The sequence below is a fragment of the Microtus oregoni genome, unplaced genomic scaffold, assembly GCF_018167655.1.
Source record: "Microtus oregoni isolate MIOR12 unplaced genomic scaffold, Mior012 000034F_ref0000314, whole genome shotgun sequence".
Classification (NCBI taxonomy): domain Eukaryota; kingdom Metazoa; phylum Chordata; class Mammalia; order Rodentia; family Cricetidae; genus Microtus; species Microtus oregoni.
The window spans coordinates 13,006,732-13,078,820 of NW_024543093.1; the positions used below are offsets into that span (position 1 = coordinate 13,006,732).

Sequence of the window (72,089 nt, forward strand, 5' to 3'; positions counted from 1 at the left end):
CCACCACAATCAAGTCTCCTAGTCCAATTCCATTGACGTGGTTCTTGAATCAAGATGTCTAGGTGGAACCATGATCTATAATTGAACCCAAGCTGTCAATCCTAAAGAAATTAGTTGCAGAACAGTTACAGATGGGGTACATAGAACCGATCACAAGTAAACATAATACCCCCCATATTTGTTATTCTCAAGAGATCTGGATGCTACTGCCTCCTGCAGGATCTTTGTGATCAAATGGGAAAAATGGGGTCCATGCAACCAGGCCTCTCCCACCCTAATATTATCCCTTTATCTTATTATATTTTAGTTTTAAATACTAAGGATTTTTTTTCAAACTCTCCTGGCACCACAGTATCAAGACCTCTTTGCCTTTACAGTATGTAAACCTTATATACATAAGCCAGCCAAGAGATGTCAATGGTCTGTTTTACCCCAGGGAATGAAGAATAGCCCCACAATCTGTCAGTTACATGTTTCACAGGTCTTGGAGAATATTCCCAAGGATGTCCTCTTAATCCATGACATGGATGATCTCCTTCTGGCACATTCAGATGCAGTCTATCTGCAAAGGACTGCTGAAAATGTGTTAAAAGGTCTTGCATCTTTACATCTGATGGTGGTGCAAGATAAGGTTGAAAGCAAAGAACTAATACACAACCTTCCTTCTTCCGTTGTCCTTCTAGCAGAAGGTATGACCCAGATTAACAGTGTGCCTTCCAGCATAAAGGACTGGAATAAAGGTGTGTGTCATCCAGAGGCAGGATCTGTATCAAAAGCATGTTGTCTTCTTGCCTCAAGGTTCAGACCACAATTGTGCCCTCCATTTCTGAATTATATAGTTCATTCCAGATATAGCCAGGCTGACAACCAAGAATAGCCATTGCAATCCACTGCTTGTCTACTTGACATACAATTGTATCACCTTATGTCATGACTGATGTCTAAATAAAGAACAATAGCCAGGTCATAATTATGCCTAAACATAGCATAACTATCCTACATACAATCACAAATGCATTGTATATCTAGAATAGTGGCAATGTCTCTTGAGGGACATTTTTCTAGTATCTCAAACTTACATATGATAATCACTGATATTTTCTTAATTGATACTGCAACATATGATAAAGAAATAGAAATAACATACAAATATCTGTACAAATACATTATTAACAAAATATAACGGAATCACTCATGCCAGATATAATCCTCATTTCTACAACTGATCATGTGGCCTAAGATGGGTATTTAGAACTACCTTCCTCTACTACCCATTTTGTATTTCTACCTCTGAAAGCACTCCATCAGGTCTTAGGTCTTTCCTGGAAAAGTGATCCTCATGGATCTTTGCTCTTTGTCATCCTTCCTGGATTAGACTATTGTAGTTCCTCATTAACTTTAATCACAGGGCATAGTAGCACCAAGAGATGCCCTAAAGGATCTCCTGTAGTGTTATTTTGTTTGTGTTTTAACAAATAAAGCTTGCCTGAAGATCAGAGTGCAGAGTTAAGCCAGTAGATGCCAGGTAATGCTGGCATACACCATTAATATCAGAACTCAAGGGATAGATGGATCTCTGTTAGTTCAAGGCCACCCTGGGATACAGGAAATTGATCCAGTCTAAAAGAGAAACAGAGCTCACAAAAAGATGATCCCACCACATGGGATCAGATGCCTTTAACCCCAGCACTAGGGAGGTGGAGACAGGGGTGATATGGCTAGGTGAAAAGAGGAATATAAAGCAGGAGGAGACAGGAGCTCAATGCAGTCAGAGGAGCAGTGCAGTCTGAAGCAGTTAGCCTGAGGATGAAGTCTGAGGAGGTAGTCTGAGGACAGGATCACCCATTTGGTCTGAGCACAGGTAGAGGTATGAACTCTGTAGTGGTTGACTGCTCTGCTTCCCAGCTCCTTCAGCTTTCATTCCCTGATAGCTAACTCCAAGATTTTATTATTAAGACCAATTAGAATTCATGCTACAGTCTTCTGGATTCCAGACATAATCCTTCTTATCTCCATTGTGGAGAGGCAATCCAATTTTCCCATGGTAATCTGAATATATCACCCCTCCTAATGGCATTATTTTCTTAGTCTGTTGGTTTAAGGGCATTTGAAGTCCAGGGGAAAGCTCAGTTTCTAGGTTAATGGAATGTTAGTTGTGGCTCCTGGCAGGAGCCCTCCTCCATCTGTAATCAAAACTTTTAGGCCAGCAGAACGTTGAGTAGCAGAAAAATGAAGCAAAAACTTTCCTAGTTGGTAACTATTGGTGATAGTGAGTGGAACTACCTCTTTTCCAACACTTGATTCCTAGACCAATGGATTCTGGCTTTAGGGGAAACCCTGCCCTACACTGGATGCTGTCAGAGCATATACTACCTTCTGGAGATATATATATATATATAGCTTTAATGTAGAAATAGACTTACAGAACCACCGTTCCCGCGGAGACCAGGAAAGCAGAAGCGAGCAGCTCGGAGCTTGCTCGCCAAATTTATAGGCAGACATTAGCCCGAGGCGAACACGCCCCTTAAGGGGCGGGACTTATCCCTACATGGAGAACCTTGTCCCAGCTTTCAAGATGCTGCAATCTAATTGGTGCTGTAAGTATGTCTTCAAAAGACAAAAGTATTGCACAATTAAGTGAGGTCCACAGAGCATGTAATATAAGATAACAAATATTTATTTGGGATCACTTACAATAAAAAGCTGCTGTGTTCCTCTGCTTTGTGGGTGCTGGAGTTGTGAACAAAACCCTGACCACCAACCAGCAAAAGGAAAAAGAGGGGTGAGCACACTTCCTGTCTGTGCTTGTAGTACCTCAGACCATGCCCTAACTGGCTGGTATTTAAAAAGCTATTGGCCAAATGAATTCTCACAATACCTCTCCATTTTGTTTAAATAAGAGGGTTCTAAACCTAAAACAAAACTATGTACAATGAGAACAAATATCAAGTATTGTCCAGGAAAAAGCAAAAGTATACACAAAAATAGAACTACCACCAACATGGACAAAACCAACAAGAAACACATGCTAAATGTCCAGTTTAAGGTGGTTAGCAAATAACAAGATTATTTCAATAGCTGTCCTATCCTGGGTCTAAGTCTTATACTAAAATATCTTAGCTAAGATATGAGAGGAAAGTAGCTATGACTATCTAGTCTTCAACCCCATTATGAAGTATACTGTCTGATTTAATTTAGAATTTTTTTTTATTTTCCAATGTCTCTCTGCAGCTGTTGTTTCTTTCTCATTAGCATTTAAAAACTCAAGGTTAATAAAGCATTATGCAATCTATATGGGGGGTATTTATCATTAGCTTCAGTCTATTTAACATATAATTAGAGTTCAATTTGATCTCTCTATAAATGCCTGCCCTGTAGGATGGTGTAGTATATCTGTCATATGCTTTATATTATACTAAGCAAAAAACTGTTTCATTTTTTAGACATATGTTGAAACATTGTCTGCTTTTATTTATGCAAGTATACCCATGATGGCCATAACTTCTATCAAATGTGTGAATACTGAATCAGTCAGCGCTGTGAAGGCAAATTTTTCTCTGTCTTTTTCTTGTAATGGTATAGTAAAGAAACTGTCTTTTAAATTAATAACTATAAGAGGTCATTTTTTAGGAAATAGAGAAGGCAAAGGAATGTATTATAGAGAGCCCATTGGTTGAGTCATCTTACTAACAGCTCTTAGATCCATTATCATTGTCCATTTTCCAGATTTCTTTTTAACAACAAATATATGAAAATTCTAAGGGTTAATCGATTCTTCAATATTAAATAGCTTTTAGTTGCTCTTGTAGTTTCTCTATTGTTTAAGGCCATTGTATATAGGTTTTGTAGTTAATCATTTTAAAAGTAGGGCTATTGATACCATTGAGAGTTTGCCAGTTGTTGGTGTGTGTGTGTGTGTGTTTTGTTACAGCCTGAATCATTTGTGACCGTTTTTTTTATAAAGTACCTTATAATGTCCTTCCCAGAAACATGAGTTGGTTTATGGTCAGTTTCTGAAACTTCAGGAATTTTAATTTATGTATTCCATTGCTGCAACAGATCTTGATCCCATAGATTCATTGGTATATTAGCCACATATGACTTCAGCCTTCCTCTTTGTCCTTCTTGTCCTATGCCTTCAACCCATCTCATGTTTTTTTTTTTTTATTTGAGAGAGGGTTCCAATTCCTAGGAATTGAACATCTGCCTCCTGAAGAAGCCAATTCAGATGCCAAGATTCTGGAGCAACAATAGCCACTTCTGCACCTATGCCTAGTAATCCTTCAATTATAATGTGATTTATTTGTACTCTCATTTAGCCTTTGATCATTTATAGAAGTCTGCCAAAATACGTTTTCTATTTTCTACTGAAATTTTTGATTCGTTCTCCATGATTACTCTATCATCAAGAGCAGTATGGTTTTTTACACCATGCACTGGATTTTCTAATTTTCCTGGGGTCCTCCACAGTGACTGGAAATGATTGGACCACATTCAACCTGGAGGCCTGTGAGAGGCCCTCCCAAGGATTTCCCCAGTAGTAATGGGTTGCCTTGCGTGTCTCTTGTTGGTCTACTTTCATTGGTCTACTGTTAACCTTTGCCACATCTTCTGCCTAATCTAGATGATTGTGATCTTCTAATTGGGTCATTTCCAGAAGAAACATCATTTCTAGGAATGTCCTGTCTACAATCCTTTCTCAGATGGCTTTTTCTACCACAATTAAAACATTTGGTATTTTGATGTTTCTTTATACCTTTGGAAATTGCTTCTCCTATCCAAGCCTCAATGTTATATTCAAAGGACTCAACATTGACTGTGTGCAGGATCCATTCATCCATTGGTGCTGATCTGAATTTTAAAGGCCTGAGTGTCTTTTTGCATTCTAAGCCAGCATTTTCAAAGCCAGAGATTCGATGAATCCTTATCTAGTATCTGGATCTGTTATCCCTATTTGTACAGCTTTAGTTAATCTTTGCAAAAGGTTACCATAGAGTTCTCTTGGTCCTTGTATAACCTTTGTATGTGATTTAATTCTTTTTCTTAGTTCTCAAATCTTGTCCCAAGCATCCAAAGTTGCTGTATAGCATAGGGACAAGATGTGGTTATTGTATGTAGCTTCACTATCTGGATCGGCATAACAGCCCTCACCAAGAATTTGGTCTTGGGAGGTCTCAAATACTCTGACTCTACCTTGATGTTCAAGGGGCTTAGCTTCCTCTCTCAAACAACTCTTCCACTGTATATGTGGCCAATGATCTAATGCAACTGAACTAATTGAAGCCAATCATGTAAAGTAACCTTATTTGTTGAATCCCCTATCTTTACTAACTGCCCCACATATGATGAATGCTTGCCGTAAGAAACTACTTCTTCCTTAATATCTTTTAGATCTTTCATAATATAGACTCCCATTGACATTCTGTATAACCTTTTGGGAATTGAGTATTTGCTGGCTTTTCAGAGGTAATTACAGGATAAGTAGTTAAAAGTCTCGGTAAGTCATCACTGACTTTGAGAGATTACTGGCAATGCTAAATCTTTACTATTGTCTTTTGTATGTAACTCCTCTCTTTGCTTATCAGTTCTGACAAGTTCTTCAATTGATTCAAATCATTTTATCATTGTCTTTTTTTAAAGTCTGAATCTCTTGATCTGTGAATATTTCTAACAATTTCATCAAATCAATTAATTTCTAGTTTTCATTCTGCACATGTAATTCCAAGTTTTTAAAATGTTTTATTAATAATATCTTCTCATCCGTGAGATTATTTTGATGGCATGTAGATTGCCTTCCAGGAGGGATGTTCTGTCTGCTAACTGCTCATAACTTCTTAACAGATTTTGATTGTCTATTTCAATAATCTGAATCCTTTCAACTACCCTCTCGCTAGCAGTTTATAAAGTCTGTATCATTTCTATAAATTTCTCATTCTTGCTTCTGTTATCAAACCATTTCTTTAAGGATAAAATATTGAAAATGAAACTAATAACAGCTATGGCTAAGAATGTTTACTTCCCAGATAGGTCATATGCCTCATTTAGGATTCCATCCATAGTAGAAATGAAAGGTTTTCCTGATGGTAATATTATCTGCCATTATCTTGAGAGTGGTTTACAAATTACAATCTAGTATCAGATGAGCTACCTCTGTTACAAATTATTGAGATTAAAGTGTAATAGTGACATTGGCCAGCAGGTGTCAGAGTTGTACCACCAAAGTGGTCCAGGAACAGTTCCAATGTGGTCCATCTATGAATTTCATAAGCAAAACTCAAACTCAAAACCACACAGATTCTTTTCTTTTCTTTCTTTCTTTCTTCCTTTTTTCTTTCTTTTTTAAAATTTTTATTTATTTATTATGTATACAATATCCTGTCTGTGTATGTGCCTGCAGGCCAGAAGAGGGCACCAGACTCCATTACAGATGGTTGTGAGCCACCATGTGGTTGCCAGGAATTGAACCTGGGACCTTTGGAAGAGCAGACAATGCTCTTAACCACTGAGCCATCTCTCCAGCCCCCTTTCTTTCTTTCTTTCTTTCTTCCTTCCTTCCTTCCTTTCTTTTCTCTTCTTTTCTTTTTTTTTTTGTTTTTCGAGAAAGGTTCCTCTGTCACTTTGGAGCCTATCCTGGAACTGGCCTCAAACTCACAGAAATCTTCCTATTTCTGCCTCCCAAGTGCTAGAATTAAAGGCATGCATCACCACTGCCTGGCTGGATTTTTTTTTAAAGAGAAGAGTACAGGCTGGGCTGTGGTGGCGCACGCCTTTAATCCCATCACTCGGGAGGCAGAGGCAGGCGGATCTGTGTGAGTTCGAGACCAGCCTGGTCTACAGAGCTAGTTCCAGGACAGGTTCCAAAGCCACAGAGAAACCCTGTCTCGAAAAACCAAAAAAAAAAAAAAAAAAAAAAAAAAAAAAGAGAGAGAGAGAGAGAGAGAGAGAGAGAAGAGTACAATGGAGGGCATATGAGGGCGGGGCTCAGTCCATGTGAACATTGGGTGCCAAAATGTTGCATAATTAAATGAGGTCCACACGAGCCTGTAATAAAATATAACGAATATTTATTTGAGATCACTCACAACAGAAAGCCACTGTGTTCCTCTGCTCTGTGGACGCTAGGGTTGCTAACTGAACTGTGATCTCAAACCAAACGAAAGGGAAAAGAGTGGCTTCCTGTCTGTACTTATAGTACCTCTGACCAGGCCCTCATGGGCTGGTATCTAAAAGGCTGTTGGCTGAATGAATTTCCTCAACACCAAGGCTCATTCCATATTTATCTCAGGACAGCTTTTTCAGGATGCTGTGGAACATGGTAAGACCAGTTGATTCCATGATTATGGTTCCACTTCTGTACTTCTCTGGCTGTGAAGTGAGTTCCCAGGACAGAAGTGATACTGTAAAATATCATGTATTACAATACTGTGTAATATATCATGTATTACAACACTGTAAAATATCATGTATTACAACACTGTGTAACATATCATTATTACAACACTGTAAAATATCATGTATTACAACAATGTGTCAAATACATGTATTGTAACACTGTGTAAAATATCATGTATGACAACACTGTAAAATATGATGTATTATAACTGTAAATTATCATGTATTACAATACTGTAAAATATCATGTATTATGACACTGTATAAAATATCAGTATCACAACACTGTGTAACATATCATTATTACAACACTGTAAAATATCATATATTACAATCCTGTGTAAAATATAAGACATTCTGTAAATTCATTGATGGTGGTTTTGGCAGAAGCATTGCATGTAGGAAAAGTAAATCATAACCAGAATAAGTATCTGTTCCCAGAACGACAAAGACTTGTCTTTTCCATGGAGAAAGTGGTCCAATGTATTCAACCGTTACTAGGTTGCTGACTGGACACCCTGGAGAATAGTGCCATATCGGGGTTCAGTGTTGTTCTCTGTTCTTGGCTGATCTGGCACTCAGAAACAGCAGTAGCCAGATCAGCCACGGTGAGTGGAAGTTCCTGCTGTTGAGTCCGTGCATAGACACCATCTCTGCCACCATGGCCACTTAGTTCATGGGCCCATTGGGCAATGACACCATCTCTGCCACCATGGCCACTTAGTTCATGGGCCTATTGGGCAATGACGTGAATGGCTAAGAAAAGAGGCTGGCTAGCCACAGAAAGGTCATCCTAACTATTTGATTTTTGAACTCCTCCTCAGCTGAAGTCATCTTCGGGTGAACATTTGTATGAATGCAAGTATCTTCACACCCTTTGCCTATTTGGAGAGATTTATCCACGATGTCTTTCTCACCAGTTTTCCAATCATGCTCTTTCCAAGTCCCAGCCCATGCAGTCAGTCCATTGGCTACAGCTGACTAACAAGCAGGTAGTTGCACAATTGGCTATTTCTCCTTCCAAACAAACTGTATGGCCATGTGTACTGCCCAAACTTCTGCCCACTGTGAAGATTTCCCTTCACCAGTATGAAGTGTGATCCTAATTAGTCTTAATCAATAAAAACCTGGAGTCAGATATCCAGCGTGAAAGCTGAATGATCAGAGAGGCAGAGCAGCCAGTCACCAGAGACTTCTTACCTCTGTGAAATCTCAGACTGAATGGGGGAGATCCTGTCTGTAAAAACAATCAGATTGAATGGGCAGCTGAGATTCTGTTTCCATCTGCCATCTATTCCTGTCTCCATCTCTTTAGTGCTGGAATTAAAAGGTCAAGCCACCTCCTCCTGGCTCTGTTTCTCTTTTAGACTGATTCAATCCTGTGTAGCTCAGGGTGGCCTTGAACTCCTGATCTTTCTGCTTCCTCCTCCCAAGTGCTGGGATTAAAGGTGTGTGCCACCACTGCCTGGCCTCTATGGTTAACTAATGATTTACCTCTGCCCTCTGATCTCCAGGCAAACTGTGTTTGTCAGAACACAAACAAAATATCATACACACAAGCATCCGTCAGGGTTGTCCCAGAATGGAGTTGAAAAGCTATAGCTTTCCACTTCTGCGTGGTGCCTCCATGATGTACAGAAGCATCAGGAAACCTGGCCCGAGTTGCAGCATTAATTCTAACAGGTCTTAATAATAAAAGACCCAAGTCAGATATAGAGGAAAATGTTGAGAGATCAGAGAGACAAAGGAGCAAAACCACAGCCACCTAACCTACTCAACTTCCCACCTGAAAAGAGGCCAAGCTCCTACCTCCTCCTGCCTTATGACTTCGTCTCTCCACCCAGCTATACCACGTTCTGTCTGTCTGTACAGACCTCCAGACGTCTATGGTTAGCTAGGTGGCTAAGTCTGCCCTCTGATCTTCGGGCAAGCTTTATTTGTACAGCGAGATAACATCACATGACTTGGTGGGTCCATTAACACCCAGTTCATAATGGGCAGTTCAGGTCTCATGGTAAGGTCGGTGGCCTGCTGTTAAATGTTCAGTTTCTTCCAGGGGCTGGGATTAATAGCATGTGTTCACATGATTGGCCATATTTATTTTTGAAAATGGTTCTGTGACAACCAGTGGAAGACACTTGAAATGACTTTAATAGGCATTGTATTGTCCCAATTCTCCAATGCTTCTATTCTTGTAAGTTATTAAGTTTTGTTCTTTTCTGGGGTGTGTGGGAGGGGAGGGGTGTGTGTGAGTATCTTATGTAGACTATGTAGCACAGGCTTTAAAACTCACAGTGGTCTTCCTGCCTCAGTGTCCACAAACTGATACTTAAAGAATGCACTTCCATACATAGTTTGAAAGTAGTTTTTTTATGGTCTGTCTCCTCTTTGTCTTATGGCCATGAAGGACAGGATATGGTGTCAGAACTCTTGATGCCAGAGTCAGAGACAGTGAATTGTTACATGTACTAGGAATCAAACCCGCATGCTCTGACCGAAGCTTCTGTGATCTTAACTGGCAAGGTATTTTCCATCCTAAGTTTTCTATTCTTGATTATGTTTCCTGTCCAAGGCATCCTAGTCATGGCCAGATACCACATACTGATTAAAAAATAGAACTCTCCTCCATTTGAGAGAGTAAGCCTCAGGCAGGGATGAGATTCCTAACTGTCTATTCAATACAACATGGCCAACCAATTATCCATATATGTACAACCAACAGAAATGGATGCAGCAAGTTGTATTCATATGAGGATATATTTCAGCATACTTATTCACCCATACTTAACAAGGAAGAAGATGGAAGGGATTTGGAAAGTGAGCAAAAGAAGAGATAAGAGGGGAAAGTGATGTAATATCTTTAAATTATCAATTTATGGAAATAAATTTTAAATAAAAAGAGGGACTAGAGAGATGCTCAGCAATTAAAAGCACTGGGTGTTGTTACAGAGGAGCCAGGTTCCATGTCCAGAACCCACATGGCAGCTAACCATTTGCTGTGACTCCAGTCCCAGGCATCTCCTGCCTTCTTCTGGCTTCTCTCTAAGAGCTGTGCACAGACACATGCAGGCAAAACACCCATATAACCAAATTTTAAAAAAAAGTTAGAAAAAGGAAAGCATGGAATTCTCTACAATGATGTCAGAGCCCTGAGACAGAGAGCAGCTAGGGCTAGTTAAAACGAACTCGTTCTGGTCTTGAATGGAAGCAGCTCTGGCCTTCCACTGAGCCAGACAGCTTTGTTCTGAGGTTAACAGAGCTCATCATAACCGTTCATCTAAGAGCAGAGTATACAGTGCTGTGAAGTGACCTTCCCTGACATTTTCTGTAGTTGTGTTCTTTATCTTTTGTATCTATGAGAATTGTGGCATTGGTACAGTTGTCTTTTAGATTGAATGTTGTGTGATGTTTTACTCTTTTGGCTTTGGGGGATCACCACTCAGCTCCCAAATAAATCACACACAGAGGCTTATTCTTAATTATGAATGCCTGGCCTTAGCTTGACTTGTTTCTTGCCAGCTTTTCTTAAATTCTCCTGCTTACCTTTAGCCTCTGGGTTTTTATCTTTCTCTCTTTCTATACACCTTTTTTTACTTCTTTCTCCATGGCTTGCTCTGTATCTGGGTGGCTGGCCCCTGATGTCCTCCTCTCTTTGTTCTCTTGCTCCTTTTCTTCCTTGTTTCTCCTATTTATACTCTGCCTGCCAGCCCCGCTTATCTTTGCTCCTGCCTTGCTATTGGCTGTTCAGCTCTTTATTAGCTCATCAGGTATTTTAGACACGCAAAGAAGTTCAGCTTCACAGAGTAAACAAATGCAACATTAACAAAAGAAACGCACCTTAAAATAATATTCCCCATCAATCGAACATCAGGATTGACAGGTCACATAGGCTCCAAAGCAATCTTTCACGGTGTCATTTATCAGATTTTCAACTAAGACCATGTGGTACAAGATGAACATGCCAGAGGCATTTCTCTCCATCATTTTAAAAATTTATATATTTTGCAAGACTTTGAAGTAAGAACGCCCCTAAATATCTCTGCTTTTACATTGTGATCATGTTCAGAAATGGATTTGTTAACTGAGTCTGCTTAGGAATAGGTAGAACTCTACAGGAATATGTTCAGACTGCCTAAGTAAAATCCCCATGCTTCCTCTGTTTTGGAAAATAAATGTTTTGGAAAAAAAAACTCTCATGTTTTCCCTGCCTCTGGCAAGTAAGAAATTTTTCTCATTTCTTCTATCTTAGTTGTTGTGATGGCTATTCTTGGTAGTCAAACTGACTGCCTCTGGAATTAACTAAGACCCAAAGAGTTGGATACCCCTATGAGGATTTTTTTTTTTTAAAAAAAGACTTTGAAATTAAAGACCCTTCTTTAATCTGGATCGTTTGAGGTGCTATCCACTTCAGTTGCTTGGTGGCTGTGCACACCTCTAACCCCAGCACTCAGGAGGCAGAAGCAGCCAGATTTTCGAGTTTGAAACCAGCCTGGCTTACCGAATGAGTTCCAGCGCTACATAGATAAACCCTGTCTCAAAAACAACAACAACAAAATCAAATAAAGAATAAGCTCCACCTTTATCCTGGATTGCACCTTCTGGTGACAGCTTACATATGTAAAGGATATTGAAGGAGAAAGCTCTCTTTCTGTCGTTACCTGCTCGCCCTAACTCTGGCTACCTTTACCAGCATTTGAGCCTGTTTCCTTGGAATGTTGATGTATACTGAAGACCAGCTGAGATATCTGGCCTCGTGGAGCTGAGTAACTACTGGACTCCTCATGCTTCTTCTGGTAGGCGGCCATTGTTAGACTACCTAGACCACAGCTTGTAAGACATTCTAATAAATCAACTCTCTACATGCATGGACAGATTCATTCTACCAGTCCTGTTCAGGTAGAGAACTTGAATAATGCTGTTGTGTTTCTCTTTTTTACCTCTGTATTATGCCCAGATCACAGAGTTCCCCTCGCCACCACCCCAAAACCAACAAGGAGACCAAATCCCATATGTAAAAGCAAAGAGCCTTTAATAAAGTTCAAAATTGAACCCTCTGGTGTGTCCAGTGCATTGACACAATCAGAGAGCCTCCAGCTCAGTTGGGGTGGGTTGTTTTTTTGTTTTTTGCTTTTTTTGTTTTTTGTTTTTATCATAGCAGAGGTTGGGTTGAGGGATGTCTAAGGTTCAGGACCCCTGATTGGCTGACATTTGTCTAAGGGTATCTTGGTGAAAGGGGATGGTAATCCCACCTACAAGGGTTGGAATGTTCAGTACTTTCTTCTTGGATGCTGATTGGTCTGTTCCAAAGTGGTGCCTGGGTTGCCCCAGTTTGTGGTTTTTCCTGGAGTCAGGCGTTGTTTTAGGGTAAACTGAAAACGTAGGTCTCTATCTTGGCATGGCAGGAGTGGAGCCAAGGGGCAGTGGGTACCAAGCTTCCCTGGGCTCTACATTGCCCTTTTAAGGACTATGAGCTGACTAATAATAACGATCATAAACTCATTCTTCCTAGCTCCATTAGTCTCTAAGTATTGTACTTTTTATGAACACTCCTCTGTATTATTACTCATTTGCCAACAGTTTGCTCTGAATTTCAGGAATAAAACTTCTAAAACAATGGAGCCATCATCCAGCTCTCTGGTGACAGAAAGACCTATTATCTCGCTAGTGATCTAGTTCCTGCTTTTCTTTCCTGGTTGTCTGAAGTCCCTGTGACCTTCAGTTCACCTGACCTCAGTGTGAAGCCACTAAACAAACCTCTCCTTTTGTGTCCTTAGTTGTCAGCGTTCTGCGTACCCTTCTACTTGTGTGTCAGGGAATGACGCCACCCCACATATCTAGTGGACTGTACAAGCTACCTAGCCACATTATGTCCTGGAGGAAGATGGGCGTGCCTATGGAGTGCAGGAAGTTAGCAGATTCTGCTACTGGAGCCTGGGGCAGATGCTACTGAAATGCCTCTCTCTGCTGATCTAGAAAAGGCAGGGTCAGGAACCAGTGTGCTGTGTCTCTAAGCACAGTAGAGCCCTATGGCAGGTGCTCTTGTCACTCAGGTTTCACTAGCCAATCAGACCCTCCAGGTGACCTGCCAGTCAGAAGTTGTGAGGGTCCTTCCGGCCGCCAGCTTCAGGCTTGGCTTTGAAGAGAAGCTGGCGCCAGTGGTTTTGTCCTGTGCTGTGAGTGCTGTGGCTGGGAGCTGAGCAGAGCGCATGGGCAAGCTGGAAAACCACGACATGGTGAGTTTCAGGCTGCTATCCCCAGACTGGGAGGAGCGACTAGTTGAGCCTAGGGAGTCAGTGTGGTGCGTGCACCCCTGGCCAGGATGGTCCAGCGTGTTCCTGCTGGTCCTGCATACTTCAGCATGGTCTGCGTGCTCCTGCAAATCCTGTAGGGTCTTTGCAATTCCCGGAGTTGGCTGGCAGCCTTCGAGGAACTTCACTTCGTTGGCTGCATCTACGCAGAGCATCGGGAACGGGACTGCGTTTTGAGAGGTCCTTGTTGTTGACATCACTGTCAAATGCCTTAGGGCTTGTGTTGTCGTAGTGGAACACATTTGCGAAACTCAGCCCTGGTCCCTTTAGTATCTTCCAGAAGTTGGGCACTTTTAAGATTTAACATTTAGGTTTAGGAGGCGTCTGGAGGTAATTCTCTGAAGCTTGTAAACAGTATCTCCTATGTAGAGTAGCACTCCACTGCTAAACTGTGACGTAAAAGAGTAGAATTGGTGGTAATAAAGGACTCACCAGTTCTGAGGAAACGTTAAGTCACAAAGTAGAATTTAGGTAAGGGAGAGCTGCATCCCAAATACCACAAAGGTAAGTGGTTTGCTAATCATACTTGTTAGAGATTAGCATGATGAGAGGCAAGTGTTTGTCCCCCAGGATTAGCCAGCTACATTCCCATAACAAAGGAGACAACCCTCACCCTCATTTTCAACCAGCAGAAAAAAAAAAAAAAAAAAAAAAACCTGCCTCTAAATGCTGCTCAGGTGACCATTTCAGGGTCCCAACCTGCACTAAGTCCCGGTGTGCCAGAAAGGTAGGTTAATTCTAGAACATGGCATCTCCAGCCTTTTTGAAAAGCAATTTTGAGTCAAGATCTCCTATTTTGATTGAGATTACTTGAACCCTGTCTGTAGACCCACAAGGCATTGCTCTTGTTCTGCCGACTAAACACTCTAAACCTTGGATAACAGGTCTGCCGCACCACAGAGCTCCAAAATGACCAGTTTGAGTCACATAGTGGACTGCCCATTGCAGAACAGGGAAAGGGTTTCTGTGTGGAGCATGGCTTTTCCCTTCAGACCAGAAGAGGAGGAACAGTGTGCTGTACGCATTGCAGGGGAAACAGACCAGACAATAGCTAGATCACAGACTGAATTTGAAGGTGGTACACTTCAGGGGTCTCCATTACAGAGAAGAAATGACTTTCTATGTAATTTCCCCGCTTGTATTAATTCCTTCTACGTGAATGAAGATGACAGAATTGATGGGTATACAGTTTAGCAAGGATAGCTTGAACTACTAAGTATTCAGTTTTCAATTAGCGAGCTCTCCTATGCAGATGTGTGCAATCCTGGTTGACACAGTTAAGTCAGCTGAGAGGTTGGGGAAACAGGTGTTTGGCTGTAACTTCATGCATTCGCTTATGGCACTCAGTGAATAGCATTTTAAATGAGACAAAGTGACACAGTCTCTTATTAATGGCATTCTCCCTATCAGGGAAGTACCTATTCCATTTCAAAGTCAGTATAGATAAGTGTCCTTCCTATTTTTATTATTTTAAAACTTTAATTATTGGTATCATTTTTAACATTTTCTTTAAATGCATTACTGCGTTTTTGTTTTTACTTTTCAGTGTTTCCCAGTTTAAGGATTTTGTTCCATTTTTTTTCTTAAGTGCTGTTTATTTATTTATATATTTATTTATATCAGTTTAGGGCAGGAGTTCCCAGCCTTGGAGGTCATGGCTCCCTTCGGGGAAATCAAATAACCCTGTCAGAGGACTGGCCTAAGATCATTGGAAAGTACAAATATTTATATTATAATTCATAGCAGTAGCAAAAAATATAGTTATGAAGTAGCAGTGAAATATTTTTTTAGTGGGGGTAGCCACACCATGAGGAGCTGTATTAAAGGGTCTCAGCATTAGGGAGGTTGAGAACCACTGGTCTATATCAATGTCTCCTGTAGCTCAGGCTTCCTCACACTATGTAATTGAGAATTGCTTTGAACATCTAATCCTGTCTCTTCTGACTAGTTCTGGGAAGACAGTCCTGTAACTCCTTCCAGGCTGGACCTTGACTGGTCTGTGGGAAGGAAATAGAGACCAATGAATGAGTATCCTCTAAATTCTCTAGATTTTATTGTGAATTTATAAGTGAGGTGGGACCTGTGTAAGAACTGAGTCCACTGACAACTGTAAAGCAGGTGTAGTTACAGCAGAGAAGGAGAGGGGCAGGAAGGAGGGCGAACGCTAATGTAGTTGACATTAGCAATTAGTGGTGAGGTAATCAATTTTAGGTGATCAATATATATTCTGACCGGCCATCTCTTGGGTCCACAGACCAGACATTCAAGAATATATGTAAAAACTGAACTAATCTTTAAACCAAATTACTGTAGTTACAGTAATTCAATCAAAATAGAAGGACTGGATAAAATGGTATGGCCCTGCCTGATATGACTGTGTTTTCCAGGTTTAAGATGTATACGCCAAGAAAAAATGGTGTAAGTAGTACTTGGTATGCTCTAAAACAATTCTTCATCTCTGGAGCACTTGGCCATCAAGCCTGTTTTAACTTTTTAATAGAAATTTTGGGAATTATTATTACATTATTTCCACTATCTCTTTCCTGCCTCCAAGCCCTCCCATAGACCTTGCATTGTGGTCTAATCCATGGCCTCTTTTTTATCAACAGTTACTGTTTGAATGTGACCTGTCTTTGGTTGCAGGACCTCCCAGCTGTGAAGTAAAGGGTTTGCTACACTGGACATTGAGTGTATAATGGAATGTGTTCACCTAGAACCCTGTGCATTGGAGGAGGAACAGGAAGTGCTCTGGGAGAATGGAGGGTTTTACTCAACTGCAAATTTCTCACATTAGGCTCTTATGCACCCATAGTGTGGAAGGGCAAACCTGGGAGGGGTTTTGCTCTCTGCTCACTCATTAGGGGATAATGTCCTGAAGTCCAGCTGGGTGGTCCTAGCTAATGAGGGACTCTGGTAATGCTTGGTAACTAGGAGCACCGGTAAGAGGTAGCTTACAGGTTCTTTCCAGGAGTCTCCTCTTATTCTGATGTAAGGACCACAAGTTATGCCTTGATGAGTGTAGGAACCACTGTCCCCAGACCAGAAAGAGAAGATTGGCTGAGTTGTCAGAGCTGCTTGAACAGGGATGGATGATGAGCCAGACTGAGGTTCTGTTTGTCCTGGTGGTGACCTGGGTAGTGGCCCTTGCCCTTTGACCTTTGTTGAGTGTGGATTCCCAGGGGAGGGAGAGGCTCTGCCATCCTGGCATGGGAGACTATGGGCTTGCAACATCACTGCTTATGCTATGTAATTGAGGTTTGCTTCATGCTATGTAATTGAGAATTGCTTTGAACACCTAATCCTGCCTCTGCTGCCCAGTGCTGGTTAGATAATCCTGCAACTCCTTCATGGCTGGGCCTTGACTGGTTGGTGAGAAGTAAAAAACAGACCAGTTAATGAGTGACCTTCAATCTCTCGGACTTTTAGTGGGGACTTAAAAATGAAGAGGGATCTGTGCAAGAATTAAGTTCATAGACCAAGCCTGAAGCTGGTAGAGTCACAGTACAGAAAGGGAGAGGCAGGACCAATGGGTGAGGGCTTCCCTATTTCAACAGTAGTTGAGATTGAGATGTGGAACTAGGTAATCAATTTTAGATGCTCCATACATGTCCTGATTTGCCATTTCTTAGGGTCCACAGGCCAGGGCAATCAAGAATCTGAGCCAGGCAGTGGTGGCACACGCCTTTAATCCCAGCACTCGGGAGGCAGAGGCAGGCAGATCTCTGGGAGTTCGAGGCCAGCCTGGTCTACAAGAGCTAGTTCCGGGACAGGCACCAAAGCTACAGAGAAACCCTGACTCGAAAAACCAAAAAAAAAAAAAAAAAAAAAAAAAAAAAGAATCTGAATCTGGGTAGAGGACTGACCTTATCATGAAGCCAAATTGCTATAGTTGTAGTTTAATCAAAATAGATCTGAGTAAAATGTGTGGTCCTGCCTACCAGAACTGTTATTTTCCTGGTTTTAGATATACACCCTGAGATAAAAGGTTTGGGAAATCTTTGATGTGCTCTAATACAAATCCTTAGTCTCTGGAGGACATGGCCAGAAAGCCTGTTTCAACTTCTCAAAATAAGTTTTTGGGATTATAGCTATATCATATTCACTTTCTCTTTCCTGTCCCTAAGTTCTACCATGAGACCTCACTATTTTCTAATACATGGCCTGTTTTTCTTTAATAACAGTTACATAGTAACAACAGTTTCACAGTAACAACAGCCACTGTGTGCGTATGACCTATGTTTGGCTCCAGGGTTACCCCACTACCAGGCGATGGGTCGGCTGCACTGCACACTGATTGTGTAATGGAATGTGCACACAAAGGACCCTGTGCTTTGGATGAGGAACAGAATGTGCTCTAGGATAGTGGAAGAATGTCTGCTAAAATGCTTTCTAGACTAGGGCCCTGTCCACTGGGCTGGAAGGCCGAGCTGGAAAGACTGCTATCTAAGTGATTTGATCTCTGATCACCCAGTAGGGGAGCTGGTAATATTCTGAGGCCCAGCTGGGTGACCCTAGCCAATGAGGGACTCTGGGAAGGCTTAGCAATCAGGAGTACTAGTGGCAGGTAGCTTGCAGGTTCTCTGCAGGATTCTCCTCTGCCTCTGCTGTAGGGAGTTGAAGGAAGGCACAGCCATGCCCTGGTTGATGTGGGGTGTTCAGAGAAGGTCTCTGGAGCTGTCGTTTGTGCTAGCATCTCTTAGGTTCATTTAGTTTATAAAGTCCATTAGCTCTAATATTTCCCTGTTTAGTTTTTGTCTGGATGACTTATTCGTTGGTGAGAGTGGTGTATTCCAAGTCTACTACTATCAAACGCTGTGTGAGAATCAATTTATGTTTTAACCTTTAGAAGTGTTTCTTTTACAAAAGTGGGAGGCCTTGTGTTTGGGGCATAGATATTAAGAATCTAAATGTCATATTGGTAGAGTTTTCCATTGATGAATATAGAGTGTTCTTCCCCATCTCTTTTGATCAATTTTTGTTTTGTTGTGCCCAAGTTGAGACTCCCAGAGAGACACCTCCGGAATCCAGTCAAGTCCAGAATGCAAAAGCAAGGTTTAGTCTTTCCAGCCGGGCTGGGAGCTGTCCACTACAGACGACACAGCACAGTAGGGAGAGCTCCCGTTCCTCATTTGGGGTTGACACATATAGGCAAAAACCACAAGCCAGGTTTGTTTTGGGTCAAGGGGGTTGGTCTTGCTAAACGAAGGGGTGGGCTACTTCTGCATGCCCCCCTTCCTCCTTTAAGTGGCTACTTCTGCTTCTGTGCATGTCCCCCCTCTCCTCCTGCTCCTGTCTCAGTGTCAACAGAACACCAGGAACATTTTTCCAGAGGTTCCTGTTTTCAACTAGGTTTTGGTGTTACAAAGTTTCTTGAACTCAATGCCTTAACCAGCTCCTGATCAAGCAAAGCTTCTTAAAATTTTCTATATCCTTACAGTTTGAAGTCCATAAAATGGCTACACCAGCTCCCTTTTTAGTTCCATTTGCTTGAAATATGTTTTTCCCCACCTTTGCCTTAAGGTAATATCTGTCCTTCATATTGATATACCTTCTTGTACGTGGTGGAAGGATGGATATTGTTTTTAGTCAATACCATTAATCTGTGTCTTTCCATTGGGGGAATTGAGGCCATTGATATTGAGAGATATGAGGAATAATGATTATTGATTCCAGTTATTTGGTTTTGTGGTTATTGGTGGTGGTGGTGGTATGATGTATATAAGATTGCATGTGTTTGTGTGTGTGTTTCCCTTTTGGCTTTGCTTATTTGAGATCATTTGTTTTCTGTGTATTCATATGTGTCGTTTGCTTTCTTGGGGTGGATTTTTCCTTCTAGTACCTTCTGTAGAACTCAAGTCGGTCATAGATATTGTTTAAATTTCACTTTATCATGGAATATCTTATTTTCTCCATTTATGGAGATTGAAAATATTCTGGCTATAGTAATCTGGACTACACCTGAGGTTTCTTTCTGCCTGTATTACATGTTTCGTAGACCTTATATGGCTTTTAGAATCTCCATTAAGAAGTCAGGTGTAATTCTTATCGGTCTGTCTCTATGTGTTACTTGATGTTTTTCCTTTTCAGCTTTTAATGTCTCTGTTCTGTATGTTTACTATTGTGGTTATTGTGTGGCAAAAGGACTTTGTTTTCTGAAACATCTGTCTTCTAGTGTTTCGCATGCTTCTTTGTACCGTCATTCACATCGTCTTTAAATTAGGAAAATTTCCTTCTAGGATTTTATTGAAAATATTTTCTCGACTTTTGAGCTGGTTTTCTTCTCTTTCCTCTATTTATGTAATTCATAGGTTTAGTCTTTGCATAATGTACCAGATCTCCTGGATGTTTTATATTAAGAAGTCTTTGGATTTAACATATTCTTTGTTTAACATTTCCATTTCTTCTACTGTATCTTCAGTGTCTGAGATTCTCTTCCATCTCTCTATTCTATTGGAGAACTTTGCCTCTGTACTTTGTGTTTGTAGTTGAAAGACCTGGATAACTCCAGGTATCCCCAAAGAAAGCCCTGGATAAATCCAGGTTCCACCCCACCCCCACCCCCAGCAGGAAGAAAATAGCCAAAAATCCAAGCAGGAAGAGAAGAATCAAAAGTCTAGGATTAGCCGGTTTGTGACTGTGTTTCAGGAACTAGCTGAAGATTAAGTTAGGTTGTGATCTTGAGAATAATCTTGAGAAGCAGGGGGTTTCCCCCTTGTGGTTGTCATTGTGCTGTGTTTTAGGAACTAGCTGATTATGACCTTGGGAGTGGTCCTGAGAGGCAAGGAGTTGCCCTCTTGTGATCTTCACTGGCATTTTCGAAATTTTCTGTGACACACTCCCTGCCAATTCCGGATCACTGGGCTGTGGTTTCTTCCCTTAAAAATCGCTTTTCCCGGTCACTTGGGGTCGAACTGTCCCCCTGAGTGGGTTTTGAGTCTCGGCCCCAGTGTACTGGTTCTCGTCTCATCTCATCTCATCTCATCTCATCTCATCTCATCTCATCGATTAAAGCCTCGTGTGATTGCAGCAAGGATGGTCTCTCGTGAGTTACTGGGGGGTCGTGCTATGCCGAGACTTGAGTGAGAGTCTCCCCAGCACTGGGGGTCTTTCATAGTCTTAAGTTTTTTATTTCCAGGATTCCCTTAGCTTGTGTTTTCTTTACTGTTTCTGTTTCCATTTTCAGGTCTTAAACAGTTTTGTTTCCTTCAAGTATTTGTTCATTTTTTTCTTGGCTTTATTTAAGGCATTGGCTTACTCCAATTGTTTGTGTTTTCCTAGCCTTCTTGAAGGGCTTTATTAATTTCCTCCAATATTTTTGTGTTTTCATGAATTTGTTTGAGAAATTTACTCATTTTCTTTTTAAGGTACTCTATCATCTCCATATAGTTGGTTTTAAGGTCTTTTTCTTGTATTTCAGCTGTGTTAAAGTATTCAGGGCCTGCTATGGTAGGACAGCTGGGCTCTGGTGGTGACATTGCTCTGGCTCTTATTGATTATATTCCTATGCTAAGCATCTGGGTTTGGGGTGATTATAGGTCTAGGTGCTGATGTCTGACTTGATCTTGGTTGGATGGGAGTTTTGTTCCTAAGTTTCTGTTTATGTCTGGAGCAGGTATTGGCTCAGTGTTTTCTTTTTTCCTGGCCTTCTTGATGGTGTATTCAAGAGGGAATGTTTGCTGATGTTGAATACTAGGGAAAAGGGGGGCTCGGGATAGATGATCTTAGAGATACACAGGAGACATGAAGAGGATGTAGGAGAAGCTGCCTCTGGTGTTGTACACCAGTGATGGGGGCAACTGTGCCAATCAGGACTGGGGTTAAGAATAATGTGGTAGATTTGCAGACAACCTAACTGGTCTTCTGGCAGCTGTGGCGAGAGTTGAGTAGAGGGCGTCTGTCCCCATTGGATGATGGGACACAGATATGAGCTGAGAAGGGAAGGGCAGGTAGGGACAATCTTGGAATCTACAGGAGATATGGACTGGGGAAGGCGAAGCTGTAGATGTAGTTCTGTTGTAGCCCTAGAGGCATCATGAATATTGGGTCTTGGGTAACAGAGACTGGAGAAGGTCTGTGGGCAGCCTCCCTAATTCCATGTACAACATCTTAATACTGATTCATCAGGGTCCCAGGGGTCATTTATTTAATATCTTTATTTAGGTTTTTGTTATTAATCTGTGAAAGACTTTTAGTTTATTGGATAAAAAGTACTATGAGGGCTACATATGTCACTCAACAATAATTTTCTAGGGGTTGACCTGAGTTTAGATAGCAACACCTGTTGGACTCTAGCGTCCAAACACCTAGGAGGAGTCACCCCCAGAGACCACCTCACACACCTCAGCCGATGCAAAAGCATGAGGATTTTATTAATTCTGTCATGACAGGGTCCCCCAGCATTCGGCTTCGAATAGCTTGTACAGTCTACTTTTAAAGGGGCCACAGAAGCAAGGGGGGTTATTCTTTGACTATTCTGATTGGCTTATTCGAAAGGGCTATTACCAATAATTGACTGGAGAGCTGTTGCCAGATCAGATGAGGTAAGAGGTCATTTTGACCCTGTTTCCCAGGGGACCGAACCAAAACATACGCATATGGGTAATTGTTCAGGAACTGAGTACATGCATGTGTAGCTGTTAGGTCCTTGGTTCCCAGGGGAGGAGGGGAAGCACTATGGCACAGAGGCTGAGAGAATTCAGAATTGTCAAAAATGGCTTCAGGATTGTCTTAAAGTCTTACACACCCGAGTTGGGAGGTTCATAGCTATGTGTTATTTCAGATCCAGGTGATCTGGCAGGCTCTTTGGTGTGTCACCTATACATACATGGAAATCATTCTCTCTCACACATATAAACATACACACAACAATGGGGCTAGACTTTTTTTCAAAAGTGCTTATGACTTATAAAGCAATTAACAAGTTGCTTTAGGTATATAATACAGATCATTCAATAGTTCTTTAAGAATCTGTTACCTTGCATTTGGTTTCAAATTTTTCATTTCTTCACTCTGATGTAGACTTATATCCAATCATCAATCATAGTAAACAAAATGGTTTTTAAACAATCCTAACAGACATCTTTTTCTTTATCAAAAGAGAATGAGATAGTTTTAGTATTCAAAATTATTTTCTACAGTACAGAATTGTCAGAAGGTTTCAAGTGAATTCCTTCCAATTTTGGTGCGCCAGACCTCTTCACCCATCCTATGTTCTATTATTTGCAAAGGAGAGAACTCTAGGGCACATGTGTTGTAAAATGTCTTTTCTTTTTTTTAAAAAAAAAAACCCGAAAAGGGGAGGTGATGTAGGATGCCCCTTTGTATGCTGTGAATACCGTCAGTTAATAAAGAAACTTCTTTGTAGGCCTGTAGCAGGGCAGAATAGAGCTATGCAGGGACAACTAAACTGAATGCTGGAGGAAAGAAGGCAGAGTTAGAGAGAAGCCATGTAGTCCTGCTAGAGGCAGATGACAGAACTTTACTCGGTAAGCCACAGCTTAATGGTAATACACAGACTAATAGAGATGGGTTGATTTAAGATGAGTTAGCCAGAAATATGCTAGAGTCATTGGCCAAGCAGGCTTTAAAATAATAGTTTCTGTGTGATTATTTTGGGTCTGAGCTGCCAGTCAGCCAGGAAACAAACAAGCAACCTCTTATAACACACAGGGTGAGTGGTCATCAGTGACTTCTTTGATTTTGGTTACAATTCAGTAGTTCTTGTTTAAGGGACCATGTTAAATTTGTAGGTTTGTCTTTGTGTTTCCTTTTATCAGTGCTACCTTCTATGTTCTGTAAATTTTCTTTTTGATGGCTATAATCTGATAATATTGTTTCTCTGGAAAATGATGGACCTTCACCTATTTTTATTTTCTGAAATATTGCTTTATTATGTTGTGAGTTCTTTGTGATTGTTGGTTTGGAGACTTTCTGTGGAGAAACAGTTTTAGCTGACTCTTCTTGATCTTAGAGGCTTGTTCCCTCTCCTTTCTTGGCATTTCTGTTTTTTCCAGTCATTACTATCATCAAGTTTCTGATTTTACTATTTAAGATATTGATGTGGTTGATACCTTGGTTTTGGGGTTTTAAAACCTTCTCATATATCATTGTCTCTGTCTTGTTACCTCCAGCTGTTAACATGTGAGAGCCTACAGTTATCTGTGGGAACATCAATTGAAGATGTACACCCTTCAGAATGGCTGGTTGCTATTTCTTTGAATCAGTTTGTTGATTGACAATTGATGTGTGAAAGTCCTTCCACTGAGAGTGCAGTATTCCTAAGAAAGTTGGTCTGGGCTGGATAAGAGAGCTAGCTGAGCAGAAAACAATGACCAAGTAAGAGAGAAGGCTAGGAGTAAAGATTCTTCATGAATAGGGGAAGAGGAAAAAGAAAAATCTATTTTCAATAAAAGAAAAATGTTCTTCAGAAAAAAGATTCCTTGTGGTTTTTGCCTTCAGTTGTTATCTTGAATTTTTATCCTAAGCCCTTACAATGATGGATTGTGATCTGCCAGAATCAAGCAAATAAACCCATTCATCACCTGAGATGCTATGGTTAGAGAATTTAATCACAACAACAGAGAAACAAGTTAGACCAAAACTGGCACACCAAAAGTGATTTTGTTGTTGGGCAGAACCTAGGAACGTTATCTTTTCAAAAAATGGAATATATTGGGACTTTGAATGGCAAAACCCATAAAAAGCTCTACACATAGCTTAATCACCTGCACTTGAAGGACCTGGAAGATGGAAGTGTTGAGCATAATGACAGTAAGTGAAAGTCCAGATCATAGAATTTCAGTGGCAAATAGACTCCATGATAAATACCTCTAGAGGTCATTTGTGTGATATTTTGGCCCCTAGCCTTTATTATTGTTCCTTTGCCTCCCAAAAATTCAGTAAGGCAAACTTCGAAAATAATGGGCTGATTTTTTAGATGGAATACTGACTCTCCTGGGTGACTATTACTGATGAGTCATTCATGATTACAATATTTTAAAAAAAGCACAAGTGGGTCATAAATAAACGAAAAGTCTTTGGGTTGTAGAGAAAAACAGAATTAGGTGGATTCAGATGGCAGTCACGTGCCAAGTATAGGCAGGAATTTTCAGGGAGATTATCACCATTAAATAGAAGGCTCGTCCTCTACATTGGAAGCCTGGCAAGGTGTCTTAAGGGTGAGAACCCATCCTTCTATGCTCTTAATCAATGGAAGGTCTAGCAAAGTAATTCCTAGTCCCAGGAAGCAACTCTTACAAAGCCTGCTGCAAATCTAGTCCTATCAGGGTCCATCATAACTTAGAAACTGAATTTGGGAGAATCATTAATATTGTTCTGGTTCTAGAAAGAGGAAAGATGCAAACTTTAAATCTATGCATTCTTAGTCTGGTGATTTAGTTCAGCAGTAGTTTATTTAGTAGGCATCTGTGTTTGGTAGAGCCAGAGCTCCAGTGAGGAGACTGTGAGAGTTTATTGCATGATGCTGTGTGGATGAAGCCTGTATTTTGAGCCCATAAGATGTTGAGATATTTAAGCTATGAGACATTTTACTTGAAGAACTATATATATGGAGTGGAAGTAACCAAAGAGAGTTGTATGAATAGTTGTGATCATAGAGGCATCTAAGCCCTTTGAAACTGAAGTTCCACATGTCTGATACAGAGCTACTACCGGATTTAATGGTTGTCCTTCTGGGTTTCTGTCTTTCCTCACGCCCAATCTTCACTCATGATGTCTCAGTTCCTTTCCTTTGGAACAGGAGTTGGTATTCTGTGCCATTGGATGTTGGAAACATTTAACTTACCTTCTGATTTTATAAGATTACAGTCAAGAGAATGTCTTGAATGTCAAAAGAGACTCTGGACATTTGCACAGTGCATAGGTGGTTGCAGATTACGAGGATCATTGAAGTGACTAAATGCATTTTCTTTATGGATGACCCTGACCCTATATTGACCTGTGTCTGAATCCAGTCAACTGAGTGAAAAGCTCTCAGATAGGGTAATGTATTTGAACATGTGTCTCTCCTTGATGACCTTCTTTGGGGGTGCTTGTGGAACCTTTAGTAGGAAGAACCTTTCTAAGTGAAATTCTTCAATGGTGATGGGATTTGAGTGTCTATATCCTCAACCCATTTCCTGTTCTTTGTTTCTACTGTGGTGGGGTTCAGACTAATCAGCTAGCTTCCTTTTGCTGTCACAGTATCATTACTGTATGATATCACTACATCACATTAGATACAGTTGAAGCAATTGCTATTCAGTGGTAAGCCCTTTTGCTTTCCTTATATTATTTATTTTTTTAAAAAAGAATCTTTTCTCATTTTATATGCTAATCCCAGTTCCCACTCCTTCCCCTTCTCCTGCTCCCTCCACCTTCTCCCCCTTACCCCTCCATCCACTCCTCAGAGAGGGTAAGGCACATTGTTTTGAGGCCCTCCCCACTATATCTAGGCTGAACAAGGTATCCCTTCAAAGAGAATGGGTTCCACAAAGCCAGTGCAAGCAGTTGGGATAAATTCTGGGCTTACTGCCAGCAGCCACACAGTCTGCCCTAACCATATGACTGTTACCCGCCTTCAGATCACCTGATTTTTTACGAATGTTGTTGTTTTTATTTTTGTTTCTGAAGACAAGGTATGTCTGAGTATCCCTGGCTCTAATGAAAGTTGTTCTGTAGACCAGGCTGGTCTCAAACCGACTCTTGCTCTAAATGCTGAGATTCAAAGTTGGCCAATATTCCTTGTTTTTTTTGGGGGGGGGGGAGGGGATGGGAGATTTTAAGACAGGGTTTCTCTGTAACTTTGGAGACTGTCCTGAGACTAGCTCTTGTAGACCAGGCTAGCCTTGAACTCCCCGCCTGGCTTTGCCTCCTGAGTGTGGAATTAAAGACGTGTACCACCACTGCCCAGCTTATATTCTTTGTTTTACATAAAGTATTTGGTGATGGGCCTAGAGTGTAGGTTTTTGTACATGTCAAGCATGTTCTCTTATTTGTGCTTTTTTTTAAAACTTGAATTTTGAAATTTGGCAGAGGGTATCATTCTCTTCCCCAGAATGGCAGTATTCATGACATTAATACTGCCTGGGCCTTCTGAGTCATTGGGTTACTGGTGTTTGACATTCTTTCTGCTTGTTGTGTTTATTTTAATTTTTTTTAATGAATATGATTCTTTGGCCTGTACACATGGTTATGTACCACATGTGTGACTGATCCTCACAGTAGTCGGAAGATGGTCTTCGATTCCCTGAACTTGAAATAATGGATAATTGTGATCTCCCATGTAAGTTCTGGCAATTGAGCCCACCTATATGCAAGATCAGCAAAAGCTCTTACCTGCTGAGCCGTTTCTCCTGGCCTGTGTTGATTATTTATGATCAACATTTACATCACTCATGTTTTTAATCTGTCAATTTGTAACTGTTTAAATATGCAGTCCCTACTAGTAAGATTTACTAAAGTTATAGTTTGAACTGGAACACTTCAGATTTCTGAAAGATAAAAACAGAACTGGAGTGAATGCATAACTCTGTGTAGGAGCTTCAGTAAAAACCCTGAGCTCTTTTTATCTTTCTTGATTTATTTTTGCAGGAGAGATTGTTTCTTAATATTTACTTCTTGCTGTCCTGGAACTGATTGCATAGGCTACCATTCAACTCAGAGGCAGATATACCTGCATCTGCCTTCTGAGTGCTGGGATTAATGGTATTGTTCTTTTTTTGTTTGTTAGTAATTGTTCATACACTTTCTCTGGGGTATACTCAGTACTGTTGATCTGCTGGCTTGTTTCTCTATGTCTGTTGATAGGCATGTCTTTTGCAAGGTGATATCCCATTCTAAGCATTAAGTAATGATAAGGGTAAACCTATCCATTTTCCTTCTAAAGTGACTTGATGATTATATTATAATGTCTGTTCAAAGAGTAAGTGTTGGAAACACCAGAATTATATGGCTATATTGTCAATATCATGGTTTTTGTTGTATACATGTATGGCATATTTTAGGATACAGTGACTTATGATGATGTGCATGTTGACTTCACTGGGAAAGAGTGGGCTTTGCTGGATCCTTCCCAGAAGAATCTCTACAAAGATGTGATGCTGGAGACCTACATGAACCTCACTGCTATAGGTAATACTGTGAATTTTCTTTCACGTTTTAAAATAAGGGGACAACTGTTCCTTGGTTATCAATGCTCTTCTGTAATTTTAATTGAAATGAAGAAGAATGAGGTGAACGAATAAAGCATGGTTCTAAGGAATACTAAAGATTGTAACTTAAATTTTACACAATTTCCAATAATATATCATACATTTCCTGGTACTATATTTTTAGGCTACAAATGGGAAAGTCATAATATTGAAGGACATTATCACAGTTCTCGGAGATATGAAAGGTAATTTTCATGTACAAGCTGATACAAATGTGCCTGCGAAGATATTTTATTGTATCTGGAAGTTTTAAAGAAAAGCAGCAACATAAATAATCACAGCTTAAAGTTCATTGATAATCATTAAATTCTCGCAAAGCCATGTTCTTCAAGGGCAGGTAAGTGAATTGTGTTTGCAAGTCATTGTTTTAAGAAGGAAGACAAGAAATCAATGCTTTTACAGATATCACCACTTTATTCATATCTCAATCAGAGCTATGCCAATCCATTTAGTTTCGTATCACTTATAATATGTATACATGTTGGATAAGTGATAAGCATAAGTTCAAAAGCTTCTAATAAGCAAGTAGTCCATAGTAAAGCTATTGTTACTCATATAGTTGTTTCTACTTTGCTAAGTTTAGTGAGACAGGTAGTTAGCATCATTATTTAAGGGGGGGGGGGTTGAGGGGAGTTGTAGAGAAACCATAATCCATGTACCATATGTTTATGAGGAAGAGAAAGTCCAACTGTAAATTCAATGTAGAATCTTTTTGTTATTCTTCCATTAATAGGTATAGTATATGTTACTATGGATATAAGCCATATGAGCATAGGATATGAATAGAAGCCATGTACCTCTCTCTGTCTCAGAATAATTAGAATATATATAGGTCCCCATGCTGAGTAAACTTGTTGAATGTGATTCAAGTTTACAAGTAATTAATTTTCCTGCTTTATTGGGGGGATACATCAACCAATCCATACTGAAGAAAATCCCTATGAGTGCTAAAAATATGTAAATACTTCTGTTTGTTCTGGTTCACTTTGAAAATGTAGTGTGACTCACAATATAGGAAAATTTATCAAATGAAGTAAGTGGTTTTAAGGTGTGAATTCTCCCAGTTCTCTTCAAATATGTGAAAAATCTCATAGAGATAAAAGATACCATAAATGGGAGCCAGGTAGTAAAGGCTCTTACCATCACTGGCATCTTCAAATATATAAAACATTCCTTACTGAAGGGGAACAACATAAGTGTAAACAAAGTCATAAAAGCTTATGACCAGATTACTCTTTAAAATTAGACCGAATGTAAAATTAACTGATACAGATATAAAGATACTTTACGACAGTGCAAGTCGTAAAACTTTTACATGTACCCATTATCCTTGCAGGCATGAAAGAAGTCATATTGGAGAGAAACCTTCTGAATGCAATCACGGTGGTAAAACCTTTGCACATCACAGTCTTCTCCAAACATATAAAAGAACACATAGCGGAGAGAAAACCTATGAATATAATCAATGTGGTAAAGCCTTTGCATGTCACAATAATCTTCAAGTACATAAAAGAACACATCCTGGAGAGAAACCCTATGAGTGTAATCAATGTGGTAAAGCCTTTTCACGTCACAGTCATCTCCAAATGCATAAAAGAACACATACTGGAGAGAAACCCTATGAATGTAATCAATGTGGTAAAGCCTTTGCACAAATCAGTCATCTCCAAATGCATAAAAGAACACATACTGGAGAGAAACCCTATGAGTGTAATCAATGTGGTAAAGCCTTTGCACAACACAGTCATCTCCAAATGCATAAAAGAACACATACTGGAGAGAAACCCTATGAATGCAATCAATGTGGTAAAGCCTTTGCACATCACAGTCATCTCCAAAACCATAAAAGAACACATACTGGAGAGAAACCCTTTGAGTGTAATCAATGTGGTAAAGCCTTTGGATATCATAAGAATCTCCAAGTACATCAAAGAACACATACTGGAGAGAAACCCTATGAATGTAATCAATGTGGTAAAGCCTTTGCATGTCACTATAATCTCCAAGTGCATCAAAGAACACATACTGGAGAAAAACCCTATGAATGTAATCAATGTGGTAAAGTCTTTGTATATTTCGGTAGTCTTCGAAAACATAAGCAAAAATCATACTGTAAAGAAGCTCTCTAAATGTAGTCGGTGTAACAAAGTTTTGCAAATTATGGTAGTCTTTATACGAGTAAAGTCTTAGTGTGTAATAGGTATATGAAAGCCTTTGAATATAACAGTAAACTTTGAGAATTTGAAAAAATTAATAGCAAAGAGTATCTGAATATAAATCATTTAGTAAGATCTTCAGCCAACATACTTATGTTCAGTTACAGAAGATTATTTATTCTGGAGAGAAAAAAAAAAACAGGCAAGCATCAAGTCTGTTCAAGCATTATGATGCCCCTCTTGATTCTATTTACAGTTGTAAACAAACATGGACAAAAGGCAGATGAATTGAGATGATAAGCTAACCCTTTTAGATTTCATACTTCTGCTCATTTACATGAGATGGTATATCCGGGTGAAAACTTCATAGATGTGTATTCATTCCTTTTCTGTTGATGTGATAAAATACCATGTCTAAGTGAACTTACAAAAGGGTTTGATTTGGCCATTGGTTCCAGAGCAATACAGGATTGCCATGAAAATGACTTGGAAAGAAGTGTTATACATGGCAGCTAATGTCGGAAGCTAAGAATTCCCATCCTTAACCTACGGCACAAAGCAGAAAGTGTAAACTGGAAATGGTGTGCAGGTATTAATTCTCAGGCCAACCTGCAGGGACATATTTTTTCCACGGGGACAGCATTTCCTAAATCTTCCCAAATGATACTGCAGACTGAGACTGATTGATTTCTCTCACCTCAAGTCTATGTGCTTGCTTTCTTTTTCATGAACCAATTCATGATGGAGAAAAACTCTATATGCCTTTAGATGCCTCAACAACTATATTAAGAAGAAAGTATTCATGAGTGAAAATTAGTTTAAAGATTTGTTTTAATTTTAATGATATCATGTCTGTGTGTCTTTGTGTGGGTATGTGTAAGTGCTTTCTGGTTCCCAAGAATTAGAACCTTGGAGCTTCTTGTAGTAGGAATTACTGGAGTTGTTAAAAATGGACCTTGTTCCTGGGAATGAACTTGTATCAAGTACTCAGTTGTGTCTCTAGCCCTATAAATATTTTAAAGCTTTCTGATATCAGGAAATAGGGAGGAACACATACAAGAGAAAACCCCTATTCATGTAAATGATTTGGTAAAAACAGCTGCCTTCAGTTTGAAGAAAAAAGTTTATCTATTTTTCAGTATAGCCTTGAAGTAAGTAAATTATTAACCAGTTCACTAAAGATGATGTGAAGATCACATTATGGCTTCTATCTTGCAGATAGATATTAAAGTGTGCTATATGTGTGGCAAATCCATTTGCTGAAGTTATTTTGTGGTCCTTATATTTCCTCCATGGCTTTTGTTCATCACCTATCCCTATTTCACTTTATTGTTCCAAATTTGTCAACTTAAATAAATACCATGTTTTAAATTTTATTTATTTTGCTTTTGTCCCTTTCATATTCGCTTTCTCTATTTTCTTCTTTTAAGAATAGTATTACTGTGACTTCCTGTCTGACCTAGAACTCACATTATAGACCACGCTGTCCTAGGAGATCAGAGAGATCTGTCCACTGCTTCCAGAGTATCTGCATTATAGGTGGGCATGTACTCACTGGATAACTTGGTTCATTTAATTGAAGATGAGTGGCTGAGCCTGTCTGGTTAGGGTAGATAGCACACAGGCTGTGGTCCTAACTCCAGTAGCAGAAGAAGGTTCTTATCAAATGCAGCCTTCCAGCCTTAAAGTCCACTGGCTTCCAACTGTGAGAAATATTATTTTCCTTAATGATTGAGTCTGTTATAACTCATCAAAGGACCTGATAAGATTTCTGTGCTTATTCTGCAGATGGTGAAACCCAGACTCATACAGGTAAGTAGATTTTTGCTCATGTTACTCATTCCATCATTTTCATGCCCCACTAAATGATGTTGAAACTGCCTAAGCCAGGCATGGTGATGAAGGCCATGGTACTTACAAAGTGGAGATAGGGATTTCAAGGTTTCAAAGTCATCCCGGATGAGAATGGTCAATGGGTGTGATGGAATGATCACAGAAACAAGGAAGATTGATTGGCTCAGGACAATGTCCACATAGCTCCAGAACTTTAGGGCCATGGCACCAGCAATTATTAGCATATTTTCTGTTCTTGATAATATTTCCTGTCTAAGAGTCTTAGGGTCAGACTCTTGTTCTTCATTAAAGAGTGGAATTCTCCTGCAGTTGGGAGAATTAGCTTCAGGCAGGGATGAGCTCCCTAATTACATACTCAATACAATGTGTTTAGCCCTGAAACCATATACACACAACCAACAGAAATGGACTCAAAAGCTTTTATTTATATATTTGTACATACATATTCGCACATGCTTAACAAGGAAGGAACTGGAAGGGAAAAATTTGGGAGGGGATGGTGAAAAGACAAGGAAGGGGGAAACTGATGTACTACATTTTAATTTAAATGTATGAAAATACATTTTAAATAAATTTGAATGTGTGAAAATAAATTTTAAATGAAGTAGCTGCCTAGAGAGTTAGCTTAGCTGTTGCAAGAGTGAGGGCCAGTTTGTCCTGGTTGCCCAGCTATCTTAGCCCCAAAATAACCACACAGAAATTATATTCATTAAATCACTGCTTGGCCCATTCGCTCTAACTTCTTATTGGCTAACTGTTACATATTAATTTAACACATGTCTATTAATCTGTATATTGCCACATAGAGTAGCTTGCTGGTAAAGATTATAACTGGCATCTGTCTCAGAAGATCCATGGTGTCTATCTCCTAATCTACCTCTTTTCCTCCCAACATTCAGTTCTGTCTTTCCTGCCTACCTAAGTTCTGCCCTTTCAACTAGGCTAAGGCAGTTTATTTATTAAGCAATGAAAGCAACATACAAACAGAAGGACCTCCTACACCATTTCCCCTTTTCTGTTTAAACAAAAAGGAAGGCTTTAACTTTAACATAGTAAAATTACATATAACAAAACAGGTATCAAGCAAAAAACTACAGTTACAATATTTATATCTATTTTATCTTTTATCATAACTAAAAAAATATAGCTATAAATTCATTCAACTCCATCAAAGACCTCAGAAGGATTTGATATTACCTAAGTAAACAGGAAGTGCATTGTAAACAACTTCCAAAACTCTAGAAATGGCAGAGACATCTCACTGCCTGGACACTCACCCAAAGTTTTTCTGTAGCATTGGGGCATCCATCTTCAGCCTACAGGCCCATAGTATCCAGCAGACTTTTCCATGAAGCAGGAAATTTCAAAGACAGTTCTGCCTATATTGGCAGTTTTCAGTCACTTTCTTCTGTATCCTGCAGAATATATGGCAGATTCTCATAAAGCAGGAACCCCAAAGGACCATCTCACCTTTAGGCAAGTTCAGCAGTCATCTCTCTGTGGGCACTGAATGTCCAATGAAGCAGTCCAGGCAAGAGCAGTTTCTTGCCCAAATGTCTAAGGAGCCACTTCAATGCCTATCTTCCTCTTAAGTAGATTGGTACTGTCAGGAGAAGATGTGTCTCATTGTCATGAAAAGTCCTAAATTCTTAAACATTTTAAATGCCATATTCTGAAGGTCTCTGAAAGATTTGAAGAATCTATCTAACTGAAATATTTCTCTATGTATCTAGAAAACCTAACATGACTACAAACTTGACTATTATAGATGATTATCTATTAACATATATTTCTTAATTATATATTACATTTTTAAATGAACTATACAAACACAATACCTTAATCAAGAGCAGAATTACATATAATATAACAAAATTGACCTTGAATTTGTATCAGTAAACCAAGATCCATACTAATTTTTCATATCTATATCATATTCCCCTTTAAATGTGAAAGAATATTTATAAACAATATTTGGGAATATGGGTATAGTTTTGTCCATACTGCTTCCTGCTGATTGGGGGCACTATTAATCAATCAGGTGTTTCATGGTGTATCCTGTGTGCTAGGTTCATCTCAGTTAGCAGTTTGGTGAAGAAATTTTTTGAGGGTATTTATGGCAACCTTTCAGGAGATCTTGGTCCATGAAACCATATTCGTCTGGAGGCAATCCCTAGGTTCTCATCTTCTGTGAAAACAAAAGAAGAACCTCTTTTCCCAAGCAATTTGTTCTTAGACCCAAATTCTGAAGTCAAGATACCTTTATAATATACATGCTGGTTTAGCTTATCAGCCCATACAATGAAATATCTCTCTGTACTTAGCTCCTCACAGTCAAAAAATTCAAAGAAAACACAATAATATACAGAATCCAGACTCTCTGTGAATTTTCCTTTTTTTTTTTTTTTTTTTTTTTTGGTTTTTCAAGACAGGGTTTCTCTGTGGCTTTGAAGCTTATCCTAGAAATAGCTCTTTTAGACCAGGCTGGCCTTGAACTCACAAAGATCTGCCTGCCTCTGCCTCCCAAATGCTGGTATTAAAGGCGTGCACCACCACCACCTGGCGAATTTTTCATTTTTATGTGGCTTATTTTTCTTTACTCTTTTAATCTATGACTATCTGTACTGTGTCTCTTTAAAGACTTTACCCTTTACTCTTTCTTCTTTCTCCCAAGCCTATGTACATATATCCAACAGTGACCCATTTAGAGGTCTTTTATGTCTGAATCTGTCCTATTGTGAGTCTCATTCTTTACTGTCCAGGAGCACTTCTTAAAATGCTATGTGCTTCTTAAAAACTTAAGTTGCGCCATTAGTAAAGGTAGTACAGTACTACCTCTTTTCCTTCCCAGTCTAAAACTTAAGCTATGCTATTATTACGATAAATACAGTAGTTCCTACTCGCTCTGCACAGTCCAGCATGGCAGAGCCGTTTGTGCCTCTGAGCCGCATGCACGGCCCCACTTCCAGGCATACAGGGAGTCCACTTGCCATCAAGCAAGCAGCATGCTGCACACAAACTAAGCTCAAATGCTCAGTAGCTGGACCTCCTGCCTGAAAGAGTTCCCACCAGCAGTGGCCCAGAAAGCCAGCATTTTAAAATAGCACGGCTTTTTTTTCTGCTGCTGCTGCTGAGTCAGGAAAATCTCTTCTAAAGGAACTGTAGCATGCTGCCGGCAAACAGGAAAATGCTGTGTTAAACTCTGGGGTTTTGTGTGTGTGTGTGTGTGTGTGTGTGTGTGTGTGTGTGTGTGTTTAAAATTAAGGTCTCTCAGATTTTAAGTGAGTTTCGTCCATCACGTTGGCACCAGTTGTTGCAAGGGTTGTTGCCTGCTTGTTTGTCCCAGCCATCCAGCTATGTTAGTCCCAAAATAACCACACAGAAACTGTATTCATTAAATCACTGCTTGGTTCATTAGCTCTAACTTCTTATTAGCTAACTGTTACTTATTTTAATTTAACACATTTCTATTAATCTGTATATTGCCACATGGCAGTAGCTTACCGGCAAATATTCTAACCGGCTTCTGTCTCAGGTGGAAGATCCATGGTGTCTCTCTCCTACTCTGCCTTTCCTCCTCCCAGCAGTCAGTTCTTTCTTCTCCACCTACCTAAGTTCTGCCCTATCAACTAGGCCAAGGCAGTTTCTTTATTCATTAACCAATGAAAGCAACACACAAACAGAAAGAACTCTTATACCACTTAGCAGTTAAGAGCCCTGGGTGTTGTTACAGAGGGCACAGGTTCCATTCCCAGAAGTCATGATATCTTATCTCTTTAACTCCAGTTCCAAGGTATCTGCTACCCTATTCTGGCCTTTGCAGGTATGGTACAGATGCCTGGAGGCAAACACCCATATACATTAAATAAGATAAAACACCCATATACATTAAATACATTAAATAAGATAAAACTTAAAACACAGAATTCTCTACAGTGATGTCACAGCCCTGAGATAGACAGCAGGCAGGGCTAGCTAAAATGAACTTCTGGTTCTACATGGAAGCAACTATGGCCTTTCTTTGAGGCAGCATGTTCAGAGACAAAAAAAAAAAAAAAGTCTTATTCTCAGGTTAAAATAGCAGGACTTTCTGGGGCAATGAAAAAACTCTCAATCCCTTTTTCCTTTAGGGTATGTTGCATTATATCTGTGATAAATCTTTCTATTTATACTCATTGTCATCCAAAACTTTTTAAACTTGTTTAGGACAAAGGTAAGTTCAGCTACTCTAACTCTGTTGCTGTGTATGCCATGTAATTGTCTTGGTGTGTAGTGGGAAGAGGCTTGCCATCTGATCTGTGGCCAACTCCTCTAACCTACTGAATCTTGTTGACCATTTTAAGTTTACTTTGTTTTAAATATCTTATTCCTGTTTAAGTACAGGGACAGATGTTTCAAGAATGTTTCATAGCCTCATAAAGAGACCTCTGGCTTCTTTATGACCTCCAAGGTGTTAGGAAGACCTAAGTAGATAAGCTATCTCCCTAAAAGTGGGAGGTGTAGTATGTTCAGGACTTTCCTGGGGAAGCTTAGAAGCAGTACTCCTGGGGAAAGGCATACATGGTTCATAAGAAATTTTCCATCAATCCCTATTCCCCAAATCATACAAATATTAAAATTCACCCAAATATGTAACAGTGGAGATAAAAACGAAAGGTGGCCCTGTGGCCATCATGTGGCTCAGTTTTGCAGAATCTTTGTCACACAGCTGTGCTGGCCTTATTACTTTTTCCATTCTCATCTGATATGTCTGTGCCAGGCAATAGCTAAATCATAGACTGAATTTTAAGGTTATGAGTTATAGAGGTCTCCATTATAAAGAAGAACCTGACAGGGCAAGGGGAGTGACTTGCTGTGTAATTTCCCAGCACGTATTAATTCTTTTTATGTGAATGAAGAATGATAGAATTGGTGCAAGGTTAAAAACAAAGGAGGGCTGGAGAGTTGGCGCAGTGGTTAAGAAACCTTGCTGCTCCTCCAGAAGATCTGGGTTTGGTTTCTAGCATCCACATAGTTCACAATCACCTGTAACTCCAGTTCTAGTGGATCCAATGCCATATCTTGACTTCCATGTATGCCAGGCAGCTACATGCATATATAATATATATTATATATATACATATATAATACATGCATATAGGCAAAATATTCATACACATAAAATAATAAACTAAACAAATTAAAACAATTAAGGACAAAGGGATATTTCGATAAAAGATAGGAGTGATATTTGTTCAATAAGGTAATATCCTATAGAATAAATAAAACATTAGGTAAATTTAAAAAAAGGGATAAAATTTAAAATCATAAAAGCTTTTAAAAGCAAGATGTAATGGTTTTAATCTCTACACTTGGGAGGCAGAGACAAAAGATTTCTGAGCTAAAAGCAAACATAGTGAGTTTCAGGCGATAATGTGAGACACTGTTGCTTTAATTTTAAAAAATCTTGGGAAAAAAAAGAAAAATATAGGGAGGCAGAGGTAGGCAGATTTCTGTGAGTTTGAGGCCAGACTACTCTACAAAGAGAGTTCCAGAACATTCAGGGCTGTTACACAGAGAAACCCTGTTTTAAATAAAATAAAAATTAAAAATTTAACAAAAAGTTTAAATGCCTTATGGTGGTGATATATGGTTAATCCCAGCAATCAGGAGGCGAGGCAGATGCAGACAGATCTGTATGAGTTCAAGGCCAGCCTAGCCTACAGAGCTAGTTCTAGCTAAGGCAACCAAAGAAATCCTGTCTCAAAAATTAAACACAAAAAAAAATTTAAAAAAAAAACAGGAAAATGAAAAAATTCAATGCTAAAATCTTAGAACAGCATCTTTGTGAACACTGGAATCAGACAAATGAATAGGTCAGGTGAAGCTTTTTTCTCTCCTAACATTCAGTCTTGTTACTGAGCAAAGCCATCAAAGGCCAGTTGTCTACAAAGCCTGCATTCACTTCATAAGTTTCCTTCTTTCTGCATGAGAAGCCACTAGTGACCTCTCAGGACAGTGGGTTCTCACTTGTTCCAGAGATACCCGAAGGTTGTTTACCTGTAAATACCTAGTGCTTGAGCCAACTGTTTCCCCCAAGTGTACTTGAAAGTGGAAGAAACAAACAATACAGAAGCATTTTCAAGTAGTAAAGTCCATGACAATATTCATATCGACCCCCCCACCACTTAAAAGGAGTTTCCGCTCCTATTGTGCCTTCTGACGCTGTCCTATGGGAGGGAAGAGACTTCAAAAATGGCCTGACTATCTGGTCCTGAACATTAGAATTATGCAGTGCTACCAGAAGCAAACCGCATACGTGGAAACTGGAGGCTGAGCAATCTGTTTCCCAGAAACACAAGTCTACCAATCTCCAGTGTAATCTCGAAGCAGTTTTCTCAGCACTGAAGGCAGGACTATCTACTACCTTCACCTTCACGGTGCAAATCTGTTGTCTACAAATCTCATCATGTCGTGTCCAGCTTTACGTTGCTCCCATCTGCCTCCAATAACAGTCTCCAGTATACACCATAGACTGTGATCTGTAATTCTGTTTAAACATTAATGTATAGAATCTGGAATTATTGAGATTTTTTTTTTGGTCTGTATTTACAAGTGTAGGTCTGTGATTTGTGATCTTTGTAATGCCTCTGCTTTGTTCTGGTGTCATGGCACTATGGGGACTCATAGTATGAATTAATAATTCTTACTTCTCTTACAGTGTCCTGGAAAGGGCTTGGGCAAAACTGCCTTGGGTGATTATCCACAACTATTTTAGTTTTGTAAAAAAAAAAGGGTTCCTTTTTTTTAAACTTATATATGTGTGCATCTGTGCATGGGATGTGCACATGCATGCAGTTGTCAGCCGAATCTAAAAGGAGTTATTAGGGCCCCTAAAACTGTAGTTATAGCTGGCTATGAGCCACCTGATGTGGTTGCTAGGAGCCATACTCAGGTTCTCCAGAAGAGCAGCAAGCTCTCATAACCAATGAGCCATTTCTTCAACTCCTAATTTTTTTAGTATATATATTCTCATATTCTTTGACATCTTATGAGTTTTTGTTGTTCCTTGTTTTTTTTTTGTTTGTTGAGGCAAAACAAACAAAAACAAAAAACTACCTCTTCACTTCTTCTTTCCCTCCTCTCCAACTGATGTGAGATTCCCCTCTGTATGCTGTGAATACCATTGGTTAATAAAGAAACTGCCTTGGCCTGTTGATAGGGTGGAGTAATACTAGGCGGAGAAAGCTATACTGAATGCTGGGACAAAGAAGGCAGAGTCAGGAGAAGCCATGTAGCCCCGCCAGAAGCAGATGCTTGTCAGAATCTTGCCAGTAAGCCACAGCCATGTGGCAATACACAGATTAATGGAGATAGGCTAGTTTAGGATATGATAGTTAGCCAAAAATACACTTAAGCTGTTGGCCAAACAGTATTGCAGATAATATGGTTTCTGTGTGTTTATTTCGGGGCTGAGCAGCCAGGAACAAACAAGCAGCCCCCTACTACATCCAACACTTCTTCATTTGCCCTGTTGGCATTGGGACATGTGTGTGTGTGTGTGTGTCATATAGTATACCCTTTTGTCTTACCAGTTTTACTAGGAAATGTTCATTACAATGAGACACTGGTCTGGTTCAAGGCCTCTGGTATCCAATACATCATCATCACTACATCCTCACTAAAATTCCTCTTGGATATCCCATAGCTACCCTAAGTCTTGGAGATCCTGCAGATATTGTTCCACAGGACCAGTCCTTTCATGAGCTTCAGCAGGTCCTAAATGGTAGATGTTCGGGTGGGCCAACTGAAGGCCCTGCTGTTGGCCCGGGGGGGGGGGGTAGCTGAGTCCTGGCCACTAGGGCTACCTACCTCAGGCAAAGGGGCAGAGTCAGCTCCCCTAGGCCCATGACCTCAGGGTAGGTACACCCTTGCTTGTGGTGAAGGATGGGGCCATCTCTCCCAAGTGCAGGGGCCAGCTCTGAGATGGACTTTGTTTTTAAGATTTATTTATTTATTATGTATACAGTGTTCTGCCTTCATGTATGCCTGTAGGTGAAAAGAGGGCATCAGATCTCATTATAGATGGTTGTGAGCCACCATGTGGTTGTTGGGAATTGAATTCAGGTCCTCTGGAAGAGCAGCCAATGCTCTTAACCACTGAGCTATCTTTTCAGAGAGATTGTTTTAAAGAGTGCTTGAGAGCCTGGGAGAGGATCAGCAAGCAATGTGCTTGTTATGAAAACATGAAGATCAAAGTTCATATTTCCAGCACCTGTGTAAAAAAAAAAAAAGCACTATGGTTTGCATCTGTAATCCCAGCACTGAGGAGGTAGAAACAGGCAGATCTCTGGGTCTTACTGACCAGCTAACCAAAAATTGCTGAGCTCCACATTCACTGAGAAACGCTGTCTCCAAAAAAATAAAATAGAGGCTGGGCATGGTGCATGCCTTTAATTTTAGCACTCAGGAGGTGGAGGCGGACACATCTCTGAGGCTAGCCTGATCTACATTTAAGTACCAGGATAGCCAGGGCTTATATCAAGAGACCAAATCCTAAAATAACAAAACAAATAGGAGTTATTGGGGAATACACTGTATGTGAAACACAGATCTTCATGGGTATGCATACATGTAGGCATGTGTACCCAAATGCAGGTGTGTGCACACAGGCACACACAGAGACAAAGAGCCCTTGAAAAGAGGAAGCCATTTATGCACATATTTGACCTTAGCTACAGAAGTCAAAGGAATTAGCCCAGAGATAGTTATAGATGTGTAAAACAGGCAGGTAAATATCCAGGCAATGGACACATGGCTGGTGATAGCCACATGTTCTGAAGGTCAACAGGTCAATGAAGCAACAGGGAAGGGAGAAACAGGAGTTCTGTCACTTCTCTTGTGATAATTCTCATGGCCTTGGGGCGCTTTTCAGGAAGGAATTGTGTGTAGTATGTAGACTTGGTAGAATCATGGTGTGATTTCTGTATATAGATAAAATCTTTTAAGGTCAGGCTTTGGGGAAATTTTTTTTCTAACATTTCATGGATAAAGAGTTTATGAATTCAATGTTTTCTTTTGGTGAGAACTCAGTTTGATTCTGGGCAAGATCATTGCCACTGGTGAATACTGAGGTACTGAAGGAGGGAGCATTTCCATTGTGGAGTCAGGCAGTGGCATGGTGAGCTTCCAGAGTTAAATCCTTCTAAGTTCTTGCCTGAGCACCAGTCAGTCCAGCTGCCAAGGTAGGAATGTGTCTAACTTTCTGAGAGACATTTTCTTGTCCTTATATTCTGGAATGAAGGAAACAATTTGTGAACTAGTTAAAGGTTTGGTTTGTCTATCTTAATTGTTTTGTAGAATGTACCTTTGTAAAATAGAATTAGGTTCATCGTGTATGGATTGATTATATTTCCTTGTCGGTCTGTTTTGCATATATCCTTGAGTAGACTGAACAATCAGGCATGTGACAGCCATAATCCTGATGTCAGCCGCCTCACTCAGACATCTTAAACATCACATCAGGTTCTCAGCTGCCCTGGCCTGACTTAGCTCACACATACACTCTCTGAAATCAGTGATGCTCCCCATAGGACACAATCTAGAATTCATTGAGCAAACTCCTGAGCCTGTTTCCAGGGGGTAGAAACAGTAATTACCCACTAAGCATAGAAAGCCAGGAGCAAGTTCTATGCAAAGTGCAATTCCATCAACCCCCAATCTGTGGGTACAACCTGTTATTTATTGTGTCCTACTCAGCTCAAAAGGGGTTGTTTTTCCTTTCACCCAGAGGTCAAGAGGACAAGTCCTGGTTCAGTAGCCTACCAGATTCACTGGGAAAAGCTGTACAAACTCTCTACCCACGTGGCTATGGGAAGTCTTTTAAACCTTTATCCTCTTGATGCTGCCATTTTCAGAACCTGAAGTATTCCAAACTCTAGGTGACATGACCCCTGTCTTCACTGTGACCTTCACGGTCCACAGAGACCATGTTAAGGAATGCAGGGCAACTGTTAAAGCCAGAGCGATGGTGTCAGCTCTGTCTATAGTAAGGGTATGCTGCCCTAGGCGTCTGTGGCAGAACCTGGCCTTTTCCTATCTGCTGTGTGTTCTCCTATCTGCTGCAGGTCCTGCAACCTGAGTTTGCTGCTGCTGCAGTGTAGTAATAAGGGCGGCGGGGCTGCGTCCCCAGCACCCCAGCCGCCCGCACGGCTAGCTTATGCCCGAAATAAGAGCACTATGACACTGAGTAACTTAATTTAATTTTCTTCATCTCATTTGACACCAAATTCTCAGTGGAAACATGCAGAAGTCCTAAAAGATATTTACTAAGTTTTTGTTTTATTTTGCTTTGAAAATAATCATTAACTAATATCTAATTTTCTGAAAGAAATGACTAAATGTGCTTTACTTTTATATACATATATTTTTTGCTACCTATATTCATGCAACTGAGTTTGAGTGACTTTGCTAGATTCTCCAAATGAAAGGTAGTTTTTATTTTTAGAGGTGACTTACTGAACTGGGCTGGGCTCCAGAGACGCAGGCTCCATGACTTCAGGTGAAGGCTATTGGTGGCTTGGAAAAGGAAGTCATGGAAAGTCTTTGATTCTTCTTGAAGTTTGCCCTTCATGTATCCATGTGAGCTCACAGGGCACAGAAATACCCTTGGTATTGAGAAACTAGAATGTTGAATCTACATGCACTTGTGAGCGTGGCTATAGTAAAAGTGTTTGACCTTTCTCAGGCTGTAGCGATTCTCGCAGATGATTCTAAACCTTACACTGGAATGAGAAATGCCTCGTTTTTGTCTTGAAAGTAATCATATGTATGCTTGCAGATAAGTATTGATAATTATGAAGGGGAAGGAGGTGTTTATGTGAGAAATCATCTCAAATTTGAGGAATATGCTGCCAGCTCCCTTGCTATAGCTTGAATACAGTTTGCCTCCTTATAGCTGGTGCTGGCTTTGAACTCCTCACCACCTGCCTCTTACCTCCTAAATGCTAGGTCTAGAAGCTTTTACCACCAACACTGACTTAAATACGTTCCAAACAACTTGAAGTAAGACACGACAGGGACTAGTAAGATAGCCCAGAGCATTTCTTGCTCTTGCTGAGGATCCAGGTTTGACTGCTAGCACCCAGATGGTGGCTTAAAACTACTGGATCTGACACCTGCTTCTAGCCTCTGTGGGAACCACTGAGTGGGCATGCATGCACTAACAAAACGCCTTTTGCAGCCTTATTTCCTCCTGCCCCTCAACTTATATGCAGGCAAAACATACATATAAAATGAAAGAATTTTGCATGCAAATGGATGGAAATAGAAAATGATAAAGGAGGGTCATCTTTCTATCTGTTGTTTCATTGGTTAAGTAATAAAGAAACTGCTTGACCTCTGATAGGGTAGAATTTAGATAGGCGGAGTAAACAGAACAGAATGCTGGGAGAAAGAAGCTGAGTCAAGGAGTCGCCATGATTCTCCCACTCCAGGCAGACGCAGGTTAAGATCATTCCTGGTAAGCCAGCTCGTGGGCTACACAGATTATAAGAAATGGGCTAGTCCAGGTGCGAGAGTTAGCCGAGAAAAGGCTAGATATAATGGGCCAAGCGGTGTTTAAAAGAATACAGTTTCCGTGTAATTATTTCGGGTAAAGCTAGCCATGCGGGCGGACGGGTACTGGAACGTAGCCCGCCGCTCCTATTTCAACAGAGTGGCGCCCGACGTGATGGACTAAATCCACTTAAAAACCTGAGAAGGCTTAAAAATAAGGGAGAGAGAGTTTAACGCAGATTTTTGCTGTTTATTGGTGGCGTGCTGTAGAGAGATTTCATGATTCGGCAACAGCAGCAGAAAAAACGCTGTGTCATTTTAAAGCGCAGTTACTTGGGGCTGTGCTGCTAGCGTGAACTCTGGCTTTAAAGCATTTCAATGGATTTTATGGGACTGGATGTTTGTGTTCCTGCTTGGGATTGAAAGGAGAGTGCTCTGAGACCGTGCCAATGACTCAGCACTCCCCACCTGCACCTGGGCAGACTGCAGAATCAGGCTCAGGCAGGCGGAAGAGTATGGCAGATTCCAGCTCTGCGTGTCAGATTTGGCTGTAACTTGAATGAAAAGAATTTCTGTGCTGCACGCTCAGTCTCAGAATTAAAGTGCTGAGTGCTGCTCCTACCTGGTAGCCCCAGAGCTAGCACAAAATGGTACATCCTCCATTTTGAAATTTTCCTGACTCAGCAGCAGGAAAAAACTGGCTGTTTTAAAATGCTGACTTTCTGGGCTGTGCCATTGCAATCTCTGTCTGGCTCCTGTGTGAGACAGAGCTTTTGAATGGAGCATTTGGAGTAAAGTGCTACGATTTGTTTGATGGCAACTAGACTGCTGTGTGCCTAAAAGGGGGACATTGTGTGCCGCAGCTCTGCCATGCTAGTGGTACAATGTCCTAGGATCAGAGGCACGAGCGGCTCTGCCTTGTTTGACTGGGCGGGGCCAGCAGGCAGTACCTGTTTTTGACCTAGGAATGTCACAGCTTAGATTCTTAAACGCCTAGTGATTTAAAGGCACAAATCAAAAGTTCTCCTGGATAGTAAAAAATTGCAGATTCACAATAGGACAGATTCAGACCACTAAATGAGTCACACTGTTGGATGAATGTACGTAGGCTTGAAAGAGAGAAGAAAAAGAATATAGAGAATAAAGTTAATGTTTTTTTTTTAAAAAAAGGTAAAGTCTTTAAAGAGACAGAGTACAGATAGTTAAGAGATAAAAAGAAATAAACAAAAATAAGCCATGTAAAAATGGAAAATTCACAGAGAGTCTGGATTATGTACATTGTGTTTTCTTTAAAATTTTTGACTGTGAAGGAGCTAAGTACAGAGAGACATTTCATTACATGGGCTGCCAAGCTAAACCAGAATGGATATAAGGGTATTACAATTTCAAAATTTGGGTCTAAGGATATGATGCTTTGGAGAGGGTCTTCTTTTGTTTTCACAGAGGACCAGACCCTGTGGATTGCATCTATCCCGATATGGTATGATAGCCCACAACCTCCCGAAAAGTTCCTGTGAACACCCTCAAAAAGTTACTTCACTCAACTGCCAACTGAGATAAACCTGGCACACAGGTTACACCCTAAATGATCTGATTAACAGCGCTCCCATTCAGCAGGAAGCAGTTTGGAGAGAAAAAACTGCACCCATGTTCCCAAAATATTGTTTATAAATGTTCTTTTACATTTAAAGGTGGAAATGATATAGGTATGAATAATTTGCATTGGTGTGGATTTTAAGGTCAATTTTGTTATATGTATATGTATTTCTGATCTTGAATAAGGTGTTGTGATTGTGTAGTTCATTTTTAAAATGTAATGTATAATTAGGAAATATAGGTTGTTGATGGATAATCATAAATAATAGTCAAGTTTGTAGCCATGTTACTTAGATTTTCTAGATATATAGAGATATATTTCAGATAGGCATTCTTCATATCTCTCAAAGGCTACTGAATATGACATTTAAAATATTTTAATAACTTAGGACTTTTCATGACAATGAGACATATCTGCTCCTGGCAGCACCAATCTACTTCGAGAGGAAGATGGCCATCAAAGAGGATCCTTATGGAGTTTGATAGCCATTTGGGCAAGAAACTGCTCTTGCCTGGACTGTTGCATAAAATGGACACAGAGAACCCACAGAGAGAGGACTGCTGAACTTGCCTAAAGGTGAGATGGTCTTTTGGGGTTCATGACTCATGAAAGAGTCTACGAGACATTCTGCAGGACACAGCAGATAGTGACTGAACTGTCTTTGAAATTTCCTGCTTCATGGAAATGTCTGCTGGATACTATGGGCCTGAAGGCTGAAGATGGATGCCCCAACGGTACAGAGGAACTTTGGGTGACTGTACAGGCAGCGAGATGTCTGTCATTTCTAGAGCTTTGGATTTCTTGTTTACGTAGGTAATATTATATCCTTCTGGAGTCTTTGATGGAGTTGAAGAATGGATAGGTAGTTATAGTTTTCCATTGTTATGATAAAAGATAAAATAGATATAAATATTGTAACTGTTATTCTTGCTTAATAACTGTTTTGCTATATGTAATTTTACTATGTTAAAGTTAAAGCCTTTCTTTTTTGTTTAAACAGAAAAAGGGGAAATGATGGAGGAGGGTCATCTTTCTATCTGTTGTTTCATTGGTTAAGTAATAAAGAAACTGCTTGGTCTCTGATAGGGTAGAATTTAGATAGGCGGAGTAAACAGAACAGAATGCTGGGAGAAAGAAGCTGAGTCAAGGAGTCGCCATGATTCTCCCACTCCAGGCAGACGCAGGTTAAGATCATTCCTTTTAAGCCAGCTCGTGGGCTACACAGATTATAAGAAATGGGCTAGTCCAGGTGCGAGAGTTAGACGAGAAAAAGCTAGATATAATGGGCCAAGCGATGTTTAAAAGAATACAGTTTCCGTGTAATTATTTCGGGTAAAGCTAGCCGTGCAGGCAGACGGGTGCCGGAACATAGCCTGCCACTCCTATTTCAACAAGAAAACTATCTATCTATCCTAAACTCACTATCCTGAGTGAGATAACCCAGACCCAAAAAGATGAATATGGTATGTACTCACTCGTAAGTGGATTCTAGCCATAAATAAAGGACATTGAGCCTATAATTCGTGATCCTAGAGAAGGTAAATAAGAAGGTGAACCCAAAGAAAAACATACAGTTATCCTTCTGGATACTGGAAGTAGACAAGATTGCCAGGCAAAAATTGGGAGCGTGGGGGTGGGGGTGGGGTGGAGGTAAGGGGAGATGGGGAGAGAGAAGGGAGAAGGGGAGGATGGGAAGAGCTTGGGGGAATGGGACAGTTGGGATGGAGGAAGAGTGGATATGGGAGCAGGGAAGTATATATCTTAACTAAGGGAGCCATTTTAGGGTTGGCAAGAGACTTGACTCTAGAGGGGTTACCAGGTGTCCAAGGAGATGTCCCCAGCTTGTTCCTTGGGCAGCTGAGGAGAGGGTGCCTGAAATGGCCCTATCCTATTGCCACACTGATGAATATCTTGCATATCACCATAGAACCTTCATCTGGCGATGGATGGAGATAGAGACAGAGACCCACATTGGAGGACTGGATTGAGCTTCCAAGGTCCAAATGAGGAGCAGGAGGGAGAACATGAGCAAGGAAGTCAGGACTGCGAGGGGTGTACCCACCCACTGTGACGGTGGGGCTGATCTAATGGGAGCTCACCAAGGCCAACTGGACTGGGACTGATGGAGCATGTGATCAAACCGGACTGTGAATGTGGCTGACAGTGAGGGCTGACTGAGAAGCCAAGGACAATGGCACTGGGTTTTGATCCTACTGCATATACTGGCTTTGTGGGAGCCTAGTCTGTTTGGATGCTCACCCTCCTATACCTGGATGGAGGGGGGAAGACTTTGGACTTCCAATAGGGCAAGGAACCGTGACTGCTCTTTGGACTGGAGAGGGAGGGGGAGGGGGATGAGGGGGAGGGAAATGGGAGGAGGTGGAAATTCTTAATAAAAATAAAAATAAAAAAATAAAACGCTAGAAAATAAAATAAAACAAATCTTTAAAAATGCTGAAGACCATGACATTATATGACAGGTACATCACAATGGGGTGGAGGGTCTTTCAACTGACAAATATCTTAAGGGTTAAGCAGAAAGGAGTTTTCTTTGTAGGGAGGATCAAACCATGGTAAGAAAGAAATTGGTAGAAAAGAGGGAATGATGAGAGGGTGATGAAATTAGATGCTATACCAGATGTCCGTTACCGCTAAGGTCAGCCTGTTCTTAGGATTGTGATAAAGACGGGTGGGTCTAGAGGAAGGAAAGAGACTCAAGTGTGCTTAATAAGTGTTTTGTTTGTAGTGACACATTGATCATTTGCCAGGCAAAAAGTAGGAAGTTGGAAAGTATGCACTTCATCCAGACACACATTTAAAAGGGTTACAATGATGCTGGGGAAGGTGGTGAGTACTTTAAATCCCAGCACCGGGGAGGCAGAGGCAGAGTTCTAGGTCAGCCAGAGCTATTTAATGAGACCTATTGTAAGGGAGAAAAGAAAAAGATTAAGTAATGATTAAAACATAATGAAAGCAGTGTAGCTTTTCTTCTCTCCCTCTTTGGTTTTTGAGACAGTCTTTATACATCGCCTGCACAGGGCTTGAGGTTGTGACCTTCTCTCTGCCTCTGCCTGCTGAGATTTCAGGTACGTGTCACTATGCCTACCATACTGAGTTGTTTGAAACATAGCTTTTTTGTATGAATTTTAACCAAATGTAGACTTAGTGTTAGCTTACTAACTACTTTTGCCATGCATATGTCAATCCCTTTAATATTTAAAGACCAGATATTATAAAATTTGGATTTGTTTATCATGGATACATTTGTTCAGCATGGAGTACAACCGAGTGATCTATCCATAGCATGCAGCACAGTGGAGGTGCAGAAAGTTTGAAGCACATACTAGCAAAATACCACCTGCCTCCCCAAACTCACCAAATACAGGGAATGCACTGTCTCAAAGGGGGTTTAACACTTGTTTCCAAACTAAGTATCTCCAAAATTTTAGAAGCTTTTTACACAAACTATTATGCCATTGCTACTTTTAAATGTATCGAGCACTTCTAGATATCTTGAAAGAATCAATTTTATATATAAGAAATTGTCTATTATGTACACAGAACTGGTGAATAAAATCATACGTGTAGTGGTGGTTGTCATATGCTGTAGCTTGTAAATGTGACATTTGGGCCTAGAACTCTTTCCTTCTCACTTCCTCTCTCTCTACCTAAAGGTCGAAACTAAAACTTCAGTCCAGTCACTAATAATCTCTCCTAGGGAACAGCTTTAGAACGATATAGCTATCTAAATGCTCATTATAACCATCCCCCTACTTCAGCCCATCTCCTACATAGTATTAGGACTACCTCTTCAGAGCCAAACAGCACCAATAAAAAGGCCATTAAGAGAAAACTAGTTCTCTCTACTCAAGAGGATAAGATATCTGGTCTTAGTGGAGACCTAATATTCCAAGCTATCCAAAATATAGAAGAGTTAATCCACTTGGGCCTGTCAATAACCTGACCAATGGACCATATCTCATAAAGGTAGGAACATTCCTAGGAAGGCAGGAACATCTTAAGCCATGCTAAAGAGATCTGTAGAATAAGTATCTCTCTAGCAAGATGCTGTGCTTTTCCTCTCCAGAATTCCTGCTCCCTAGTGCAGTGCCTGCCATCCTCCCTGAGGTTCAGTTGGGTCAGGTCACCTTTCTGAGAAAGGTATATATATTTTTTTTCTTTCTTTTTCTTCAACTGGTCAGGCTCTAAGTATGCTTTTCCCAGTACCTTTGCTATCCTCTAGGTGTCTTGACTGGGTTTGTTTTCTCTGCCAGTTGAAGAATTAAAAGTCAGGGGCTGGAGAGATGGCTCAGCAGTGAAGAAAACTGGCTGCATAATGAATAAATCTTTTTAAATTTTTTTTAAAAAGAATTAAAAGTCAAGAAAATTCTCAAGTGCAATAATTAGCAATGGGAAATCTCCAAAAACTGCAGACAGAATCAACCTGTTAGGGTATTTGGGGGTGGTGCACACAGAAAGACCCTCTGCAAAGCAAAGGGGTAAGAATCAGAAAGCTTGGAAGGGTCGTTCCTAACTTAGAGTTGTTCAGTTTGAACAAAGACAGGGAATCAAATAGGCCCACACTTTGGAGTAAACATGTCTGATCCGTGTTTGTGAGTTGGTAGGACCTGTCTACAGGCAGTAGCCCTAGGAATAAAAGCCTGCTAGGCCTTTTAGACGTGTGTCTGTATGTAGAAATATAAGGAAAAAGCTGGAAGTTTGCCGTCTTTTTTATTTGTGGTCCCTCTTCCTGTCTGCCTGTCAGAAATCTGTCTTAAGTCCTAGTCTCTTACTTTGGGTTGCTTGCTTTCCCCATAGTTTCCCTCCCTGCCACATAACTGTCTGCCTCAGTGTGGCTGGCCTCCAAGTAGGCAAAATTCAAATGGCACGACTTTATTTTTCTTCTTTTTCCCATTCTTCTACTCCAGTAGCTGCTGTGACTTAAAGCTTTGCTTCCCTGGATTTTTTTTTTGTTTGTTTGTTTTTAAAATTCTAATAGAACAGATTTAATTGGCAGAGCAAACGAACTGGTTCTTCCGCTCCTGAAGGACGTTATGATGCTACTATGTAATTACACTTTTCATGTACCTCAACTATATCCTCTTGGCATGTTTTTCTTTTCTTGACCGAAAATGTGTAGACTCAGTGATAAGGTAGGGAAAAGCTTCTGCTATGGTGCAAGATACATTATCTCAAATTTCTTGAGCGCGTCAGATACCCTCTCTTCTTTTCCCTTGCCTGGCAGCCCTTTTTCTATGTGGCTGATCTCGGAACCCTTTCTCTAAGGTTACGTCCGTGGTATACACTAAATCTGACCTTTAAAAAGTCGACTCGGGACCTCATTTCCAGGAGGAAGCAGCAGGAAAACCCTTCTTTGGGAAAACCAAGTGAAAATTCTGCTTCGATGCAGTTAGCTATCAGGATAGACCGATTTCTGCCTGGGGCATGAGAACCGTCGCTGAGACCTGCTTCTTAAAATCAGAGCTTACACCAGGCACAGCGTAGAGGGTGGGCTCTGACCGCTATCCAATCAGTACCGCGGAGCGCAGCGCGAGCTATCTAATCAGAAGCCCCGATTGATGGAGCAGAAGTTCCTCACCAGACATCTTTCTTCTTAGCCGGCTGTGCCGGTGAAAGTGAGGGAGTTACGGGTGGCCGTTCACACCGGAAGCATCCCTAAGGGCCTCACGGAGCCCGGGGCTCAGACACGGTGAGTATCCTTGAGGCCAGCTGTCCAATCAGGAATGCCGGAAGGCCGACCGGATGTTCCTCACCCGCCATCTTTCTTTCTGGCACTGTCGGGCTAGCCTAGAGGGGCGGGAATATGGTCAAGCCTCTGGCGGTTTTGAAACTTCAAAGAGACTCAAGAAGCAGCCATGGTAAACGTTGGCGAGTGAAGGAGTCGCTGGTCTGCACCGCCCCTGCTTTGGGAGCTACGGGACTCAGGTTCCTCTGCTCTCTGTGTGACGGAACCCAGGGCCTGCCCCAACTCTTGCAGAATTCCCTTCTCTTGCCTTTGCTGCAATATCCTCTCCTGAAAAGTATGTAGAGTTAAGCATGTTAGCACATGCTAGATGGTCATGAGTAAGACCAATTTGGACTGAATCCCACGTTCTAGGCCAGCCTGAGCTAGCTGTAAGACTTTGTAAAAGAAAAAGAAGAGTGATGTAGTCAATGCTTTCTGATTAGTTAATTTGGAAATCAATTAAGAAATCCCATAATCTGTGTGTGCTGGTGGCGCACGCCTTTGATCACAACACGAGCGAGGCAGAGGCAGGCGGATCTCTGTGAGTTCGAGGCCAATAGACTAAAGAGTAAGTTCCAAGACAGGCTCCAAAGCTACACAGAGAAACCCCGTCTCGAAAAAACAAACAAACAAACAAAAAAAAAAAAGGAAGAAAGAAAGAAAAAAATTCCAAATTCTAGCCAAGTTTTCTGGTGCATTATAATACGTTATGAACCTCTTCTACAGTGATTTGTTCTTATAACTTTCACTGAATTAAAAAAAATTGAGCAAAATAACGGGAACCATATTCACTTAATTTTTGCTTACTGATTACCATAAAAATTGCCTGGTTTCACCTGAATTGGTGGCCCATGTCTTTAATCTTAATATTCAGAAGGCAGAGACAAGTGAATTTCTGTGAGTTCAAAGCCAGACTAGTCCATTGGTTCAGACCTGAAATTCCACCTACTCAAGAGACTAAAGCAGAAGGACGGCAAGGGCAAGGTCTGTCTAGGCTACGAAATGAATTCCAGACCAGCTTGGATAACTTAGAAAGTGCGTATTTTAAAATAAAAAAAGAGGAACTGGGGATGTATGTAGTATAGTGGCAGAGAAAATTTTTAAGAAAAAAATGTGAATGGAATAAATACTTTGCAGGATGCCTAGAGGACACCTAATACCAAAACTAGGGTATTCACATGGGTTTGTTGTTGTTTTAAGAGAGTGTCTCATTTGCTTGACTGGAATTCACTATGAAGACCAGGCTGCCTGGAATTCATAGAGATTTATTTGCTGCTGCCTCCTGAGTGCTGGGAATAAAGATGTCAGGAAATTCAGCCAAATATTCTTAACAGCCATGTACAAATGTCTAAAGTCCCCAGTCATCTGGGAAGTTGAAATCACAGCCAAGAAGGCTGTAGTGGTATAGCTTGTATTCCCAACTCTTGAAAAGAAAGAACAACACAAGTTTGTGGCTAGCCTGGGTTACATAATGAGACCCTATCTCAAAAAAGTCTAATCATAGGGCAGGCAGTGGCGACAAATGTCTTTAATCCCAGCACTTGGGAGGCAGAGGCAGGCAGGTCTCTTAAGTTCAAGGACAGCCTGGCCTACAGAAAGGATACTCTGTCTCAGAAATAAATTGGGGTTTCTTTCTTCTCTGTGCATATTCAATGTGTAAATACGTCAGGGTGATATCCTTGAGCATTTCTGTTGCCATATCCAACACTAATTCTGTACCAGCACTTGTTTGTGTGTGTTTATGAACAGTGTGGGGTGCTTTGGTCAGTCTAGCCTGCAAGACTGTCGTGAAACACTAAAGATAAAAAGCATAGGTGCAATGCATTTCGCTAATTTAGTTGTTGCCCTGCATGTTGTATTAGTCATTTTTCCCTTGCTGTGATAAAACACCGTGATCAAGGCAACATGCAACATACAGAAAAACCTTATGGTTCCAGAGGAATAAGAGTTCATAGTAGCTGGGAAGCATGGCAGCTGGTGGCAGGCACAGAACAAGAGTAGGAAGCAAGGTCTCGTCTTTAAGTGCAAGCATGAAGCAGAGAGGGTGAAACTGAAATGATGGGTGGCTTTTAATTCCCTGTAATGCATTTCCTCTAGAGAAGCCATGCACCTAAATCTTCCCAAACAACTCCACCAACCTGGTGCCTGAATGCTTAAGACCGTGGAGGAGGCTTCTCATTCAAACCCCCGCACATACATGTAGTATGTAATTCTGAGTGTGGACACGAGAGTCTGGAACTGAGCTTTCTTGTTACTTTGAAACCCAGCTGTCTGGGGTGCATCCGTTTAGCATCACTTGAAGATTTACAAGTGCATTTTTATGTTTTATTATACTTTCAATCAAATGAACCCTATTACACCCCATTTCTCAACACATTCTTACCAAGTACCCTATGTTGGCCTGGAACTAGCTATGCACACCAGGCTAGCCCCAAATTCATAGAAATCCTCATTACATTCTTATGTCTCTCCTACTCCCTTGGATCTGTTTTCTTTTTCTCAACTAGTGCAACAGTTTCTCTCCCATCAAAAGAAATGTCTCTTCCTCCCCTAGCAACCATTAAATTACATACAGATCCTCGAGGAGTGGATAAGTCTCATGGGTCCTTCCTCTATAGTTACTAGTTAATGGCCTATAATTTCGCAGAAGTCTCTCTCCCCTCCATAAAAAGATGTTGATGAGCCTAATAGTGTGTACGCACATTTTGCAGGTTACCACAGCTGCTGGGAATTCAAGTTCATGATATCTAGATAGGCTAGATGGATGGATGGATACACAGATAGCGAGACAGATAGGCAGTGTGTGTGTGTTATACGCACTTGTATTGGAGAGGCCAGACAAGTAGATGAGTCTTGCTGTACCTGAAGTGAGGATGGGAGTCAGTAGTGTTGTCTCAGCTCCTCCACATAACTTCCCCTCTAAGGGCACATGCTAGAATCAGAACTCAGGTCCCCATGCTTATGCAAGCATCCTTACCCACTGAGCCATCTCTCCATCCAGTACGAAGTGATATCAGCCACTTTCTTCAAGCCTTGAAGTTTTCCCCAGGTTATGAAATAGTTCAATTATTTGTACACTCAGTGCTGTCTCATGGTGGCTTTTTCCTATGGATCTAATAACAATCTAGTCCACTCTGATGTCCCCCTTTGAAATACTAAAGGAAGTCACTTCCAAAAAAACAGTAATTGAGGTAAGCATCAGAGTGCCTTTTTGATTTGAACACTACCTTAGTGGGAAAGAGTATTGTGATTTGAATGTGAAATGTCCCCCATACTTCACATGGTAGGACACTTGATCTCCACCTGGTGGTACTCTTTGGGATGTTGTTGAACCTTCAAGAGGTGAAGACTCACTGGACAAAGTGGAATGGGGAGCTGGGCTGAGACTTTATTGTGTTGCCCACTTCCTCCATTCTCCTTTTCCTGAGTATGGGTGCTATGACCAGCCAGCTTCCTGCTCTTTTCCCCGTGTCATCTCTGTCTGCTGCTGTGTCTTCTTTGCCATGACTGACAATATTCCTCTGAAACTGAATTTGAGCCCAGCCTGGTATACATAGCAAGTTCCAAATCAATCAGGGATGTTCAAAGAAACCCTCTCAATAATAATAATAATAATAATAATAATAATAATAATAATAATAATAATAAAGACAAGCTACTTGAGAGAATGGTTTACTTAGTTCTTGAGTCCAGGTTACAGTTTGTTACTGCATGAAAGTCAAGGCAGGGACTTAAAATGGGATGTCACATCGCATACTACTCACAGTCAAGAGCAGAGAGATGAATGCGTGCATGCCTACCACTTAGCTCCCTTTCATCTCTCACCCTGTCTGGGACCCAAACTCAGGGACTAGCACCACCCACTTTTGGGCTGGATTTCCTCACATCAGCTAACACAACCAAGACACCGCCTCACAGACATGACGACAGACCAACCCCATTTGGTCAGTCTCACACTAGTCTTAGTTCCGAGGTAGCTATAGATTTTGTAAAGTTGGCGATGAAAGCTAGCCAACACAGTTCCCTTCAACAGAACGTTGGCAACGAAATGGACAGCGAAGCTATAGTGATGAGATTTAAATCAGAAGTGAGGACGTCTGGTTGTAAACGGGAAATTGCCATCCTCATCACAAGCATCTAAAAGACTGGATTATTTCTGTGTCCAAGGACAGTCTAGAGAACAGAACTTCAGATGAGCTCATATATTTGGAATAAATGGTCTCAGCTAGTGTTTGGGTAGCTGCACCGCTTCCGTTACTGGTTAGTGAAAATGAAGATAGGACTGCTCCAAGATGGTTGAGTACAAGAATTTTATCTTAGATATGGAGAGTTTAGTCTGAGGCATGTGGGAGGGTCCAGACTGAACCAAACCATGAGAGGAAAGAGTGTGGGGCAGGGGTTGGGGGGACATCAAGAGAGGGAGAGAGAGAAGAGAGCCAAGAGGGCAAGGAGACAAGGGTGAACCAGCAAGGTGCTGAGCCCAAGAGAGCACATGGGAACCAAGAGAGTGTGGCCAGCTTGGCTGGCTTATAAAGGATCAGAAGCTGGGGAAGGGAAGGGAAGCCCAGCCCCTGGGCTGCAGAGGTTTAGGATAGGGGGTGGGGATATAGGTGCTGGGAGAGCCGGATACAGGGTGAGACTTGTTCCATGTTTCTTTTGGACCTGACAGCTGGCTTCTAAGGAAATGCAGGAGATGAGAAAGGACATAAACACTGTTACTGTAATCAAAAAGGAAGTGGCATGTCAAGATCTGGAACATTCTCAGCTTAAGTATATAAAATATAAATACAGTATATTTTGAGAAGAGCAAGTAGTATCCAAGTCACCTTACCTGGTAGATTTGGCTACAAGGGAGGTCATTTTTTCAAAGCTCCCCTTCCCATATTTGCAAATGTATGGATTATTTTGTTCATGTTGGGTTTTTTTGTTTGTTTTATTTTAAGACAGTATCTCCTTATATATCCCAGGCTGGCCACAAAATAACAGTCGTGCCTCAGCCTTCTGAGTGTTGAGGTTATAGAGATGTATCACTATGTCATGCCCTCGACGCAGAAGAGTTTAACATCGAGGGAGGGGAGCCCAGGATACCAACTAACCTTGAGGCTAAGGCCACAGTATATCTGGTTCTTCCTTGCTGTACTTGAGTGAGCCAGGACTTACCCTCTGTCTGCTGACGAGAAGTCACAAACAAATCTCAGACTGTGTGTTTCTAATACTCCAGGTCTGCAGAGTATAAAAGCTGGAGAGAAGAGTGGACTTCTCCATGTATATTCCAAGAAATCTTTCCAACATTCCTAAGGCCAAGGCAAAATTGTCTGGTGGGAGGAGAGCTATCACAGAGACTCCTAGCAGGACAAAGCCCAGACAAATTGTGGCTGTTGCAGTCTTCAGCAATACCGTGCATGTAGGGTCCATGGAAGAATGGTCATTCGGGAGACCACAGAGATGCAGCTCCACCGGCATGCAGCACAGTTATGTGGCAGACATAAGGATATTTGCTCGATGCATGACAGCATAAGCATTTGCTTCACCTCCCAAAGGGTTTCCAACAAATCTGTCCAAGTTTTGTGGACTTTGAGCATGGCCAATATATTCCGGTCGAGCTGTCCCAATATGTCCAGCAAGTTCAGCTGACTTATGCTGTATCCTTGCTTGCAGTATGGATTCTGCGGTTTCAGTCCAACTGGTGTCTGAAAACATTAAATGAAAATTTCTAGAGGTAAATATTCATAACCTTTAAATTGTGGGTAGTTCTGAGTAATATCACGAAGTACATGCTAGTCCATAATTCACTTCTTATAATCTCTTTGTATAACAGCTATGTGACGTCACATCAGCTGAAGAAGAAAGATGAGTGTGGCATACTGTGACGTTGAGACAGAAACTGACTCGTTGTTTATCACTGCTATAGTTCTGTTTCACTGTTACATACTGTTGTAAACCTCTTCTTGGGTCTCCTTAGCTAATTAGAGTTTCTCGTATGTGTGAGTAGGGAAGCCTTAGTATATATCAGGCTAACTACTAGCCACTGTTGTTCTCCACTGCAGGCCTTAGAACACACCTCCTTCAGATACTGGCCATTACTATTTATTTTTTTCGTATTTGTACTTTCCACAATTTCATATACATGTATTTTGATCTTTTTCACCCACCCTTACACTCAGTCATCCCCATCCCACTTCTGCTGAACCCAGGTCTCAGCACGTCCCCTCTGACTTTCCCTTTTGTCTGTGTTGGTTTGCGATCTTGTGACCCTAATTACTATTAGTTGACTTGACATAGGTGAGAGTTATAATTTTCTGTACCATGGCCAGGTTATCTGTGGCTATAGCTCTGAAGACAGAGACTCCGCCCCAGCAAGCCATCAGTTCTTTTTTTTTTTTTTTTTTTTTTTTTGATTTTTCGAGACAGGGTTTCTCCATAGCTTTTTTGGTTCCTGTCCTGGAACTAGCTCTTGTAGACCAGGCTGACCTCAAACTCACAGAGATCCACCTGCCTCTGCCTCCCGAGTACTGGGATTAAAGGCATGCGCCACCACTGCCTGGCTAAGCCTCCAGTTCTTAATAGCTCCTCTGGAAGGGTGCGGCCTCATTGTCTGATGTCCAGAGGCCCCATTGTCTGCAGGTCTGTGAGCTCAACATCTTCATCGTGTGCAGAGGGCAGCATTCACAGCATCACTTCCCACCCTCCAATGCATGTATTCTTCCTGTCCTTTGTGATACTCTCCACGCCTTGGATGGGTAACAGACATCACTTCCTCTCAGCACTTGGACCACTTACCAGCGTGGTAAGTATCACCTGCTGCAAACAGACGCTTCCCTGGCCAGCACTGATCTTCTGAGAGCAACACTCATTTATGAGCACAAACACAGATATTTGTAAGACAGCCTGACATTATGTCCATGTAGCAAAACAACAGAACAGTTCTCACCTGGGGCCTATGCCCTCCCCACTGATGGGCTTCTGAGCAAGTTTACACCATCATCCATTGAATCCCTTCCTGGAAAGAGAGCTTAAATGCAATCAGAAGTTTGTTGCAACCATAGCTCCCATTCCACTATCATACCAATGGGTTTGTCATGACTCCCAGGTCGATACTGATGTGACAGGGCTCATAACTGGCTAGGAGGCTTGAGAACTCTTCCAGCTGCAAGGTGCTGGCTTGATTTTCCTGGTGTTTTGCAAATGGTGGTGTGTTGTCAGCATTAGAGTCCTCCTGTTTAGTTCTAATGGTCAACCAGAAGCAGGCCTGGAGCCAGCTAGAAACCTAGGACGCAGAAGTAAGATGTGCCCAAGGTTGGGGGAGCTGTCAGTTCAGAGGCGGAAGTTCTTTACCCGCCATCTTTCTTCCTGGCGCGGCCATCCTAGTGTCAGCGGAGGAAGTCTTGGGGTCTCAGCCTCGGTAGCTGGGAAAGATCTGACCCCAGGAGCGGAGGTGAGGCCGCAGGCAGCCGCAGGCGGAAACATGGTGAGCACGGGGCTGGGGTGTGCGGTTCTCCCCGGGTTAAGTCCACGGTCCACGGGGGTGCACCCTGGGGCTCGCAGGAGCTCTCAGCCCCTCTGCTCCATGGCGGCAGGAATCCATCGTTTTACCAAAACCTGGCTTCTTGTCTGCAGCTCTGCCCACGCTAGACCAAACCCCCTCCCGTGTGGTGACAGCCAGGGGGTCCTGGGGAGAGCTTTCGCTTCTACGTGGGGCCGTGAGCGGGAACTGCTGCGGGGCTGGGTGCCTGGCTCTGCTGCAGCGGTAGTTTTCCGGGAAGTCTTTCCAGTTCCCTTCCGAGAAAGCACAAATCTGAACTCTATGACCTTCAGATCTCCCCGTGTCCAGGCGTCCCCTCACACTGCCCAGCTCAGTAGAAAAAATCCTAAGTAACTGCGTGCGCTGTTGGAGGAAGAGACTTGCGCTCCTCTCTGACGTCATTGTTATTGTCCTTTGACCGTTAGTTCGTTCGTGACAGTGGTTTTAAGTTTGCACGCTAATTGGAAGACTTGGCTGTGAAAAGTATCGCAATAGCGATAAGCCAGTAAATAGGCAGAAATGGGCGTAATGTTTATGTTTCCAAGTACACTGGGGTAGAAAGGAGGTGTAAAGGAAGGGATGAGGGTTTTCCCCTCGGGTCATCTTGTTCTTTGGGTGAGCATCATGGAAAGGTTGTGTGCATTATAAGGAATATAGTCACAACAACACTGCTCTTGCAGAAGACCCATTTGATTCCCATATCCATGTTAGATAGTACAAAACAGCCTGAAACCTCAGTTCCAGCAGGGCCCTAGCTCTCTGGCCTCCGTAGGCACCTGCACTCAGATGCATGCACCACATGCACACATGCAGACACATGCAAAATTTAAAATAAAGGGTTTTTTTTTTTTTTGAAGTAGAAAGGACAGAGGAAAGAACGGGTTTTTTGTTGTTTTGTTTTGTTTTTAATGACCTTAGGCTGAAGCTGAAATAGGAAATACTTGTCTCTAGATTTTCAAAAATTAGAATCCTCCAGCCTTGGGAGTATTGTATATTTTCTATCTGGGTCTTTGATTGCATACTGAGTTTGTAGAATATCAGAGCTTTTCTACTGACCAAATCTTGGCAAAATGTAGACTGCATTGGATACATGTGTGTTTGCTCTGGAGTTGTGTTTTTTTTTTGTTTTTTTTTTTTTCCTTTTGACTCTTGTCATGAAATGATGGGAAAAAGTCAAGCCTCACTGAGTTGCTAGAACATTAAAGTGAGCAACTGAAGCACCTAATTCTGTCCTGGGTTATTTGTATTCTATTTACGCCAGTCGTCCCAAGTCTCTAAGTCTGTTCCCAATCTCTTGAAAAACAGCATAATCTGGTATTGCTTCATGAGACAAAGGACAGATCACTGTATTCTTTAGTCTCCCTTGCCACAATCCATGCTCCATGCAGAACTAACCTATCAGGATATTTGTGTCAGAGATGCTATCCAAAACTGTTCCATGTGGCACCAGCCAGTCAATGTGGATGGATGAATGTCCACCAGTACTCTTGAGATGTGGTTGAAATGGATTGGCTGATCTCCAGAGTAAAGACTAATGATAGCTGTCTTCTTAGGGTGGATACTGACTGTGGCACTAAAGATTTGCTTGCCAATTGATTCAATGGGCTTTGTTGGGCTGAAGCTACCTTGTCAGCCGACTCTAAGTTTCAGGTTTATTAATACTGTTCATCCAAGGGATACATCCTTCTTTTGTTGTCTGTGTCTGTGCATGACCTCGCTCTCCAGAGAGGAGGTTCCCCTAATACAGTGGCTTGAGTCTCAACCTTCTTAAGGCTGCCGCTCTTTAATACAGCCTCATGTTGTGGTGACCTCCAACCATAAAATCATTTTGTTGCTACTTTGCTACTGTTGTGATTCATAATTCCAATGTGATATGCAGGATATCTGATATGGGACCCATGGTTGAGAGGCACCGCAATGAGGGTCCTGAGAGCATTCCCTGGACTAAGGGGCCCCAGCCCCATCTTATTCTGGCAAGCCCTATTGATTGATAGTGCAGGGATTGCTTAGATCCCAGCATGCCTGCCCCCACCACCACACCAAACTGTCACCAGATAGGATTCTCAGTCACTTTTGCCTCACCTTACCTGGATCCTTCACTAGGCTGGGTAAGTCCCTCGGACTACTATAAGTAGGGCAGATATTGGTGCCACCCACCTTGTCCTCACCTGGGACCTACCTACAGTGACAGATGGGAGTTACCACCTATCTCCAGGGTGAGGTAGCTGTCTCTGGCTTCCAGCTGTAGCAGATGGGGCGCTAACTCACCACTTCTGTTTCTACTTTATGCTATTCCCCTTCCTCCAGTGGGGCATTAAAGAACTAACCTTACCCCTCTTCTTTTGCTCCTCCCTGCCCCCCATCCTGGTACCATCTTTCCCTCTGTTCACAAGCTACCTCTGGACATCTGTATTGGTTTTTGTTCTGTGCTCATTCTTAGACACGCACCATTGCTGCTGCTGCCAGCAACAAACCTTCATCCTCCTGTTCTGGCTGTATTCTCCTCTCCAAGATACTCAGGGAAGAGGGGATGGGGCCAGCAGGCTGTTGATTAACCCAGCCCAGAGAAGATGGGGCTCTGCCATTTGAATACTGCTGCAGAGTAATGAGAGGGGCCCATGTTGATGGGGAAGGGTATGGGGACCACCTTCTCTTTTTCTGCAGGGGAGGGGTGGCTGCTATTTGTCTCACCTCCGGTTTCCTATTGGCGGTTACTTGAAGAAAAAAATGACCTTTTCTTTTTGGGGGGAGTAGGGGGCTTCAAGACAGGGTTTCTCTGTATCTTTGGAGCCTGTCCTGAAACTATGCTGGCACCATATGCCACCACTGCCCGGCAAAAGTAACCTTTTCAAATGGGGCTGGTGGCATCTTGAATTCATTTGAGTTCCATTTAAAATTTGTGGCACGATTCCTATTACTTCATATTGTTTTGGCATTTTCTATTTTTCTTAAGTAATATTTGTTATTACCTTAGTAAATTCCTCTCCAGAATTCCCATGGTTACTTTGTAAGAAACCAGATGTAACCTCCCTGAAGTTTTCTATTAGTGCAGGCACAATAAATATATTAAACTCCATAAATAACAAGTTATGAAAAAAGTGATAAATATTATCACACCAACCCAATAAAGATTCATCTTTCAGATGGCACTTTGCAGGAGAATCAAGTGGTCTCCCTCTGGTGGTAATATTGGAAGTTTTCAAACACTTAGAGGGAACTTAAGGAAATAATATGTTGTGTACAGAAATTATATGGATACATTTTAACTCCGACCCCTGCTGAGATCCGCCCAGTGGGCAAGATCTAGACACCAGCAAAAATACTCGGGTTTCAGTCATTCCTAAGGAGATGTAGACTCCTAGCTAGTGTTAGCTGTGTGTGCACTGAGTGGCAGGACTGTAGGGAGAGAGTCTATGTGTACCAACGTTTGGATCCAGCAGCATAATTGGTGTTCCTGTTCCTATGCTGTTGGCTCTTTTACAAAGAGTTCCCGTCCAATACAAGAAATGCTGGGTAAAGGAGGAGAGTTGTGTGGTGAATAGAGTACCATGACCTTTGAAGGGCACAGAACCCCGTGACTTCCTACAGAGTACATCTACATTACAGTGCTGTGAATCTTACTCTTCCTCCTGCTGTGGGATGTTTTAGGACTGTCTGACTTTTGAGGATGTGGCCGTGAGCTTCACCTTGGAAGAGTGGGATTTGTTGGATCCTTCCCAGAAGCAACTCTACACAGATGTGATGCAGGAAACCTTCAAAAACCTCGTTGCTATAGGTAAGGATGAGGTTACTTCCTCAGTTAACGATAGAGAACAGATCTGCCTCACTCTCCAGTGCCGTTCAGTGCTTTAGGATGTGAAAGATAATGTGAATACGCCAGGCATGGGTATGTCATATTATGAACTTACAGAATATTATAAGGAGACGTCATAATGACTTTTCCTGCCTCTGTGTTTTAGGACAAACTGAGGAAGGCCAGAGGATTGAAGATGATGAACATTATAGGAGAACCCTAAGGTAATCTGTCCGCTCTAGATGAGAAGAATGCTGTTTGAGAGTGTGGGAATCACAGGTAGAGATGGCTCAGTAGTTAATAGCACTGGTTGTTCTTCTAAAGGACCAGGATTAGATTGGCAGCATGCCCACATGGGTCCTAACCGGCTGTAACGCCAGTCCCAGGAGATTGGACGCCCTCTTCTGGCCGCCTCAGGCACTGCATGTAGGTGTTACACAAACATACATGTAAAACACCTATACACATACAGCAAGATAAAGGGAAAATGTTTTTGAGAATCTAGCCATGACTAGAAATTTTAAAAATAAGCAAAGCAAATAAATATGCCCAACTTTAAAATAACTAAATCTCAAATAATTTTATAAAAATTCATAGAGGATTGGTGACATGATACACCAACAACAGGATATGGTTGACTTTCTGATAATCCAGTATACATAAAATTTGTTTCATAGACAAAATTAGTTTAAAATGATGTGGTCTGGACAGATAGATGAATCAGGTGGTAAGAATACTTGCTGTGTGAGCATTAATACCTGAGTTCAATGATCCCCAGCACCCACATTTAAAAATAAAAGTGGAGCCTGGACTGTCTTTAGGGTTTGCTGGCTCTCAGCCTAGGTGGGGTGGGGGTGGGGGGTGAGACAGGTGGCATGAGTTCCATAGTCAATACGAGGTCCCCGTCTCAGGGGTAAGATTGAAAGTGGTAGGAGAGAGGCCCGACCTTCTCACCTGACCTTCTAATGACATACCGCATGTACATAACATTAACCACATAACACACAGTAGGGACTGATGAAATGACTCGGTAGGTAAAGTGCTTGCCACCAACCTAATGCCTGAGTTCCATCCCCTGGACACATGTGGTGAATCAAGAGAACCAACTCTTGCAGGTTTTCCTCCAATATCTACATTGAGGTAGTGGTGCATGCGTTTTTACTTACTTACCTATGACCATACACACACACTCAAACACACACACACACACACACACACAGGATGCATGCATGCATACATACATACATACATACATACCAGTGCTGTTTTTGATTAGAGCCTGAGTTTGGTTCCCAGCATTCATGTTGGGCAACTCACAAGCACCTGTACTCCATCCACTTCCAGGAGGTCTGAGCTCTTGCCTCTACAGATACCTCACTTATGTGCACGTACCTACACAGACACACACAATTAAAATCCTGAGTGCTGCGATTAAAGGTGTGCGCCACCACCGCCGGGCCCATGTTCAAGAATTCTAATGGTGCAATGTGACCAAGTCTCCTCACAGGTAACTTGTAAACAAAATTTGAGTAATGTGCCTTCTACTTTTCACAGAAATGAAGTGGTGGAATTACTGTATGGGCCCAGTGAAGGTAGACAATGTGAGAAAATCTTCAGCCAGTTTCCAGGTACTGTTGTGAACAAGAAAACCCCTCATGGAATAAAGCTGTGTGAAAGCAATTTAAGTGAAGATGTACTTATTGGTCTTCCACCCCTATGTATGCGGAACCCTGGTCAAACAGGACATAGACCATACGGATATGAGATGTACGAAGACAGTCTCTATAAATTTAGGGAATGTAGAAAAGCTTTGATGTATCCTGAATACCTTCTGAAGCATGACAATAATCACACCATAGAGAAACCATATAAATGTCAGCAATGTGGAAAAGCCTTTTCTTCTTCAAGTAAGGTTCGAAGACATGAAAGAACTCATACTGGTGAGAAACCCTACATATGTAACCACTGTGGGAAAGCCTTCCCTAGTCGTGGTTCCCTTCGACGCCATGACAGGATTCACAGTGGAGAGAAACCGTTTATTTGTAAGTATTGTGGGAAAGCTTTCACTGGTCAAAGTTCGCTTCCCCGACATGAAAGAATTCACAGTGGAGAAAAACCCTATGTATGCAAGTACTGTGGGAAATGCTTCATTTCTTCAAGTACCTGTCGAGTGCACGAGCGGACTCACACGGGAGAGAAGCTCTATGTCTGTAACTTGTGTAATAAAGCCGTCACCACTCGCACTTCCCTTCGAAATCATGAAAGAATTCACAGCGGTGAGAAGCCCTATGTCTGTGAACAGTGTGGGAAAGGTTTCATCTCTTCTGGTACCTTTCGAATACACGAGCGAATTCACACTGGAGAGAAGCCCTATAAATGTAAGGAATGTGGGAAAGCCTTCACTATACAGAGTTCTCTTCAGCGCCATGAAAGGATTCACACTAGGGAAAAGCCCTATGACTGTAAGGAATGTGGGAAAGCCTTCAGTGGTTACAGTTCTCTTAGACGCCATGAACGGATTCACAGTGGAGAAAGACCCTATGCATGCAAGCAATGTGGGAAAGCCTTTCCTGCTTTGGGTGATTGTCAAAGACATGAACAAATTCATACGGGTGAGAAACCCTACATATGTAAGCAGTGCGGGAAAGCCTTCACTCGTTGTGGTTCCCTTAGAATACATGAAAAGACCCATACTAGAGAGAATTCTTAAGCGTAGAATGCAAAACTGCCTTCTTATTGCATGTCCCTTCTATAAATAGAACTTGACAATGTTTAGGGAAGAAAACAAGTATCAATATGAAGTTGTGAGGACTGCCACTAATCATATTGTTAAATTAACAAACATAAAGGAACAACTAAGAATAGAATACATCCAATATCAAAACGTGTACAGAAACATCAGAAAGTTGAAAGTTGTAAGAAATAGTTTTCAAATTCTTAAAATTCTTCAGGTAGTGGAGTACTACGCATGTGCGTTATGAAAGGTCAATGCGAAGTGATTTATGCAGAATGCTCCAAAAGTTACATAACCTGGAGGAAATGTCCAAAAACTATGTTATATTGTTATTTGAAATAGATATATGAACTATTTATTTATAAGTTTAACTCTTGTATGTAAATGGTGGCATGACATAATTCTCCAAAATTTGCTTAAACAGTGTGGCAAGGGTTAATAGGTAGTATCTTTTTTTTAACCATGTTCCCTACTATTGTGAAGAATTTTGGTTGATTGAATGATGGAATGTCCTTCCGAAATGTAGTTATAGTGGTAGTTCACAGTCCTAGTGCAGGATTCTCCAGAAGGATGGGTTTGCTCTAAATTTGACATCTAATGTGGTACCGTTTCTCTCGTGGGTCTAGGAGTCAGGGCAGGGGAATCATCCCTGGAACTCACAAACTTTTGCTTCCTGTTCTACTGATCTCAACGCAGGGATGTCCTACTACCAGGAGGAGCAGCAATTCCTTTGAACTGCAGGCAAAGGCACCCTTGCACACCCACCGTGACCCATCCCCATTTACTCTAGGTTCCTTGTGCCCTTGAGTTAACTAAAATCAGTTACTGTTACCAGGAGTGGGGCTCAACACTACCAGAGAGGAATGAAACTGCATTGCAGCAAAGGAGATGTGCCAGTTATTTTTTTTTGTCTACTTGACACTATGAGAGTTATCTGAAAAGAGAATCAGTTGAGGGATTGCCTCCATTAGATTGGCCTGCAGGCAAGTGTCTGGAGATTTTCTTGACTAATGATGAGTGTGATGGGGCCACTGTGGGTGGCGCCACTCCTAGGTAGTGGTCCCATGTTGTCTAAGAAAGCAGGCTGCGCAAGCCAGAAGGAGCCAGCTAATAATCACTTTTCCTTTATCATCTCTGCTTAGATCCTACTTCCAAGTTCTTGTCTTGAGATTCTACCCCGGCTTTCTTAGTGCTGAAGTATAAAGTATAATCCAAAACAAACCCTTTCCTCCTCAAGTTGACTTTGGTCAGTGTTTTAGCAACAGCAGCAACAAACTGCACTAGGACAAGGGGAACAGGAGACTATTCCTGGATTCCCTTTGTATTACCATGTCTGGTGATCAAAACCTGTGGGAAGCTACAACTCAGTAGTCCAAACAGGGTAATAAATAGCTCAGATACTTCAAGAGTAGAATTCCAGGTCACTTTTCAAGGTAAAGAGCTAGCTAATTTGGGGGCATGATGCTTTTATTTATTTACAAACTTTTTGTGCTATAGTTTATTTTAAATTAAAAATTTAAAAACCAAGATTCTTAGTGCTTTCTGAAGATGAAGACATACAAAATACCACCAGAAAAAGATAGTTACAAATATAGTATACCTGTGGGACCTCACAATATTCTAATTGTTTTCTGTCTTATTTTGTTAAGATTATATATACTGGGGTAGGTGTGGTGGCATATGCCTTTAATCTCAGCACCAGGAAGCAAAGGCAAATGAGTTTCGATGAGTTCAAGACCAATTAGGTCTCCATAGTTAGCTCCAGAAAAGCTAGGGATGCATAGTGAGACCTGACTTAAAAACAAAAAGAATATATATTTTTATAGTGTGATGGTTACTGTCGATAGCCAGCTTAAAAAAAAATCCAGAACCACATGTGAGATGGGCCCCTGAGCACGCCAGTGTGCAGTTATTTTGAGTGAATAGTGAGGTGAAAGGCCTCACCCACTTTGGGAAATGCCATTCCCTGACTGGCACCCAGGAGTGTATAAACATGGAGAAAGTGAGCGCAAGCATACGTGCATTAACTCATTGCTCTCAGCCCTTTTTTCCCCCTGTGGATGTAATGTGATTAGCTGCTCCAAGTTTTTGCCATGTTGGCTTCCTCACGGTGATGGAATTATGAGCCAAGAAACCCCCTTTACTTTATATTGCTTTTACCTGCATATTTGTCACTACAACAGAAATTGAAACTGAAACATATGCACACATATGTTAAGAAACTGGTCATGTTTTCTTTCATGGGTGTTCCTTTACTGTGGATGATATTTATTGAGTTAATGCCAGCATTGGTTTTGCTATGTATTGTCATATTTAATTATGTTATAATAAATCAATAAAGTTTCTTCAGGGGACTTTGACACCTATTCTAAGGAAACAATATGTTTTCTTTTGTACATGAAAATTATGTTAGGTGAAATACCTTATTGTCTTTCTTTAGAAATTATGTATAACATAGGATGTTGTTGGGTATTAAATTAATGAAGGATGGACTTGGAATGGGTGGTCTCTGTTATCCACTTGGCTGGTGAAATACACCTGTATATTTTAATGGGGAAATTTCCACAGGGGTGACATGTGGGACAGTGACTGAAGGGGAAAACTCACACTTAATGTGGGCAACAGCTTCCAGCAGTGTTTCAGAGGCGTCTCAGGAAAAGGCAGTGGGTACACACCTGCCTTCCCTTCAATCTGTCAGTACTGCTATGATCATCTGCTGATACCTGACTCCATTTTCTTCTTCCTCTCAACACGGCCTCAATTTGAGTGACTCTCCAGGAGTTTCCAAACTTTTAGCCTCAGATTGGGGCTCCTGAGGCATTTGGCTTCTTGGAGTGGGCATCTACCAAGTTTTCTTCTTCTCTGGTGTGCAGCCAGCCCTTTTTGGATCACCAGCCTCTATCATATACAACAATCTAGTAATGCCTTCTATAATAATTTTCTTTGTTCCATTCCTTTGGAAAACCCTGACTAACATGAGCTCATTGGTTCAAAGATGGGTTTTTCTCTTTTTCAGTTTGCAAAATGTATTCAATTTAAAAAAAAATGTTAAAAAGACATGTACAGAATCGGGTTTTGTTTGTTTGTTTGGTCTTGGTCCCTGCTATTAATTGAGTACTGTCTACTTTTTAAAGGCCTACGTGTGTGAACACGCATAGACTACAGAACAGTGTCTAGGTCCAAGGTCAGCTCTGGGTGTCAGTCTTTACCTGCCACCTTAAGTGAGGCAAGAACTCCCGCATCTGCTGCATATGATAGCTATCCCGTGAACTGCTAGGACTCCTGTGTGGTCATAGGAGTGCCGGGGTTACAGCTGTGCGATGAAGGCGAAGGCGTAAATCACAAACAACCCCACACCAGTTTAGAATTATGATTAAAGGGGAAAAAACTTACAGATCACCGTCCCAGACAACAGCCCTCTACGCAACCAGAAAGGGAGTCTAGTCGCTGGAAGCGGAGCAGAAAGTAAGAGAGAGCAAGAAGGGAAGTGGCCGCTTTTTTAAAGGGAGAGAGACCACGGCCCAATGGGCTGGTATCTCAGTGGCTATTGGCTGGAGGAGTGGAAGGAGCTCCCGCAACAGTGCATTGCTGCATCTCATGTTTACTTCGACTTCAGGGGATTTTAACAGAAGTCCTCTCACTTGCGTGGTAAGCCGGAATTGTTTTTCAGGTATGTCATGTGTCTCATCATAGAGCAGGCTTCCCTGTGAGTGTTAATTCCACTCATCTGAATGAATTTTAGTTTTTATAACGTCCTCAAGTATTTCCAACAATGCCCTGGACACTGCCTTCCAGTAAATACAGATGCTCTTCACATTTGGTAATATTTGCTTCCATAAACTCAAGCTGAAGTGAGTTCATAAATTGAAAGTGAGTACTACACCTAGGTTACCGAGCTTCAAAGCTGAGTTGAGGTTAAGTTGAATATGTTCAAATTGAGGCAGACTAGGAAGAATTAAGGAAAACAAGCCATCCCCACCCCATGGTCTCATTGGTCTTTTTTGCTAATAAAAACAGGAAACTTGAGATATCTCTGATAAAACCCAAATTGAAAAGACTGGCATGGTAGTGCACATCTTCCACCCCAGCATTTGGGAGGCAGAGGGGGGTGTATCTCTGAGTTTGAACACAGCCTGTTCTCTGCAGTCAGTTCCAGGCCAGATAAGTCTAAAGCTACACAGTGAGGCCCTGTGTCAAAAAAGAAGGAAAAAAAAAGGGGGCGGGGAGAAAGTGCCAATTTGCCCCTGCGGAAACTTATGTTCTATGGCATTCTTGTCAAAGACAAATTTTTCTGTGAAGGCCAAAATGATATATAACCTTTGAGTTTCAAGCACTTGCCTCCCAGTGCCAAATCTGGAAAATTACCCACATAAAACTGCCTTACAACTTGGTTTATAAAACATTCTTTTTTGGTTTTTGCTTTTGTTTTTTGTTTTTTTTTTTTTTTTGTTGTTGTTGTTGTTTTTAACAGGTGTGTTTGGGTAGGGAAAGGGGATTGTTCACAGCAATCTTTAAAAGTATTTGAGAACCACCAAAATATATTTTTTAAATTTTTTATTTAATTTTTTTTTTTCATTTTACATACCAATCACAGTTCTCTCTCCTGCCCCTCCTCCCAGTCCTGCACCTTTCTCCAACCCAATCCCCCATCTACTCAGAAAGGGTAAGGCCTCCCATGGAGAGTCAACAAAGCCTAGCACATCAAGCTGAGGCAGGACCAAGCCCCTCCCCCCTGTATCTTGGCTGAGCAATGTATCCCTCCATAGGGAATGAGCTCCAAAAAGCCAGTTAAGCACTAGGGATAAACCCTAGTCTCATTGCCAGTGGCCCCACAGACTGCACAAGCCACAGAACCATCACCCACATTCAGAGGGCCTAGTTTGGTCCTATGCAGGTTCTCTAGTCCATAGTCAGTGAGCTCTGGTCAGCTGTCTCTGTGGGTTTTCTTATCATGATTTTGGCCCCTTTGCTCATATAATCCCTTCTCCCTCTCTGAATGGACTCCAGGGACTCGGCCCAGTGCTTAGCTGTGGATCTCTGCATCTGCTTCCATTAGACATTTCCTCAGGCTATGAATGGAAGTAGTTTAGTTGATTAAGTACTTACCAAACACGCAGAAGGTTCTGGGTTCATCCCCAGCATTGCATAGAGTATAGTGACTCACTCCAGACGTTGAGAGAGGAAGAGCAGAAGTCTGACTGTAAAAGGAGACTATGCTTTTGTTTCCCAGTCACCCAGACCCAAATAATCACACAGAAACTATATTAATTACAACACTGTTTGGCCAACAGCTCAGGCATATTTCTAGCTAGCACTTACATCTTAAATTAGTCTATTTCTATTATTTTATATTTTACTACGAGTCTCATGGTTTGTTACTTCACATTTCGTTTCTTGGGTGGCTACATAGTGTCTGCCTGTCTTTACTTTCTTTCTCCCTGCATTCAGTTTAGTTTTCCTGCATAGCTATATTCTACCCTGCAATAGGCCAAAGCAGCTTCTTTATTAACCAATGGTAAGAAAATATATTCATAGCATACAGAGGGAACTCCCACATTATTTCCCCTTCCTGTGTAAATAAAAAGGGAGGTTTTAACTTTAACATAGTAGAATTATATATGAATAAACAGTTATCAAAAAAGAATTACAGTTACAATATTTAGTCTATATTTGTATCTGACAAAATTGAAGAAAATATTCTATCATCTATTTTATATTTGTGAGTCTAAAGTTTCACATCTTAGTTATCTTTTATTATAACTAAGGAAAACTATAATTATAACTGTCTTCAACTCCATCATGGACCCAAGAAGGCTATAATATTACCTAAGTAAATAAGAAGTGCATTGTAAGCAATTTCCAAAACACTAGAATCGACAGAGACATCATGCTGCCTAGACAGTCACCCAAAGTTCTTCTGTAACATTGGGGCATCCATCACTATCCTATTGTCCCATAATATCTGCCATTTCAGTGAAACGAGAATTTGAAAGACTGCTTTGCCTGTATTGGCAGTTTTTCAGCCACTTTCTCCTGAGTACTTCAGAATGTCTGGTAGTTTCTTTGGTGAAGTAGAAACCCTGAAGTACTGTCTCACCTTCTTTTGGCAAGTTCAGCTGTCTTTTGTGTGTGTGTGTGTGTGTGTGTGTGTGTGTGTGTGTGGGTCCTGCATGTCCAGGTCATACAACATACCATCAAACAATCCAGGTAAGAGCAGTTCCTTGCCCAAATGGCTAGCCTTGACATTGAAGGCAAATTACATAACAAGTTTCTTCAATGCCTATCAACCTCTTGAAGGTTGGTGCTGCCTGAAGCAGACATGTCTCACTGTCAAGAAAAGTCTAAGTTCTTAACACATTTTAATGCCATATTCTATAGGTCTTTTAAGTCTTTGAAGGTTATCTATCTAACTGAAATATATCTCTGTATATCTAGAAAACCTAACTAACATGACTACAAGTTTGACTACTACTATAAATGACTATTAATCTGTAATTTTTAATTATATATTATATTTTAAATGAGCTATATAAATAATACTTTAAACAAGAGTAGAAATAGATAACAAAATTTACCTTAAATTTGTTTCAATAAACCAATGTCTTACTAATGTATTCATTTTTATATCATACCCCCTTTTTTTCTTTAGAAAGACCTTGTTTATAACCACTAACTATTTATAATCCACCCCTTCAAATGAAAGCAAACATTTATAAACAATCATTTTGGGAATTTGGACATTATTTTCTCCAAACTGCTTCCTGATGATTGTTGGGTGAAGTATTTTTAGGGTTCATGAAGTCCTTTCAGGGGTTTTAATCCATCAAACCACATTAGCTTGGAAGGAATCCACAGGTTCTCAACTTCTGTAGAAACAAAAGAACCTTTTTTTCAAAGTAACATATCCTTAGAATCATTTTGAAGTCAACATACCTTTAAGATATATATGTTGGTTTAGCTTAGCAGGCCCCAGAATCAAATGTTTTTCAGCTGTTAGCTCATTAACAGTCAAAAAATCCAAAGAAAACACAATAATAACATAGTTTAGAATCTCTGTGTATATTCCATCTTTATGTGGCTTATTTTTTTACTCTATTCAAGTTTAATATTTATTATCTTTACTTCTTTTATCTATGGTTGTCTATACTCTTTCTTCTCTTTCCTCATTTACCCAACACTATGACCCTTTCAGAGGTCTTTTTCATTTGAATCTGTCTTATAGTGTATCTGTAGTCATTTTCT

The 72,089-nt window shown here is 41.1% G+C and overlaps 2 protein-coding genes across 2 annotated transcripts; both read left to right on the forward strand.

Moving 5' to 3' along the window:
* Nucleotides 1-24,464: 24,464 nt before the first annotated feature.
* Nucleotides 24,465-56,668, forward strand: LOC121432306 (zinc finger protein 120-like). The gene is made up of 7 exons (XM_041630163.1): nucleotides 24,465-24,470; nucleotides 27,704-27,830; nucleotides 28,035-28,095; nucleotides 29,247-29,943; nucleotides 31,855-31,878; nucleotides 50,671-50,762; nucleotides 56,617-56,668. Exons 1-7 carry the CDS (start codon nucleotides 24,465-24,467, stop codon nucleotides 56,666-56,668), a joined length of 1,059 nt encoding a protein of 352 aa, XP_041486097.1.
* A 1,490-nt stretch (nucleotides 56,669-58,158) lies between these two features.
* On the forward strand, nucleotides 58,159-67,909 carry LOC121432468 (zinc finger protein 136-like). Its single transcript, XM_041630458.1, has 4 exons — nucleotides 58,159-58,266; nucleotides 61,969-62,095; nucleotides 62,280-62,337; nucleotides 63,668-67,909. Exons 1-4 carry the CDS (start codon nucleotides 58,264-58,266, stop codon nucleotides 64,821-64,823), a joined length of 1,344 nt encoding a protein of 447 aa, XP_041486392.1. The 5' UTR covers nucleotides 58,159-58,263; the 3' UTR covers nucleotides 64,824-67,909.
* Nucleotides 67,910-72,089: the final 4,180 nt, after the last annotated feature.

Coding starts and splice junctions, on each gene's coding strand:
- LOC121432306 (XM_041630163.1), top strand. Junction 29,944..31,854: donor AAAGAACACATACTGGAGAA/AAACCCTATGAA, acceptor CTTATTCTGCAG/ATGGTGAAACCCAGACTCAT. Junction 31,879..50,670: donor TGAAACCCAGACTCATACAG/GTAAGTAGATTT, acceptor CTTTCTTCTTAG/CCGGCTGTGCCGGTGAAAGT.
- LOC121432468 (XM_041630458.1), top strand. Junction 62,096..62,279: donor CAAAAACCTCGTTGCTATAG/GTAAGGATGAGG, acceptor TCTGTGTTTTAG/GACAAACTGAGGAAGGCCAG. Junction 62,338..63,667: donor CATTATAGGAGAACCCTAAG/GTAATCTGTCCG, acceptor TACTTTTCACAG/AAATGAAGTGGTGGAATTAC.